Source organism: Lactuca virosa, chromosome 8, assembly GCF_052849685.1.
Source record: "Lactuca virosa cultivar CGN04683 chromosome 8, Lactuca_virosa_CGN04683_v6, whole genome shotgun sequence".
Lineage (NCBI taxonomy): Eukaryota > Viridiplantae > Streptophyta > Magnoliopsida > Asterales > Asteraceae > Lactuca > Lactuca virosa.
This window is the reverse complement of record NC_136433.1, coordinates 95,765,730-95,837,818: the sequence shown is the minus strand read 5'-3', so window position 1 is coordinate 95,837,818 and position 72,089 is coordinate 95,765,730. Positions and strand designations below refer to the sequence as shown.

Here is a 72,089-nt window from a genome sequence, read left to right as displayed (position 1 = left end):
CCACCGCTCGATTGTTGCCACTGCTGCACCGCCGACGACGAAACCGGGAGCCGCCAAGTCGAGGACCGACGACGGACGTCGTGGTCGCTGTTGTGACGGACGCGACCACCTCCTTGCCGCGAACGATGTCCTCCCTTCTCCGTTTCCATTTGGGCCGCCCCTAGCGGGCGTTGCCGCCACCAAACAACCCTTCTGTTGATCCGGTCATCATCCATCACCGCCATGACCGTCGTATGCCGCCGTGGAGGACGACTATGTTCAGATTCTGAGCTAAGGCGGGTGTATTAATTCTTCATTCCTTCATTCGTGAGTACGTTTCTTTTGCTGAGTTTTAATTCTTCATTCCTTCAAGCCTCCAAAGTTCCATGTTTTGTTAACTTTAGTCCCTCTCTTCGAAAATGCTTCTATTTTGGCTGCAACTAACAATTTATCCTTATAAGTACCATAATTTTATGCAAATAACCAAAATATTAATAAAAATGTAATTAAATATTGCCTAAAAATATGTATAAATATAGCAATATCAAAATACCCCACACTTGTGCTTTGCTTGCCCTCAAGCAAATTTAACTATTTTAAACTTAAACCTTCATTACTAGCATCACATAGAACAATCCAATTCCAGCTCAGCCATTATGCGAAGACCTCAACGCATGCATTTGTGTCTAAAATTTTTCCTAAAGTACCCCCCCATACTCTAAATACTCACATTCCTCATAAACACGCGCCCACTTCTTTTGAACAATGCTCATTTTATGCATCCCTCCGAATCCATCCGTAGAAAACTTCCTAACCTCAAGGTATTTTTGTAAAGCTACCCAAGCATACATAAACTAGAGAATTACAACTTTAAGATACCATAATGGAGCTCTTGAATTCTTCTTTCTTTAACATTTGATCTTCAATTTGTACTTTGAATTTATCACCTTCTTGTTTGATTTTTGGTATCTTCAACTTTTTGATTTCTTTAGAATTTTGATCTTTGGATTTCATACTTGACTGCTCCAAATTTCTTTTGACTTTTATCACTTTTTGGTAATTTCTCTCTTTTTTTTACATGTACTCACTTTTTTTTTTCTTTCACTCAAAACCCTACATGCTTAAGCAGGGGCGCTTAACTTCAACCCTTATTGGTTAAGGATATTAGTGTTCCTGGATACATTTCAAGTACAAGCTGCTAAACATATTGCATTCCTCAAACTAAGCGAGGTTGTGTTTCTGTCCCATGATTTCACTAGAATAAAGGAGGCCACAAATGCATTATAACGTATATTGGCTCAACTAAACATTTGGGCTCTCATCGGATCATCCCACACAACAGTAGCAACTTGAGTTCAAATTATTATTACTAGATTAAATTACTAGATTATTATTTCAAATTTATTAAAATTTTTAAATTTACTACTTTTCTAGCAATTTACTTTTTCTACCCCCTACCCCACACTTATTACATACAATGCCCTCATTGTATTCTATGCAAAACATATAATTAAAAAGAGGGAGAAAAAGGAACAGACTCCCCTGGCATAGAAGTGGCGAGATCGAACTCCAAAAGTGTGGATAAAGTGTGCATCTTGAATACTGACTTCATGAAATAGGAACTTGGATCTTAAACACGCGAGATATGTAATGTACCGACAAAGTATGGAATTGAAACTTCAATCTTCAACAAATGTGGTGTAAAACTCCAAAACGGAAAGAACAGTGTGGGAAAGCATACGCCACATTGCATGGTAAAGAAAACGAGCCATTCTTATCCTCATGATAATCCCAAAAAGAATGGTGGTGAACCACATAATGAATATGGAACAAATAATATTCATTTTTTTTTTGGAAATGCAAATTCACGTCGTGGGGCTACTGAATTCACGAGGTGAAGTCGGTGTGAAGCGGGTTCTGGAAAGTCATCATATACTGACTCACGAGGTGAATATTTGAATATTCACGAGGTGAAAATTGGAATCCCATAAATAATTTGCCCCCAACTCTTCTTTCAATTCTTGTATTCAACCCCATGTCTTAATGGATTAAGACTCTTCTAACCCTATTATCTTGGACTCTTCTCTCTAACTCTACCTTCGCTCTTGACTCACCCCACACTTATTTTAAATTGTGGGTCTCGACTCTCGACTTTAAACACTCCCAGCTAAACATATACGCACTCATATCTCGACATCCTTTTCATGCGGCTCCTAGCAAATTTGGAAACTAATAGCCAAAGGAAGCATAAAGTAACATAATATCTTAATAGTCTTACAATCCAAACAAATTTAAAATTACATAAAACCAAACCAAACAAAACTAAAATAAACGAAATAAAACTAAAAATAAACGATCAATCATCCTCATCATTGTTATGTGCTCCACTTGTACCAGCCCCATCGCCCCTCGAATGTTGATAAGAGCTCCACGTTGGACAAATAGGGTAGTGACCTAAATGTGGTGGTTGCTCAATCTGGAAATGTCAGACCATGTTTTCCATTGTACCCCCAATCCAATTAGTGCTCAAAGAAAGCTGATCAAAATAACCCGCCATATCTCCTCCAAAATGCGCTTCTCCAAAAGGTGTGGGTTGATGTACCGGCTGTCCTCTCTCTCCTCGACCTCTAACATTTCTCCGTCGAGGCCGTGGTTGTGGTTGTGGCTCGGGTTGATCATCTTGTTGCTCCTCACCATCATCATCATCCGAATGAAGAATTCCCCGATGAGACCCATAATTCTTTACTACCCGCATTGTCTCCAAATACCCCATAGTGAATTCGTTTCCTTCCATACAAGTCAAAGAACGGGTGATGTCGGGAACAATCAAACCATAAGACCAGGCCAATTTTGTAATAAAATGGCCTCCACAAATGGGGCTCCCGGGGCGGGAACTCGCAGCAAATTCCGCCAAATAGCGGGCCAAGAAGTATGGAATGTTGCAGCATACTCCCGACTGTAAAATTGTCCACAAATAGAACAAGTTTATCTTTGTAACCTTGTCCCCATGACGTTTATGGTGGATGGAAAAAGTGATAAGGCGGTGGAGTAGGCGGTGGATGGGTGACCTAATGCTGCTCTCTGGTGACACCCCGGAGTTAAACACTCCGGAAGCAATGTTGCTCCAAAACCTACTCCCTGAAACTCCATTCTCATACCCTTGGGCAGCTTCCCTTAGAAACATCTCAAACTCAGGAGTCATGGCCTCATGCGCCTCATACAGCCCCATATGCCAAGAGAACTCCACCAAACTACACTCTCGGTATTCACCCCCGAGACGGAAACCCAATGCTCGCTGATAGGTAGGATCTGGGACATTTTCATGAAATGTCACAGTTGCAAAGAACTCCACACAAAGTTCTTTGTAAACCCTTTCTTGAATCCTGAACAAGTTGTTCCATCCTTTACACGTAAATGAAAATCCATTTCCCAAAAATATTTTTGTGAGATACTGGGACATTTGATCAACAAGCCTAACCTCCCTTAACCTTGCCCAATTAACTCTAGGGGCAACAGCAATCTCACGGTTGTACAGCCACCCCAACCGGTTGTTACACCGTGTCAAAATATCCCGAGGAAAAGTTGTTGGGAAAACGTAAAATGGGTGCAAACTAGCCACCCCAGTTGGAACCTCTCTTCTTGGACCCATTTATGCAAAATAAAACAACAAACAACCATAAAACAAAAATTCAAGAAATTATTAGTAAACAAAAAAAAACTGTTTTGATGGTGCCAGGATTCACCTCGTGAATCCCTAAGGATTCACATCGTGAGTTCGTAAGCAATATTCAGAATCGGTCCATTCTGTGTGCAAATCGTGGGAATCTAATGCTTAGGGTTTTATGCTATAACAATTTCAAACTCATTCCAGGCGCATGCAGCAAAATCTTCACACATTAAGGGTATTGATTTTGATATTCAAATGAAATGCAAACCCTAACCCGTAAATCTAGCAAATAAATCAACAATAAACAATGTAAAGAAGATTAATTTACCTAGATTGGAGGATTATGTAATCACAAGAAGAATAAGAGAAGATTTCGTCCGCAATCGAAACAAAGGGGGGGACCAAAATCCATTTTCACTTTGTGGGAGAATAAAGTAATGGTTTTAGGGCAAATGGTTTCTATCTTTTACTGTGGTCCCGTGCGTTTCTAAATTCACGTAGTGAATACTAAATATTCACGTCGTGAGTCCGTTTTGGGCTGAACACTTGGGCCATTCGATTAATGAACAAGTGGGATGAGCAGCTGGTCCATTCAATTTAACACTAAATGGGCTAGAGTATGTATTGGGCTGACTAATAGATTGTGTGTAAGTTTTCCATAACTCACGTCGTGAATCTTAAAGGATCACGACGTGAAGTCTGTCTGAGCACACAATTTCATAATTAATCCCAAGTTTCGCTAAATATATTTTAAAATTATTACCACTTAATTTTAGGGACCCCACATTCAATGTTTGATTATGCATAAAATGTTGTAGATGTTATGATCGATTTTCCTAGAAAAATAAAAATGCAAAAACTAAAAAGAAAAGAAAATTCAAACCAAACTCGGGTTTCCTCCCGAGAAGCGCTTCTTTTTGATGAAGTCGTGAGCCGAACTCCGCGCTTCCTACGTTGAGCTATTAGAGGAGTCCACCACCTGCACCTTATGTTCTTTCCAACGCCTCTTGTAAGCTTGAACACGTTGAATGTACGCCTTTTTTGAATTCTCCTTTTTAGCTTTGGTATCGTCTCTATCGAGCTTGCATTTGGTCCCTTTCGTCTTTAATTTTTCATCACTCTTATTAAGGTCCATAGGAATCTTTTCTTCCTTCACCAATGGACTCGTTTCCTTGGAAGTAGTCTCCTCTTCATCTCTCGACAATTCATCGCTTTCCTCACTTATCAAAGTTGTTGGTTTTGTGTAGGTAATGACTACAACGAAGAACGGGACGGATGCCCTAGGTTTGGTGCGTTTGATTTGATGAATTGTTTTGATTTATTCTTCCATTATCTTTCCCAATTCTTCAAGATCATTATCTTCATCCATATTAAACACCTCACCTTTTACAATTTCTCCTTGAAAGCTATCTTGTATTCCAAATGTCTCCTCATCATCACCAACCCTCAATGTAAGCTTGGATTCACGAACATCAACTAAAGCTCTAGCAGTATTAAGTAGAGGGCGGCCAAGAATAATTGGGACATTCACATCCTTCTTCATATCCATAATCACAAAATCCACTCGGAAAACAAATTTCCCAATTTTAACAAGGATGTCTTCTACAATTCCCATCGGGTGAGTCACCGAACGATTGGCCATGTGGATGGTCATCTTTGTACCCTTCATTTTATGAATATCTAGCTTTTGATAAAATGAATATGACATCAAATTTATGTTGGCCCCAGAATCGGCTAAAGCATAAGTCGTCAAGTTGTTACCAAACTCACGTGGAAGAGTGAGACGTCCAGGATCTCCCATCTTCTTAGGTATGTCTCCTAATACCACTCTTGAACTTTGCTCACTAAGAATTACTTTAGAGTTTTTCTTTAATTGTTGACGAGTATCTATGAGATCTTGTAGGAACTTCACGTATTCTGTAATTTTTGAAAGTGAATCGATAAAAGGGGTATTAATAGGAATACCCTTTATTTGCTGAATAAATTCCATATGTTCCCTTTCCAGTGGACTGAGATGTGCTTGAGACGGAAATGGCAAAGGCGGTCGGTAAACTAAAACAGATTCTGAATTCTGTTGTTCAGATCGAGGCCACGTCGTGGGAAGAGGAGGTTCACGGTGTGAATTCGGTAGTTCAGCAACATTCTCATTTTCAAGCTTCGACTTCTTTGGCTTTGATCCGGATGGCTTTAGTTCCACTTCTAGTGCTTCTAGGAACTCAAAGATGGCCTCTTCTTCAGTATCAATCATCATTACATGTGAGGATAAATTGTTGCTCACCAAAGTAGTTAATTGACTAACTTGGACTTCTAAATTATGGATCGATGCTTGATGACTTCTTAAAGAGGCTTGCTGGTCAATCATCATTGTGTGCTGTTCTTTCATCATTTTCATGTGTTCCTTTAGCACTGCATCGGTGTCATCATGCCTTTTCTCGGAAGCTTCCATAAATTTGGTCAAAATGTTTTCCAAGTCTACTTTCTTTTCGGCTGGTGGTTGCTCTTTTTGGTAGAAGCCTCGACCTATTTGCTTATATTTCTCTTCCTTTTGCCTCTTGTATTCATCATATGGCAGCCACTCTTTCTTTGGTTTTCTCCAGTCCTCATCATACTTATCCCCACTCGAGTAGCAAACTTGAGCCTTTTTGTACTCGTTATCGTCTAAGCTGAAATCCTTGGTCAAGTGTGGACCATTACACCTTTCACATCCAACTCTTATTGCATGAATTGATTGGTCCATTTGGGTCAATATCCGGTTCATATTATTCAACATTACCATCATAGCAGCCATTTCTTCAGATTGTGCACCCCCACTGCCTTTGGTTCCATATTGTCTTGGGTTGTGGTACTCACGATAGTGTTTTGCGAATTCTTCAATTAGCACCTTGATCTGATTAGGATTCTTCTTCGTGAGAGGGCCTTATGAATCAAGGAGTTGTCTAGTCATGACATTGACCCCATCATAGAAGATAGACATCTCTTGTTGAATATTGAGGTCATGTTGAGGACAACTCCTTAACAATCCTTTGTAACGCTCCCATGCCTCGTATAGTGACTCTCCCGGCTGTTGCTCAAAGTTGGCTATTGCCTTCTTGAGTTTTGCTATCTTGGATGGTGGGCAAAATTGGTCTAGAAACTGCTCACACATTTGAATCCAAGTAGTGATTGTACCAGGTGGGAGTGCTTTCAACCAGTCTTTTGCAGCTCCTTTGAAAGTAATTGGTAGCATCCTTAGCAAGACAGTATCTCTATTGATATTTGGGACATTGAAATAGTCAGCAATGTCGTTGACCTCATCTAGATGTTTGAAAGGATCCTCATGATCCTTTCCATAAAACGGAATATCCTTTAGTGCATTAAGGATGTGTCCCTTCAACTCGAATGTGGCAGTGGTAGGAATCGCAGGTTGTACTAATCCTGGACCAACATCTTCTCGAATATGCTTCTTGTAAGCTCCCATTGTCATTTATTCAATGTTCTCCATCTCGTTCTTGGCTCGTCTTCGGGTTCGCTCGTATATAGTCCAAACTCATTCTCGGACTCGTATTCAGACTCGTTTGGGATAGGTATTTGATCTAAACTTTCAATCTTGCTCTTGTCCTTCGTACATGAGAACACTGACTTGAGTTCCTTTAAGGGCGTCTTCTTTGGTGTTTGATCTTCTTTGACGTTCTTATCTTTCTTTTTGTGAAGGGCAGACTCTGGATCTTCAAGAGGTGGCACCAAAGGTGTATTGGACCCTCTGGTCATGTACTCCTTCAAAATAAACAAAATAAAAACGTAAAACTGAACTAAAATAGAAAAGCAAACTAAAAACAAAGAAAACTAGGAATCACAGGATTCACGTCGTGAGCCTATAAAACTCACGTCGTGAGTCCTCTAATGCAAGAAAGAAAAAAATGAAACTAAAAAATAACTTTTTTGCAGGTTTTACCCCACAAAAAGGATCGATTAATTTAAAGCAAAATAAATCAGTAATTAACTAAGCCGTTCCCCAGCAACGGTGCCAAAAACTTGATGCGTACAATTAGCTACACCTAATTTTAATATTTATAACCTAACTACCTTAACTAACTAAATTGCACCTAGGCAGTGTACCTAGTCAAAATTATAGAATAGTAGGGTAAGTCGGGTGTCGATCACAGGGAACAGTTTTAATTAGCCAAAATAATTACTCTAAATTAATCTAAAATCAAACAATAATTAAAAAGGTTTTTATCCGATTTTGCAAGATCAGGCTAACTTAACTCAAATTCAATCAATAATTAAAAACACTCCTGTTTTGTTTGAATCCACTTATTCTTTATGGTTAGCTAACACTTATGGATTATCAAGTCGGTTATTATTGTATTAGTAATTTAAGTCTAAACTTACCAATATTAAACTAATTCATGTAAAACTATGTATGGTCACACACAATCAAACACAACACCAGTTTTGGATTATGATTATGCTATGTAAGATTATGCAAACACAATTATGGTCATAATTTATGTTCTCTAGCACAGCTAAATTTAATTACTTTAATTACTATCTAAGATTGGTCAATCCTAGCTCTAGCAATTCAATGTTCACTAAATCACTAGGTTTCAAGTTCATGTAATTTAATGGTCACTAAGCTACACAGAACATGAATTTAAGCAACTAAAGAAACAAATATTAGCATGCTAGGTAATAATAATCAAACACAAGCAAACTACCAACTTAACAAATCCGTAGTAAATTAAACTAAACCATAAGTCAGAAGCTTCATCTAGCTAAACAAGAGTAGCTAGATTCAGCTGCTCATAGCAACAAACAAACTGAAACAAATCATAGTATAAGTCATGATGAATGTACCAAACAAATAAACTATTGATATACTCTTCTCTTCCATGGTGGTAAAAACCCTATTCCAGCACTTCTTCCCTTCTGAATTTCGTCTCAAGGAACCCTCCAAGGCAGCCAAAAGTCTCCCAAGTCGTAATGGACAAGAGTTTATATACTTTCTGATTTTTCCAATCTCACGTCGTGAGCAGATAATCCTCACATCGTGAGTGCGAGATTAACGTATTCGACAAGGACTCTTCTTCAACACCGAAATTTAAATAATTCTAGTCTTAAAACATTAAAGGAATACTAAAAAGAACATGTAAAAAAACAAAAATATAAAACTTTTTAAAAAAAAAACTTACAAAAATATAAAAGAAGCTAACAACTTTATTCTAGAAAAAACTAATTTTAAAAAACATAAAAAAGAAAATAATAAAAAAAATTAAGAAAGAATTGTAAACGATGTCTACAAAGTTCGTAAAAAAGTACACACGTTAAAAAAGATGAAATTGAAACTGAAAATATTATTAACAGAAACGGTAAAAAATTAAAAAAATTAAAGTTTTTTTTTTAAAATCAAGTTAAAAAAAATTGTGAAAACTATAATAAGAAATTGTATCAAATCCGTAAATAAAAGTTAAAAAAAATTACCAAAATTCTAAAAAAAACACTTCAAAAAAATGAAAGCTGAAGAGGTTTGAAGAGACAAGTCAAGTGCTGCGCCACACAGCACACGCGCAAAGGTTTTGCAGTCTGAAGTCTTCCAAAAAACAGACTACTGCGAGAGGGAAAGTGCTACGCGTGTGCTGCGCCGCGCAGCAGTTAGTGGTTTGAAGAGGTTTTAAAAAAAAACAAACAACACCTTAGCATTCCTCTAGGAGCGTGGATTGAGCGGTCGCCATGTTTATGTATATTGTTAGGGCGTTGTGATGATACTTGAGACAAATATGGGTAGGTGTGGAAGGTAGTATGGGCTCGTACTACTGAAAGCACAGGACCCATACGCATAGCAAGGAAGTCACAACCCCTAGGGTATAGTTGGGAAATTGGTTCCCTGTTATTATATGGATTATCCGAGATCTCTCTGGTGTATTATCAGAATGGTGGTTACGAGACGTTTTGAGACCGGATTCGAATCAGGATCAAGAGATGGCAGCCAGGGCGGGCCAGCAGCAGTGACAAGGACTACTGGTCAGATGAGACCAGAGGATCTAAATGCTAGGATTCGGGAGATTCTGCACGATGAGGTTGCTGCTCTTTTTCCGTCATAGTTGCCGGAGATGTTTGGGTCTATCAAGACCACCATGGTTGAGTATTTCGATGAGCGATATGCAGCCCTTGCTGAGACAGCTGCCGCAACAGCTACAACAGCTGTAACGGCGGCAGGGGGAGGAGCTGGTTGAGCTTTCCAGTAGCGATACTTGTCACTGGGACATATTCTGATGAGCAGAGGACTGCAGTTACTTGGGATCAGGGAGATGTTCCGTACTCGTTACATTCCGCGGGTTGAGCGGGAGAGGCTGGCACATGAGTTTCTGGATTTGAGGCTTCAGGGGTTTTGCTCGAGGCCGGGGTGTGATTCGCGGGGATCAGGAAGGGAGTGATTATTATGATCAGCTCGAGTTTTGCAGCGAGAAGTAGAAGGGTTGATTGATGGATTGGAATGTTGTTTTCGAGGGCAAGGGTTGCGCCCTTTCAGTTTTCCGAGTTCAAAGGAGTGAGCAGGCTTGTGACCCCTGGGTCAGGTTGTATTTCCAGCTCGGGGTGGGGTCAGTTGGTCGCAGGGGTTGGCGACAGTATTTCAACGTTGGTGAACGCGGGTGGGCGATGTGGCATGAGTATCTTGTGAGGCGTACGCGATTACCGTCCCTACCCATAGGAGCTAAGATCCGATTCGCAGTGGATCTCATGTATCGGGCTGTAAGGATTGATTGTGCGATCTATTACACTTTTGGGATTGGAGACTATGTCTTGGGAGTAGTTTGTAGCCCGGTTTAGGGCAGAGGTTGCTTTAACTACTGCAGTTCAGCTGTGGACGACTGAGCTGGTGAGTGAGTCAGGGTGCGAGACCCTGAATGATACGATTTCTAGAGCCCGAGAGTGGGAGGTTTCTTTGGAGCACCTTGGGAAGAGGGGTATTATGTGGGAGGTCTGCGGATAAGGTCCCACAGTATGGTTAATTCTGCATTGTCTGGATTTAGTGGTTTTAGTAAGCGTTATTGATTGGATGTTAGAAGCACCAAGGGAAGTGGCTTGTTGCTGAGGTATTGGTTGGAGCATCTATCATTGAGCTTCAAGATTTGAGTGCGGTATTATTTCAAAGCATCAGGGGCTGTCGGTTACGTTGGGATTCAGGAAGTGTCATTGGGTCTTTAGAAGTTGTGTGGACTTTTGGGGTTCAGCTAGTGATGAAACACTAGCATTGGTAAGCGCTGGTTACCATCGGGTCGACTGATAGAAAGAAAAGAAGGACTGGGAGTCCTTCAACTATCGTGTGCTTTGAGAATTTAGTCGATTCAAAGTGGGGGAGAATTATCCCGGGGTTCAGAAGCATGAGAGGTTTTAAAACTAGGATAAGTTTCGCATTCCCGTCAGGGAGGAAGGTGGACCGAGTGGCTGTTTGGTTTGAGGGTGATGCGTACAATTAGCTACACCTAATTTTAATATTTATAACCTAACTACCTTAACTAACTACATTTCACCTAGGCAGTGTACCTAGTCAAAATTATAGAATAGTAGGGTAAGTCGGGTGTCGATCACAGGGAACGGTTTTAATTAGCCAAAATAATTACTCTAAATTAATCTAAAATCAAACAATAATTAAAAAGGTTTTTATCCGATTTTGCAAGATCAGGCTAACTTAACTCAAATTCAATCAATAATTAAAAACACTCCTGTTTTGTTTGAATCCACTTATTCTTTATGGTTAGCTAACACTTATGGATTATCAAGTTGGTTATTATTGTATTAGTAATTTAAGTCTAAACTTACCAATATTAAACTAATTCATGTAAAACTATGTATGGTCACACACAATCAAACACAACACCAGTTTTGGATTATGATTATGCTATGTAAGATTATGCAAACACAATTATGGTCATAATTTATGTTCTCTAGCACAGCTAAATTTAATTACTTTAATTACTATCTAAGATTGGTCAATCCTAGCTCTAGCAATTCAATGTTCACTAAATCACTAGGTTTCAAGTTCATGTAATTTAATGGTCACTAAGCTACACAGAACATGAATTTAAGCAACTAAAGAAACAAATATTAGCATGCTAGGTAATAATAATCAAACACAAGCAAACTACCAACTTAACAAATCCGTAGTAAATTAAACTAAACCATAAGTCAGAAGCTTCATCTAGCTAAACAAGAGTAGCTAGATTCAGCTGCTCATAGCAACAAACAAACTGAAACAAATCATAGTATAAGTCATGATGAATGTACCAAACAAATAAACTATTGATATACTCTTCTCTTCCATGGTGGTAAAAACCCTATTCCAGCACTTCTTCCCTTCTGAATTTCGTCTCAAGGAACCCTCCAAGGCAGCCAAAAGTCTCCCAAGTCGTAATGGACAAGAGTTTATATACTTTCTGATTTTTCCAATCTCACGTCGTGAGCAGATAATCCTCACGTCGTGAGTGCCAGATTAACGTATTCGACAATGACTCTTCTTCATTCGTTACATATCTTCTAGAATACTCTACTCACGTCATGAGTCTTCAATTACTCACGTCGTGAGTACGTTTCTTTTGCTGAGTTTTAATTCTTCATTCCTTCAAGCCTCCAAAGTTCCATGTTTTGTTAACTTTAGTCCCTATCTTCGAAAATGCTTCTATTTTGGCTGCAAATAACAATTTATCCTTATAAGTACCATAGTTTTATGCAAATAACCAAAATATTAATAAAAATGTAATTAAATATTGCCTAAAAATACGTATAAATATGGCAATATCAGAGGGTTGTGTGAATTTGGAGTTCGGTAAAACTTCCCAGCATGTGAATTGCGTCTGCTTGGCGCTTGACAGCAGAATTTGGGGAATCAGGTTGGCGTTCTAGTCATGAATTAAGTTCAGTTCGGGTTTTCGGTTGAATGTGTACTCGACTCTGAGGGTAATTGTATTGATAGATCGAGGGTAAGGCATCGGGTTGCGGTTGTGTTAGGACAAAAGTGTTGTAAGACTGCGGGGGTAGCCGTAGCATTCACAAGCGGTCCGATAGTATGGAAAGTGTTATGAGACTGCAAGGCAACCCGTGGCATTCACGGATCCTTTCAGACGATTAGTCTAGGGTGGGTTAGTTCGCAAGATTGTGGGTAGACAACAACATGATTGGAATTAGGAAACGGTAGATCGTTGGAGACCGGGTATGATGTACGACTACAATTATTCTGATAGCATTCACTTTTCGCATTGGATTCAGTGGTGACAGGTTGTCAGGTTATTACGATTGGATGGACCATAAGGACTGGTGGAGCCATGAGTGGTGATATAGCTAGGGCGGCTATTGCTAGTCGAAGTTTCTTTCGGTGGTCGTGCGGAGCGACTGTACGATTGCTCGTTGGTTCAACAACTGGGCAGGAAACTGGTATACCGGATGAGTTTTTTGTCAAGTATAAGTGTATTGCTGGGAAATTTGGTCTGTGACTCTGTCTTATAGTAGGAACCCCAGATTATCAGAAGTTGAGTAGCCAGTTGGGAGATAAGTGCAATGAATTCGACAATGATTCAGTGTGGGCGGTCTGTCAGGGATCCAGACCATCTCGAGACTTCAGATTTCAGATTGAGTAAATGTGATCATATTGCAAGGAATTTGTTTATCATCAGGTTTCAGAACCCTGTTAGGGTTAGTTATGGTTGCCTTGGAAAGGCTGAGGTAGGCTTGTAGTTGTGGCCATGTAGTTCAAGTTGTCTGGCGTGTAAGAAATGATAAGAAACGACTTCGAGGACGAAATCAAATTTTAGTGGGGGAGAGTTGTAACATTCCGTTTGAAATAGAATAATTAAATAATAAACCCGGAACCCCGAGAAGTAATTATTATTATTATTTTATACTATTATAGCCCAAAATCAAATAATAATTAGCGGGGTGTTGGTTTCGGGGAGCCAAATGACAAGATTTGAGTTGTCGATGGTTAAAGTGTAATTTCGGGATTTATTTTGAAAAGGATTTTAGAAGACAGGGTATGATTGATAGCTTTTGGACTTCTTATGAAAGGATTTATGGGAGCAGGGGCTAAATGGTAAATTTTGGATTTGAATTGAGAAAATTGTGAAGGAGAGGGACCAGAGTTTCCAAATTCGTTTAATAGTTTGAATGGAGTCACGTGACTTAAACTCGTGCCTTCCATTCCCTGTTGAAGATGCACCAGCCACTAAACTGTAACCCTAATCTTCAGTCGCCACTATTCTTGGAGTGCTCTTCAGCTGCCGCCGTGTGTAGTCTCCCGATCGCCGCCGATTTGCTGTTGTGAACCATCGAGGCAGCACCTCCGTCCCTTGTTGCATCGAGCTGCCGAGCAATTCCAGCTGCCTTTCCTTCCGGCGAACTCGAGTGACCGCCCATCCCCGTTGTCTTCTTCTTCTTCTTCTTCTGCCGCTGCATGGTCGCCATTCCAAGTGGCTGTTGTGGCTGACCTTCTCCTCCGACTGCCATGCGCCACCACTCGATTGTTGCCACTGTTGCACCACCGACGACGAAACCGGGAGCCGCCAAGTCGAGGACCGACGACGGACGTCGTGGTCGCTGTTGTGACGGACGCGACCACCTCTTTTCCATAAACGATGTCCTCCCTTCTCCGTTTCCATTCGGGCCGCCGCTAGCGGTCGCTGCCGCCACCAAACAACCCTTATGTTGATCCGGTCATCATCCATCACCGCCATGACCATCGTATGCCGCCGTGGAGGACGACTATGTTCAGATTCTGAGCTAAGGCAGGTGTATCTATGCTTCTGCTACTAGTATGCATACCGTACATGTGTTGCTTGGCCGGAAATCACAAGAGAGCCACCACCACTACCGTGAGGTGGTGGCTAGCACCTCCGACTACCGCTGCCGCACAAGGGCGGCTGTGTGTGTTTTATTATGTTTGTTTATTTTGGATATTTTTTGTATAGATGTATCATTGTATCGTGGCCAGAATAATCAAAGAAAACAACTCGTCGCTGTAAGGTGGTGGTTGTCACCTCACGCCGCCATTATGCCGCCACAAGCCGCCACCTTGGGTGGCTGTGTGCTTTTGTGTGTGTGATTGTTATTTTGGGATGCTTGGATTTTTTAGCCAAAAATCATAACCACCACCACGAGGTGGTGGCCGCCGCCGTGAGCCGCCGTTGACCACCACTACCCGAGGTGGTAGTGGGTGGTGCCTGACTTATTGAACCCTAATTGACCAAATGAAGCCCTAATTGACCTAATAACCTAACCATTTGACTAATGGGCACGCGATTGGGTTGAAAACCCTAATTAGGGTTTAGAAAACCCTAATTTTGGAATTTGTTAATTTGGAATTGTCGGGACCCGCAAGTTTTGACCATTGGATTGGAATCATGAATTAATCCCGACCACGTTGTATGTTTGATCTGGTAGAGTGATGGACTTAATGGGTTAAGTAAAAAACACTTAACCCTAATCATCATTTTATGTGAAAACCCTGATTTTTCTTGGGCCTTGAGTTGGGCCTTTCTATTGGGCTTTAGTGATTGGGCTATTGATGGGCCATCTAAGAACAATCATATGGACTAGAATATTTGGATGGGCTTTAGGGTAAGGCCCATGTGAGAGTTTGGGCCTAATTTGGAAAATCGGGCCATAACTGGGCCTTTATGATTATGAGATATTGGACCATTGGAATGCCAAGTGTTTGGACTAGAATAGATGGTTGGGCCTTAAGGTAAGGGCCATGTGAAGGGTTGGGCCCAATTTGGAAAATTGGGCCATATGTTGGGCTTTGGTCCATTGGTTGACTATTGGGCCTTTGGAGTGTGAGTTGGACCTTAGGCTTGGAACCCAATTATTAAATGGGTATTGTTTGATGTTGACAGTTCGGGAACCTGTCATCCAACAACTAGGGTTTTGCCTTCGGGACTTCAACAGTGTGAGGTGAGTTCTCCTCACTATATCAACAGGGTCTAAGGCACCAAGGCCGACCCTTGGGATTGTTATCCAGGGTATTGTTCACGGATACCCTAATTCGGTAGAGTGAACAAGGAAAGGTAGAATGTGGTTTATCCTCTAGTGAGGCAAGCTGCACTCTTATCTCTTATTTCCCTATTAGGGGGTAAGGGGTGTAGTTCCCGGAATAGGAAACAAGGTTATGGTTGGTACCAACAATATGTGCTAGGAATGTCTAAGTTTTATGTTTTATATGAAATGTTATGCTATGTGTAAGTAAGTGATCTATATAATGGTAAATTAATGTGTATGCTCACTAAGCGTTATGCTTACCTATTGTTATTTAACATTTTTTAGGATCGTCAGGTGCTGATAAGGGAAAGAGGCCGACATGACTGCAGGTGACATTCTCTTGAAGATTTATGAAGTTATTATATTGTGTTTTAAACCTAGGATATTTTCTGCTTCGGCAATGTTTTTAGAAATATTATTTTATAAAAGTGTAACATCCCAATTTTCAAGACCAAAAATTTCGTTTTTGACTAAGTAATTTAATAAAAACCATTTCTGAAAAACAACATCAATATCATATCAAACTAATAACCCATAAGTCAAATGTCATAAAAACATATCCTTGAGTAATAATAATGTCAGAGTACAATCCCAAGGTCATCATAGTACGGAAATCATGTGTGTGCGATGCGCTGCTACCGTGCCGGCTCCTTCCCCTTCACTGAAGAGGTACCTGAAAACAAAACTGTAAACTGTAAGCACGAAGCTTAGTGAGTTCCCCCATCATACCACATACCATACAATAATCAATAAACATACTGTCAGGCATATCTGGGTGCCCGACCTACCCTGCTAGGCATACCGAGGTGCCTAACCTACCCCTGTAAGACATATCGGGGTGTCCGACCTACCCCTCCGGTTTATCTCAACCGGTTACAGGGACTATTTCACCCCTACTACTACCACACAATAACATAACATAATCATGCTGTCTAGCATTGCCGGGTACCATACTACCCCTTCGGCCCTATCGACCGGAAACCATGGACTATCCCCCTTACTACCACTATCACATAACATCAAATTATACTAGCATGTAAAACACATCAGATAGTGGCAAACCCAAGTGACTATCACAAAGACAGCTACTCGGCAAACAATCCCTACTAGTGGGCCGACATTGTGGCCGTTGACCCACCTCTACTGGAAGGTAATTCACCTCGTAAAGCTGTGTGTCAAATCTTACGGAAGGTAGTCTCTAACAGCTGCTCCGATAACTCCCGGCTATCATAACAACATTAACACTCAATCAGAGTCTATAACATTATTTAGGGTAAAATGTCCATTTTACCCCTTGGTCCAATTGGAACATTCATAAGTCCCAATCCTAGCTTATTGAACCCAACCCTCTTATGGCCTAACAAGGACTCCTTAAGGGTCCCAATAATTGCCCAATTTCTGAATTGGGCCTTAACCCCCAAATGGGCCCAAAAAGTTTCAAGTCTTAATATAATAATTCCAAAGGGTCCAATTATGGCCCAATAGGCCCAATACTCTAATTCCAGATTCTCAAGTCCAGAATTATACTTCACAGTGGGCCACGGGGACCAAAAGTCCAGGCCCACAATCTTAAGGCCCAAAAGCCCAAAACATTCATTCTGCATGCGTACGTGCGGCGTACTTGGCACGTACGCCCAGCGTACGCTGGCCTTGACCAGAACGGGGAGTTGACCCAGTACGCGCGGCGTACCAGGGAGTACGCGCAGCGTACTGGCCAACTTCTTTGGGACTTCATTCATGACTTAATCTGTTAAGTCTTTACGTCCAAAATGCAGATCCAGGTCCGTTAAGACCTCCTCAACCATAAAGTCATGAACTTTATGTGCTTGCATGCAAGGTTGGGGTCAAAACATGATTTTGGTCCTTTTAACAAACTGTAAGACCCACTAACACTTGCATGGTTGTGGCTTAACCATCAAGGTCCGATTTTTATGACTCTTAGTGCCTCTAAGAGCCCAAAAGAACAGCTATTAAGGTCTGAGATCATTAAGATGCAAGAAGCCTCAACAATGGAGTCCAAAAGTAACTTTAAACACCCCCATAAACAAATCTAAGAATATAATGGCCAAGGTTGGAACTTGATACCTCAAATAAGTCAGAGATGGTGCTAATATTCTGGATCTACAAGCTCTTGGTGGATCCTTGCTCCTTCTTTAAGTTCCTTTCTCTTCCAAGGCACCAAACTACACCAAAATATTCTCAAATAGCTCCCAAATCACAAGAACACACAAAAGTAGGCTAGGGTTTTCGTGGAGGCTGTATAAAGGTGAAGGGAGGCTGAGCAAACAGGGGTAATGTTCTTTATATAGGGTGTAAACCCTAAATTTTAGGGTTTAAGGAGCTGCACACGTACGCAGGGCGTACTCCTGGTACGCCGGGCGTACGTGCTTGGCCTCCACGCTTTCTTTCCACGAGTACATTGGGCGTACATGGCAATGTACGCCCTGCGTACGCAGCTTCCACAGCCCACTAGCAAGGCCCAAAGGTCAAAGCTCACACCAAACCACTCCACACTCAATTTGGATGAATAATAATAATACCTGGAAAATCCTGTATGCTACAAATCTCCCCCACTTGAATTAGACTTCGTCCTCGAAGTCCGCTGCCGCTGCTGAAAATAACTCGGGGTAGTGCTCTCTCATCTCATCCTCCGGCTCCCAAGTCCATTCCGAGCCTTTACGGTGTCGCCACTACACCTTCACCAGCTCTACTTCCTTGTTCCTCAGCGCCTTCGTCTTCCTATCTAGAATGGCTATCGGTCGCTCGATGTTGTTCAGGCTATCATCCATCTGAATATCCTCGAGAGGTACCACTGCAGAGTCGTCTACCAAGCATTTCCGCAGCTGGGAGACGTGGAAGGTGCTATGAATCCGACTAAGCTCGGCTGGAAGATCCAACCTATATGCCACCTTGCCCACCCGGACAGCAACCCTGAAAGGACCGATATACCTGGGGCCTAACTTACTCCGCTTCCTGAACCGGATGACACCTTTCCAAGGTGACACCTTCAGGAGGACCATATCCCCGACCTAGAATTCCAGGTCCGAACGACGCTTGTCGGCATAACTTTTCTGCCGACTCTAAGCAGTCTGAAGCCTGTTCCTGACCTGCTGGATCTTCTCCGTAGTCTTGAGTACCACTTCGGTACTCCCCATGACTCTCTGTCCCACCTCACCCCAACAAATCGGGGTCCTGCATTTCCTCCCGTATAACATCTCGAAGGGAGGACGATCGATACTCGCGTGGTAGCTGTTGTTGTAGGAGAACTCAGCTAATGGAAGGTAGGTATCCCAACTACCACCGAAGTCTAAAACGTATGCATGTAGCATATCCTCCAGAGTCTGGATGGTCCGCTCGCTCTGACAATCCGTCTGCGGGTGAAAAGCGGTGCTAAAGTGCAGACGAGTACGCAACTCGTCGTGGAACCTCTTCCAGAATCTGGAAGTGAACCGCACATCTCTGTTAGAAATCACAGAGACTGGCACTCTGTGTCAGGCTACAACCTCTCGAATATAAATATCAGCCAGCTTTTTGGCCGAAATGCTCTCCTGGATCGGTATGAAATGGGCACTTTTGGTCAACCGATCCACGATAACCCATATGGCATCCACTCCCCGCGCGGTCCTGGGAAGTTTGGTGATGAAATCCATGCTAATATCTTCCCATTTCCACATGGGAATATCTAGCGGCTGCATCTTTCCGTGTGGCCTCTGGTGTTCGGCCTTGACCTTCCTGCAGGTCAAGCACCGCTCTACATACCATGCTACATCCTGCTTCATGCAGGGCCACCAGTAATCAGGGCGAAGATCTCTATACATCTTTGTCGCCCCGGGATGAATAGAAAACCTGGATTTGTGCGCCTCCTCCATCAGAACCTGTTGCACACCTCCATGATACGGGACCCACACCCTACGGTGTAGAGTCAATAACCCACGGCTATCATAGTCGAAAGAGGAAACCTGCCCCACAACACGCTCGTTTTTCCGATGTTCCTCCTTCATTGCCTCCTGTTGGTTCTCTCGGATCTGTTCCAGCAGTGGAGTCACTACCGTCATCCGCATGCAAATATCTCTAATCGGGGCAGCCTTGCAGCTAAGAGCATCGGCCACCACATTGGCCTTCCCCGGGTGGTAGAGTATTTCACAATCGTAATCCTTCACCACATCTAGCCACCGTCTCTGCCTCATGTTCAGATTCGGCTGGTCCATGAGGTACCTCAAACTCTTGTGATACGTCTAAATGGTACAACGGACCCCATAGAGGTAGTGTCGCCAAATCTTGAGGGCGAAAACAACCGCCCCAACTCCAAATCGTGCTTCGGGTAGTTCGCCTCATGAGGCTTCAGCTGCCTCGAAGCGTACGCGATAACATGCCCTCTCTGCATCAATACTGCGCCCAATCCTGAGATGGACACATCGCAATATACCACAAAATCCTCCACACCCTCTGACAGGGCGAGGATCGACGCCTCACATAGTCTCTGTCTCAAAGTCTCAAACGCTGCCTACTGCTCAGGCCCCCAACAAAAAACAACAGCTTTCTTCGTCAGTCGGGTCAGGGGTACGACTCTCTTGGAGAAATCCTGAATGAATCTCTGGTAATAGCCCGCCAATCCCAGGAAACTCCAAATCTCAGATGGAGATTTCGGAACCTCCCATCTCATCACGACCTCTACTTTGGCTGGGTCAACCAAAATACCGTTCTGGTTGACAAGGTGCCCAAGAAACTGCACCTCACGCAACCAGAACTCACACTTGGAGAACTTGGCGTACAAGCTCTCCCTCCTCAAGGTATCCAACACCTCTCGCAAGTGCTCCTCGTGCTGCTCCTGTGTCTTGGAGTAAACCAAGATTTCATCGATAAAAACTATCACAGATCGATCCAGCATCGGTCTCCATACGCGGTTCATGAGGTCCATGAACGCGGTAGGAGCATTGGTGAGCCCGAAGGGCATCACCACGAACTCATAGTGGCCATAGCGAGTCCGGAACGCAGTCATCTGATGGTAGCCTGAACGTAAATCTATCTTGGAAAACCAAGATGCCCCCTGTAAAAGATCATCAATCCTCGGGAGTGGATAACGGTTCTTCACCATTACCTTTTTCAGCTCCCGATAATCAATACGCATCCGATGCGACCCGTCCTTCTTCTTCACGAACAAAATTGGGGCTCCCCAGGGTGAACTGATCGGTCTGATAAATCATTTGTCTAACGGCTCATGCAGCTGTGTAGACAACCCCTGCATCTCAGGAGGAGCCAACCGATACGGTGCCTTGGCTATTGAGGCCGCACCACAGACCAGGTCGATCCTAAACTCCACCTGTCTCTCCGGAGGTATTCCAGGCAACTCCTCTGGAAATACATCCGGGTACTCTCGTACCACCGACACATCACTCACAGTCACCTTACCCTCCTCCCGGGTATCCATGACATAAGCGACATATCCGGCGCAACCCTGCTGAAGGTAGCGCCTAGCCCTCGCTGCTGAGCATAAAGCTGGTCCACGTTGTGGTCTCTCGCCTTGAATCACCAGCTCTCCCCCACTTGGGGTCCTGACATGTATCAACTGCTGCGCGCAGTCAGTCACAGCCCCATTAGGGCTCAACCAATCCATACCGATGATGACCTTGTTCCCACGCAATGGTATGGGAACCAAGTCTACCAGATAGCGCTCCTTGAACAACCTCAAAACACAATCTCTATAAACCTCCGATGCTCGAACAGATCGGTCGTCAACAATCTCGACCTCTAGAGGGCAATCCAACATGCCCGAAGACTCAGGGAACCTCTTGCTAAGTGCAAGAGAGACAAATGATCGGGTAGCACCCGAATCAAACAACACCTGAACTAGAATACCGTTCACATGGAACGATCCTAAACAAAACACATAACATAACACATAAATATAATAAACAACATATAATAAAAGCTAGGGAGAAGAAATCATACCCGTCACCACATCGGGTGCAGCGTGCGCCTCCTCGGTAGTCAACTGGAAGGCTCGACTCCTCACCACTGGAGCCTCCGACTTGCCCTGCCGGCCATCGGTGATCCGCAGGGTCGCTGGAGGTGGCGCCGTTGCTGTCAATCTCGGGCAGTTAGCCTTTTTATGGCCTCGCTGGTTGCAGTGAAAACACAGCAACTCCGATGTCGGAATGGTGGGGGTAGGGGCTGTACAATCCTTGCTGAAGTGCCCCGTCTTGCCGCACTTGTAGCAGCCCGATGATTCTAGTCTACACGTCCCCTCATGTGGCTTGCCGCACTTTCTGCAGCGGCTCCGGCCCTGATGGACCTTCGACTTAGAGTTGAATCCCTTGGGTTTCTTCCCCGAAACCCCAGTACCCTACTCAGTCTCTGTCTTCCTCTTCCGGAGGTGCTCTATATCGATCTCCCTCTTTCTTGCCCTGGCAATCATAGAATCCAGGGTCGGGCAGGCTGAGTAGCTGACATGCTCCCGGATATCATCCCTCAACATATCATGGTATCGGGTCCTCCGCATCTCCTCATCTCCTGCATACTGGGGTACCAGTAAATCCCTCTCTCTGAATTTGGCGGTAATCTCCGCCACCGTCTACATCGTCTGTCTCATATCAAGAAACTCCCTGGCCAGCTGCTGAAGCTCCACAGTAGGCAGAAACTCAGCCCTAAACCTGGTCACAAAGTCCGACCAGGTCATCGCCTCAACAGCTGAGGCTCCCAAAGAATCCCCAACTGACTCCCACCAATCTCTAGCCCTGTCCCTCAAGCATCCAGCAGCATACCGGACCTTCGACCCCTCAGGGCAGGAGCTAGTCAATTGAGCAGACTCCATGTCTGCAATCCATCTCCTGGTGACAATGGGGTCCTTCACCCCGTGAAAGTCTGGCGCACCGCATCCCTTCAAGTCCTTAAAGGACAGTGTGCGCGCCCCTGACTGGCTAGCCGCCCAGTCACTCCTAAACGCCCTGAGGCGATCCTCCATCAGCTCAATAATCCCCTCCTTGATCGACCCGAAAATCACCGGGGTCGACTCAAGGATGCCTCTAGTGATCTCAGAAGCAATGAACTCACGTAGTCCCTCATCAACTGGCTCGGCACCTGATCCCGAACCTGATGCCTCAGCACCTGATACCGAACCTGATGCTGAGCCGGATCCTGAACCTGATCCTCCCCCATGACGCGTAATCATCACCATTCTGAAACAAAAAATAATTGTCAGGGTCATACACAACCTCAGGAGGTCTCACATACTACAAGTTTCTTGGTTCTATCTCATCCCTCCTTGACTCGAGTACGGATCCTCTGCTTTCAGTAGTACGGGCCCATACTACCTTCCACATATATCCGTACTTTCCTCAAGGATTGCCTTGACTTTACCAAGTCCCTTCCACTACTACTGCTCTCTACACCACTCTCATCCTAGGCTTACCCTAGGATAACTCTCTAACCTACTCTCTGCCATTAGCTGCATATGGAACTCCTGCTACCTTTACCTAACTAGCTTGCGAATACCATTACATATTACCAATGTTGCAGAAATCGGCCTAGGCGGCCGATTAATCGCCGCCTAGGCGCTAGTCGGACGGCCACTGATAAGGTTTATTGCTAATCGGTCTATGTAATCGGGGTTGGTCAAAGTCGGTCCAAGCCGGGGCTAATCGGAGTTAGTCGGAGTTAGGTGGAGCTAGGCGCCTTAATCGGTCAAAGGCGATCAACGGAAATTCAAGACATTTTAGGGGCAAAATTGTCAAATTGAAATCATTTCTTGCTAGGGTTCGTTCCTTCTTTTCTCATTCCATCTCATACTACCAACAAAATTCTCTCTCGGACTCATGAACTAAAACCATGAAATGCCTGCATCTTTTCTTCCAATCACATTGGTATGCATTGCCTTCCAAGCTTGTTGTCTCATTCTCGACTCAAATCGGTGCTAGGGTGCGCCGAACTTCCGCTCCTTCTCCTCCGACGCCATCAGCTCCTCCAGAATCCCTCATACACCAACCCTCTTAATCTGTGAATGTTAGTTCTCATCCTCAACGATCTGTAAATCCCCAGCATCATCACCACTCTCACTACCTCTAACAATCCACCATCAAAACTCTAACTCTATATCGACTAGATCTAACCATGACACTCACCGACGCTTTCATCTCCACTACTCACATCAAAATTACAGAAAACCTTAAACTTACATCGGTAATTTAGCCCCTATTTTTCTAATTTTTGCTGCAAATGTTTAATCTTTTAGGTAGGAACCTGATTTTGTTTCCTGTTTTAACTTTTAACAAAAATGAAATGAAAGTGATTTTTTTTGTATTTTTAGGGAGTTATACGAATTTGATGTTGTTCAATTTTCAAATTTCAATTTGGGGATTTAATGGTCTGATTTGAAGATCGTGCAATGATAATTCACAGATCTGGGTGTATTTGCGTGTGCAGGTATGTCTGTGTGTATTTATGTGTCTAGGTGTGGGTGTAGCTATATGTATTTGAATGTATCTATTTTAATCTCTATGTGTAGATGTATCAGTATGTAGATGAAGTGGCAAGAACAAAATAATGGTGGACCAAAGAACTTAATTTGTAATTGAATTCGTACATTCAAGGTATATTATTGGTAACATTCTTTCTTTTTTGTTTGATTTGTTCAAAATCTTTGTGTGTCTTTGATATATGATATTATTTAGTTTTTGGTTTTGGTTAACAAATATGAGATTATCAAGGAGATTATCAAGAGGAAGATAGATTTGATTATTTTTTGCTTTTAATTGTATGTTTATTAAAAATAGCTTATTTACTCAATATCTTTTTTGTTTAGGCTTTATAATCTGAATTGTTCATTATGATTTGAAAGTGCATCGATACTATGAAAATTAACAACACTACATTGATACTTCACATGTTAACATGGTGTTGAAAAATGTTTGCCGCTCACTTTTTTACACTTTTCCGCCTTGTTTATTTTGGTGAAGCCAAGAAAGAAAATTTTGAACTTTGTGTATCTAATTTAAATATTTTTGAATAAATTTCTTAATAGTTAATGGTCTCCGATTAATCCCTTAACCCTAGTCCACCGACTGGCTAACGTCTAGCGATTTTTACAACCTTGCATATTACAAGACCAGATAATTCTTCGAATGAAAGGTCCTACCCCACAACGGTTGGACTCAAATAAGAGCTGCGCAGTAGGGCTAGACCTAACCTTCTGAAATTATTTCGTCCTCGCAATAAGTAACCTAGCGTATTCGTTTACTAGTTAGATAAAGATAACTAGAACTCCCGAAAGCACAAAGCAAGCAGCATTCGAGCATTGAGTAACCATACTAAGCATATCCTATTCAGGCCATCATATTATTGACTAATCAATTCTAGCATGTAATTCAATAAGCACATATAACAGGTACATAAGGCATCTTCCTAGATCCTTAGCCCTAATCTAGCATGTAGTTCTCATACACATATAATAGGCATACAAGGCATCATTCCTAGATCCTTAGCCCTAATCTAGCATGTAGTTCTCATAAGCATATCATATCGTAACATAACATGTATGGGTATCTTGGGGGAAAACTTACTGGAGCTCGGCCGGTCGCACGCATCACACACCTTGTTCTTTCTCAAATCCTTTTTATTTTAATTTTAGAAAACGATTTTCTTGTAAAACTCTTTCAAACCCTCGATTTGAGTCCAGACACCCCCGAAGGTGTGACTGAATCCCTCAAACCAAGGCTCTGATACCAACTTGTAACATCCCAATTTCCAAGACCAAAAATTTCGTTTTTGACTAAGTAATTTAATAAAAACCATTTCTGAAAAACAACATCAATATCATATCAAACTAATAACCCATAAGTCAAATGTCATAAAAGCATATCCTTGAGTAATAATAATGTCAGAGTACAATCCCAAGGTCATCATAGTGCAGAAATCATGTGTGTGCGATGCGCTGCTACCGTGCCGGCTCCTTCCCCTTCACTGAAGAGGTACCTGAAAACAAAACTGTAAACTGTAAGCACGAAGCTTAGTGAGTTCCCCCATCATACCACATACCATACAATAATCAATAAACATATTGTCAGGCATATCTGGGTGCCCGACCTACCCTGCTAGGCATACCGAGGTGCCTAACCTACCCCTGTAAGATATATCGGGGTGTCCGACCTACCCCTCCGGTTTATCTCAACCGGTTACAGGGACTATTTCACCCCCTACTACTACCACACAATAACATAACATAATCATACTGTCTAGCATTGCCGGGTACCATACTACCCCTTCGGCACTATCGACCGGAAACCAGGGATTATCCCCCTTACTACCACTATCACATAACATCAAATTATACTAGCATGTAAAACACATCAGATAGTGGCAAACCCAAGTAACTATCACAAAGACAGCTACTCGGCAAACAATCCCTACTAGTGGGCCGCCATTGTGGCCGTAGACCCACCTCTACTGGAAGGTAATTCACCTCGTAAAGCTGCGTGTCAAATATTGCGGAAGGTAGTCTCTAACAGCTGCTCCGATAACCCCCGGCTATCATAAAAACATTAAAACTCAATCAGAGTCTATAACATTATTTAGGGTAAAATGACCATTTTACCACTCGGTCCAATTGGAACATTCATAAGTCCCAATCCTAGCTTATTGAGCCCAGCCCTCTTATGGCCTAACAAGGACTCCCTAAGGGCCCAATAATTGCCCAATTTCTGAATTGGGCCTTAACCCCCAAATGGGCCCAAAATTTTTCAAGTCCTAATATAATAATTCCAAAGAGTCCAAATATGGCCCAATAGGCCCAATACTCTAATTCCAGATTCTCAAGTCCAGAATTATACTTCATAGTGGGCCATGGGGCCCAAAAGTCCAGTCCCATAATCTTAAGGCCCAAAAGCCCAAAACATTCATTCTGCATGCGTACGCGCGACGTACTTGGCACGTACGCCCAACGTACGTTGGCCTTGACCAGAACGGGGAGTTGACCCAGTACGCGCGACGTATCAGGGAGTACACCCAACGTACTGGCCAACTTCTTTGGGACTTCATTCATGACTTAATCTGTTAACTCTTTACGTCCACAATGCAGATCCAGGTCCTTTAAGACCTCCTCAATGTAACACCGTAATTTTCCAAACAAAATTTTCATTTTAAAATCGCATACTTTCGTAACATATTGTATAGAAATCTCGTTTATTCAAATTACAAAACACAACTCCATTAATAAGCCAGGATCCTCAAAACGTGACTCTTTCTCTGGTGTGTACAATCAAGCCGATGCCTTCCCGCGATCCTCTGAGATACCTGAAACACATAACATATAACACGGTAAGCACGAAGCTTAGTGAGTTCCCCAAAATACCACATATAACACATATTAGCCACTCGAGGCTATAACTCTGTGGGCCCACTGGCCCTAACTCTGTGGACCCTCTGGTCCTAACTCTGTGGACCTTCCGGTCCTAACTCTGTAAACTTTGGAATACACACAACGTAAATCACATAGAAATAATGCAGTGTAGCACATCACATACATAGCATACAAGATACTCTGTCACATAACTCTAATTACCACTCATGGTAAAGTATAGTGAGAAGACTCACCTGACCAGCAGCAAGTAAAGACCCCGCTCCCGGATTTCGAACTAGCCTCCACCTAACACAAGGGATGAATATCTCTAAGTGATACTCTAATCACAACTCTAATGACCAACGGCTATTCTTCCTCTCTTTAACTCTTTGAAGTGGATAAAAGACCATTTTACCCTTCCATGGTCTCTACTACTTATGTTGATCAAAGCCCCAAAGTCAACAGAAGTCAAACTCGAGTCAACAGTCCATTTTTGACCCGACTCGCCGAGTGCACCCTTGCGACTCGTCGAGTCCACTTACTTTCCTCAGAAATCTCGTGACAGTCCAGCTCAACTCGTCGAGTTGACCCCCAACTCGTCAAGATATCGCCTGATTCGGTTCCTCGGGACAAACCCTAACCAACTCGTCGAGTCGGCTCATTGACTCGGCGAGTTCATTCAGACAAAATGTTCATTCAGACGATTTAAGGCAGATCCATCACCCCAAACACTAGATCTACCATCCTGAGGGTCGATTGTCACGTAAAGCTGCAAGCTTTACGTTTAAACATGGCATATAAGGCTCATAATGCCAATATAACTCTAACAAGGATGATTAACCACAATAACTCTTCTATGGTTAACTAAAGCTATAATCTTTGGACTCTCTGGACCTCACAAGGTCCAGATCTGAAGTCTAGGCCTCATGAGAGACCTTATGCATACAAAGTCCCAACAATGGTGGAAGAAACCCTAATCTTCCATATCTACAAGATCTAAGCCAAATAACAAGAAAGGTGCAAGCTTTTACCTCTTACTCAAGCCCTTGGACGAAGTTACACCAGATCCACTGATTCTCTAGCTCCCTTGATGGGTGATCTCCTCTTCTCCTCAAGAGATGCACTAGTTGACTCCAAGTTTTAGCTTCTAAGACTCTCATGGCTCTCCATACACATTTAGGGGTTTCTCTCAAGGAAGGGTGGCCGCAAATGAGGCTATAAGTTCCTTTAAATAGGTCTCAAACCCGGGAAATTAGGGTTTCTCTGCCCAGCACCTACTCGGCGAGTCCCTCCTCGGACTCGTCGAGTCCTTCATTAAATTCACGCGATCAACTCGACTCGACTCGGCGAGTTGGTCCCTCAACTCGTCGAGTCCCTCCTCAAATGTCAAGATTAACATACACGATAATGTCCCTGGAAATCCGGATGTTACAATTCTCCCCCACTTGAATTAGATTTCGCCCTCGAAATCACTCCTTAACCACTCACATAATGAAATCATCAACCCAAAAAGGCACCACCGAAAGAATCTCATACTACACAAATATCTTTCTCTATGGACACCCGAAACCACACAAAACTCCCAAGACCAGAACTGAACCAACTCTTCCGTCGCTAATATACTCCTTCCCACTATCCGGAAGCTCTAGTGGCCTGACCCGCCGCCAGACCGCCTACTCAAGCGATCACCATGATATTCGCTCCTCGAATATCAAACCCTGATAACTCACTGATCCTCTGATTCTCACAAGACCAAATCCAACAATCGGTTACCGCTCACTCATATAATCATGCTAATGATCCAAATCATGCTCCAAGAAACGAAAGGGTCCACACCCCACCAGGGATCATACACTAGAATGCTATCAGAACCCATCCGAACAAAGAATCCTCAACACTCTGCCCTTCAGACACAAGAGAATAACCATGCTCGCTCAGAAGTGTCTTCAGACATCACAATCACAAGTCCCAGCTTCGTTCTTCATACCCCTTTTTAATACTGAGCACTAGGTCAACTTCTGACTCCACAATTGAACCTCCAAAGGTTACCCATTGCAGACCTTAACATGTCTCACTGACTTCATTCCCATACTAGCTATCTCGGCCCAGTGTGACACACAAGTCACGAAGTTCGCTTTTCCTCAAGCGAATACGGAATTCGTTTCAATCTCGACCTCTGTCGTCTACTACTCATTAGTTCCATGCATTTCGCGGTTTTCTCACACCAACGAATTGACCCACTCAGGTCTAAGGCACCAGATAGGAGCAATACCCCTTTCCAAATGAAATTCAGCTATGAATCCGGAATCTCATTCTGCCTACTCAACGCACTACCAGAGCCAAACTCAAACTCGTGAGTTCGATCTGACCCAGAGCTGGAACCACTCGCCCCAACGAACCACTCAGCTCATAACTCATGACCCGCAACCCATGCGAACCTCACTGATCCACTTCTCTTTGGCCACGAAAACCACTACTCAATTCAGAATATAACGACTTCCGACAAACATGGAGACCCCAGTCTCGCCCCTGGTTCGACCCCAGGCTTCCACACACTCAAATATTAGGGCTACCCAAGCCTAAAACTCTTTTGCGTCAAGCTCTGATCAGAGAGCACTTCATCACAACATTCTCTCGCTGACTAAGCTGACTAGTGGGTACTACGGCTCCCCGCAGTATCACAACGACCTCTCACTGAATAGTGAGTACTACGGCTCCCCGTAGCATCACCACAACCTCTCACTGAATAGTGAGTACTATGGCTCCCCGTAGCATCACCACACCTCTCTGCACTGACTCATTGAAACTGCAGCTCCACACAGTCTTACCGCACTTACTCTTACCACTTCACAATCTCATCCTCAGGTTGACACCATACTGCGATCATTAACTCATGCTCTGCGGCCCAGCATAGATAGGTACACACACACCCATCCGGGCTAAGCATCACTACTTCGGACGACCATTGTCGTGACAAAACCTCTCTTTCTCGCTGCAATTCACATTCTCAAATAAATCCATTTGATGTCAATTAGCTGAAGGGCCCCCCACCGGAACCATAGACACTTGATACACCACTCGTCACCTTAAACTCAAACTCAAAATAATCTGAGATTTAGGACATTGAACTCGGATACCCCGGAATACCTTCACAACGCCTCGCAGTATCTTGACTCTACCACTGATCCCATACTCAGATATCGCATTGCTTCCTCGGAATCTCGCAACCGGTCTTTCTCTCGTGTCTCTTGTAACCCCGGAATACTCCATCTCCCAAATTAAAACACGGAGAATTTACCAACGACTCAGAACACGTAGATGACAATCCGAAACTTCCTCCTCTATTGCTCAAAACTCATGCAAGAATACTCATAACGACCCTGAAGTTGGTTGCCCAATCAACTTCTTCCCTTCCCATACTGCATATAATAGCCCATACTCTGAACCAGAAATTCTCAACCGCCGAACTAACCTCACAATCCAACCACCTCGAATTCACCATTTTAACCTTGAAGGATTCCTAACCACCACAAGGTCTCCGACCAACGGCCACTTGTCGTGGAGACTCTCATCCTTTCTCAAACACGTGCCACATGCACTATTTCACTCTGCACCTCTCCTTGACCACCAAAAACCCTGGTCTTTAGGAATCCGCACCGCAGGCCTCTCTATCCAGTTCTCTAACCGCTATTGAACAAATCTTGGATCTCCTCAAAAGTACCCGGTTCTCCCCCCTTTCAGGGTTTGAACCATCACCAATTGGTTCGCCAACAATCTAACCCACAGACTGTTTTTACCACTAACATCGCACCTACTCTTGGAAGGTGATACATAATGCTCGATGATCTCCCCGATGGGGATTGAGCAATTCCAAATACCCCGAATCTCCGATGAAGTCCTCAGAAACCTCTCATCATGACTACCTCTAGTCATTTCGAACCTCGTACTATCCCACTACCGGACATCTCAACTGTCCAGTCGTAGCCGTGACTCTCAGTCTGAAAATAATGAACTATCATATTCCTCATCCTCGACTCTTCAACCAACGTTCCATCACGTGGGTTGTAATAAGAGTGGAGTCCTCATTACCACACTCGATACTCATCATAGACAATAAGAGCCACCGCCCCAATATCCTCTTCTTGATCGTCTGCCGCTGCAGCTAATACATGCCCGACTATGCTCAAATAGGGTGTATCCTGATCCTTAACCATCTCAGTCCCCGCTGACAACCTGCTCTTTCTCTAACATTACCTCTCGGCAGACATACTACCCAAATACTCTGATGGAAGGTCGCCATCAATGCTAACCCGCAGGGTTCTACCCCCAAGCTCGGAAACCGAATTCTCAACACCTCTTATGTTTCCCACAGGAAACGGAAATAATACCATCCCTGTCACAGAAGGTGACATCTCCACTATCGGCCGATTGCTCAACTCATGCCGTAATCCTCCATAACCGCCATCTCTACTCATTCTTGAGTCTTGCGACTCCAATTGGCATCTCACCAACAATCCCTCAGAGCTGACTCGATTTCCTTCTCAAGGGATGCTCCACTAAACTCGTTCATCATGGCCCTCTGGCCCCATACTCTTTCACATCTGATCTCAGTCTAACCAATTTCAACGGAATAACTGGTAGAACCAGTAACACTAACCGCCACGGGTCATGGTACTCGAACCATGTGGCCACCTCTCGATCTGCTATGAATCATGGTACCCAAACCATGTTATCTCTTCTCACTCCACTACGAGTCATGGTACTCGACCCATGACATCACCTCTCGATCTGTTACAAATCATGGTACTCGAACCATGAAATCTCCTCTCGATCTGCTACAAATCATGGTACTCAAACCATGAAATCACCTCTCGATCTGCTACAAATCATGGTACTTAAACCATGAAATCACCTCTCGATCTGCTACAAATCATGGTACTCAAACCATGAAATCACCTCTAGATCTGCTACAAATCATGGTACTCAAACCATGAAATCACCTCTCGATCTGCTACTTAAAACCTCCGGAATGTTCCCTGTATCGAGTATGGGTCCTCTGCTTTCAGTAGTACGGGCCCATACTACCTGCCACATCTACCCATACTTTCCACACGGACCATCCCCGAGTTCCTAAGTAGCTGCTCGACCTTCTCAATCACCAGCCCCGTCATGCGTGTTCGCTCCTCTTGCGAAATATCCAACTCTGTCAGCGTACTCATCTGACTAGGGTCACCCTTTCTTAGGCTCTTCCTAGATTCTCATACTTCTCCGCCATCAGCTGCTGAAGAACTCCTTATGATGCCAGTCATCTACCTCCTGAATATCGTCATATTCACTTAGTAGCTGACTCTCATCATCAAGAGTTCCACAAAGCACGAAGCAAGCAGCATTCGGGCATCGAATAATCTCTACCAACATGCAAAACCACTCTAGGTTATTACCCACTTGCTCTCCTCATACTCAAAGGATACCACCGAACTCAAGCAACTTTACCCCACGCGGGCGTCTGACTACTCTCTCAGTAGACTCCTCAAATGATCATCTAGGTATCTCTCCTAGATTACTCCTCTACTCAAATCCCTCTCTAGAGGATTCCTGTTGGATACTCTTACTCAACACATGCTCGAAAGCACATCATAAATAACAATAACTCCTAGGCTAAGGCATCACAAATCAGGTCACTCTAGTCCTAACATATGAAATACCTAGCCTATAGCTAGCATGCATAATATCTCATAGCATATCTCATAAATATCTCATAATACAAATGTAAAGGTATTTTGGGAAATCACCGTTCGGGCTCTGGCTGATTGTACACACTGCTCCAACTCGTACTCTTTTAGAAACTCTTGCTCGTTTTAGAAAAATCATTTCCTTGAAAATTTTTCTCAAATCCTCAGTTTGAGTCCAGATCTACCCAAAGGTGCATCCGAATCCCTCAAACCAAGGCTCTGATACCAACTTGTAACACCGTAATTTTCCAAACAAAGTTTTCATTTTAAAATCGCATACTTTTCGTAACATATTGTATAGAAATCTCGTTTATTCAAATTACAAAACACAACTCCATTAATAAGCCAGGATCCTCAAAACGTGACTCTTTCTCTGGTGTGTACAATCAAGCCGGTGCCTTCCCGCGATCCTCTGAGATACCTAAAACACATAACATATAACACGGTAAGCACGAAGCTTAGTGAGTTCCCCAAAATACCACATATAACACATATTAGCCACTCGAGGCTATAACTCTGTGGACCCTCTGGTCCTAACTCTGTGGACCCTCTGGTCCTAACTCTGTAGACCTTCCGGTCCTAACTCTGTAAACTCTGGAATACACACAGCATAAATCACATAGAAATAATGCAGTGCAGCACATCACATACATAGCATACAAGATACTCTGTCACATAACTCTAATTACCACTCATGGTAAAGTATAGTGAGAAGACTCACCTGACCAGCAGCAAGTAAAGACCCCGCTCCCGGATTTCGAACTAGCCTCCACCTAACACAAGGGATGAATATCTCTAAGTGATACTCTAATCACAACTCTAATGACCAACGACTATTCTTCCTCTCTTTAACTCTTTGAAGTGGATAAAAGACCATTTTACCCCTCCATGGTCTCTACTGCTTATGTTGATCAAAGCCCCAAAGTCAACATAAGTCAAACTCGAGTCAACAGTCCATGTTTGACCTGACTCGCCGAGTGCACCCTTGCGACTCGTCGAGTCCACTTACTTTCCTCAGAAATCTCGTGACAGTCCAGCTCAACTCGTCGAGTTGACCCCCAACTCGTCGAGATATCGCCTGATTCGGTTCCTCGGGACAAACCCTAACCAACTCGTCGAGTCGGCTCATCGACTCGGCGAGTTCATTTAGACAAAATGTTCATTCAGACGATTTAAGGCAGATCCATCACCCCAAACACTAGATATACCATCCTGAGGGTCGATTGTCACGTAAAGCTGCAAGCTTTACGTTTAAACATGGCATATAAGGCTCATAATGCCAATATAACTCTAACAAGGATGATTAACCACAATAACTCTTCTATGGTTAACTAAAGCTATAATCTTTGGACTCTCTGGACCTCACAAGGTCCAGATCTGAAGTCTAGGCCTCATGAGAGACCTTATGCATACAAAGTCCCACCAATGGTGGAAGAAACCCTAATCTTCCATATCTACAAGATCTAAGCCAAATAACAAGAAAGGTGCAAGCTTTTACCTCTTACTCAAGCGCTTGCACGAAGTTACACCAGATCCACTGATTCTCTAGCTCCCTTGATGGGTGATCTCCTCTTCTCCTCAAGAGATGCACTAGTTTACTCCAAGTTTTAGCTTCTAAGACTCTCATGGCTCTCCATACACGCTTAGGGTTTGCTCTCAAGGAAGGGTGGCCGCAAATGAGGCTATAAGTTCCTTTAAATAGGTCTCAAACCCGGGAAATTAGGGTTTCTCTGCCCAGCACCTACTCGGCGCGTCCCTCCTCGGACTCGTCGAGTCCTTCATTAAATTCACGCGATCAACTCGACTCGACTCGGCGAGTTGGTCCCTCAACTCGTCGAGTCCCTCCTCAAACGTCAAGATTAAGATACACGATAATGTCCCTGGAAATCCGGATGTTACACTCAACCATAAAGTCACGAACTTTATGTGCTTGTGTAACGCCCGCACATTCGGGCTAGCCAATTTAGAGACAATAAGCATCAAAAATGAGTTATTGATGGAATATTATTTATAAGTATTAATCTTAACCAAGTGGTAGTATATGTTAAAAGGGTTCCGTACATATAAAGAACACCGAAATCTGAGTTATAACGAAGAAGTTATGGTACGTCGAAGTTTTACAGCAAAACCGGCACAGCACCGGGAGACGTAAATAGTGAATTTACGATAGAGGACTTTTTGGCCTTAGTGATATAAACAAAAGTTATAGTATACGTTAAACCGAGAGCATGCATAAAAAGAACGCTCAAATCTGACTTCGTATGAGGAAGTTATGAATTTTCTAAGATTTGGCATAGCAGTGCACGACCCGAAACTCGAATTTTAGATTGAGTGGTTTTTGGCCTACGCGACCTAAATGAGATTTGAATATCTCATTAATATGAAGTCAACGATAAAAAGAAAGACGAAAACGGAGTCCGTATGAAAGAGTTACGAATTTTTCGCGGTCATTTAACAGTATAATCTCCTCCTACTGTTAAATTTAAGATCGGTCAAGAATTAGCCGACAGAGTCAAAATGAAAGTTGTAGATATTATTTTTACCTACGTGTGGATATGAAGAACATCAAAAACGGACCTCGTATGCAAAAGTTACGTATTTTAGAAGTCGGAAGTGTGTTGTGCGAAAATGGGTGACGTGGCATAATCTTGGCAATTGCTTTCTCCCCAAGTCTTGCCACTAGATGGTGAGATGTGACACCAAGTTCAGCCATATTTCACCCTATAAATAGAACCTCTCCCACCCTCATTTTCTTCACACCTTTCCCATTCTTTCTTCTCTCTACACTCTCTCTAAACCTCCCAAAAACTCCCCTAATGTTAGAAGAAAGCCCCGGAGCGCTCGACGACTCCGAGAAGAAGAGCTTTCGGCTCGGAAGTTCTGCCCCTGCAGAGCACGACTTCTAGCCAAACCCCCTTGTAGGTAAGATACGTCTACCTAAATTTTAATATAGCTTTTATTTAAATATAGTAACGTTATTAGGACCTTATAATAATTATTTGAGCTATTATTATGGGTTATATAAGTGTCGTTATAATATCTTTTTAACTACTCGTGGTACGAGGAATCTGGTTTAAAGGGCGGCATAGGGTTGTTGGATTTCAGAAGTTCTATATGCCAAAATGGTCCTGCCCTCCGGTGTTTTATGTCTGGCCCTTGTCTGTACATAGTGGTTGGAAAATATTGTTTAAACGCCTATATAATAATAATAATGCTAAGACTAATAATTAGTCACGGTAAATATTAGACTAAAATTTAGCGATAATAATGCTAGGTTTCGTCGAAGGAAAATAGAATTGTTAAAAGTGAAGCGCTGCCCGAGTTTGGAATCATCAATTTAACAAGTGAGTGCATAGTTACTTTCATCTTACACATAGATATGAAATATTTTATATAAATTACGTGCTATGTGTGCATATTATTTGAATACTTGCTTTCTATGCTGGATGAACGATTTTATACATGTTTTAAATAATTTAAACTATATATGTATTTTATATCTACAAATATGTTGGGTAAAACATGGGTAGATGAATGATGAGAGATGAAAGATGATATGAGTGAACATTGGCAGCTATAGACTTAGTGCCTAACAAATAACATCGGCAGCTATGGACTTAGTGCCTATTGAATAAACATTGGTAGCTATGGACTTAGTACCTGTTAGATAAATGTTGGTAGCTATGGACTTAGTACCTGTTAGATAAACGTTGGTAGCTATGGATTTAGTACCTATTAGTTGAACACTAGTAGCTATGGATATAGTACCCGATGAATGAACTTTAGCAGCTATGGAATTAGTGCTTTACGAACAAGCATTGGCAGCTATGGACTTAGTTCCTATCATATAAACCCTGGAAGCAATGGGCTTCGAAATGAACAAATGCATGATAGATGATTCTTAGGGTAGATCCTTAAGAGTAAGGAAGATAATGGGGATGGGTAATTGGGTTGATTGTTTGATGTTTAAACATAATAATTAAATTATTGTGGGTTGAAAACCCTATGTACTCACCAGGTTTCCCAACCTGACCCACTCAAGCTTATCTGTATCACAGGTGTCGATATGAAGCTACTTTACATTGAGGGATTTGAAAGAGATGTAGATCACTAGTGTAAATGAATGTAAGTTCTGTTTATGCTTATGTTTCTGTATTGAAGATGACATCCCAAGGTTTTAAAAGGAATAAAAATACATTTCTTCGGAAATGCTTTGATAACACATTTATCATGTTTTACTGGGAACAAATTCCGCAACATTTTTATCAAAAGAAGTACTCTGATTTTTATAAAGCATAAACAAAATCGGTCTTTTCTGGCCGTGAAAATGGGGATGTCACAGCTTGCATGCAAGGTTGGGGTCAAAACATGATTTTGGTCCTTTTAACAAACTTTAAGACCCACTAACACTTGCATGGTTGTGGCTTAACCATCAAGGTTCAATTTTTATGACTCTTAGTGCCTCTAAGAGCCCAAAAGGAGAGCTATTAAGGTCTGAGATCATTAAGATGCAAGAAGCCTCAACAATGGAGTCCAAAAGTAACTTTAAACACCCCCATAAACAAATCTAAGAATATAATGGCCAAGGTTGGAAATTGATACCTCAAATAAGTCAGAGATGGTGCTAATATTCTATATCTACAAGCTCTTGGTGGATCCTTGCTCCTTCTTCAAGTTCCTTTCTCTTCCAAGGCACCAAACTACACCAAATACTCTCAAATAGCTCCCAAATCATAAGAACACACAAAAGTAGGCTAGGGTTTTCGTGGAGGCTGTATAAGGGTGAAGGGAGGCTGAACAAACAGGGGTAATGTTCTTTATATAGGGTGTAAACCCTAAATTTTAGGGTTTAAGGAGCTGCACACATACGTTGGGCGTACTCCTGGTACGCCGGGCGTACGTGCTTGGCCTCCGCGCTTTCTTTCCACGAGTACGCTGGGCGTACATGGCAATGTACGCCTCGCGTATGCAGCTTCCACAGCCCACTAGCAAGGCCCAAAGGTCAAAGCCCACACCAAACCACTCCACACTCAATTTGGATGAATAATAATAATACCTGGAAAATCCCGGATGCTACAAAAAGTGGTTGAATGCTTTTTGAAAACATTAGTTTTATTTTTAAATGGGTGACGACTAGCTTTATCTTGTTTTATTTATTTAAAAAAATTGGGTCGTTACAAAAAAGGTCTTAGTTTGAGAGTTCATGGTCACATGTGCAAGTTTTGGTCATACTAAGAACTTTGAGGCCTACTTAAGGTGTTTGTGTTCGGAAAAGCCAAAAAATGGGTTAAATGGCTTTCCTATGCGGAATTCGGGTGCAATACCTCCTTTCATTTGGCTACCAAATGTACCCCGTTTAAAGCGTTGTATGGAAGGGACCCACCACCCCTTATTCATTATGAAGGACAACAGACTCCTGTCGATTCTATAGACACATTCCTGGAAGATAGAGATACGATACTAGATGACTTGAGTATGAACTTTATTTTGCTCAACAGAAGATGGCAGATCAAGTAATAAAAAAAGAAGAGATGTAGAGCTGAAAGGTGGGAGATCTAGTGTATCTAAAACTCAAACCATATCATGTGATCCAATGAATGGGAAAGGTAGCCTACAACACGGAGCTACCTGAAACAACATCTATCCATTGGGTTTTCATGTCTCCCTGTTGAAGTTAACCACTGGCATACCAACTCCAATTAACATCATACCACCTAGCTTAATGGCGATCTTGAATTAGTAGTGCAACCAGAAGAACTTTGTGGAGTAAGATTGAAGAAAAATGGGAAGAAGGACCAGCGGGAAGTACTCATTAAGTGGCAGGGACTGACAAAAGCAGAGGCCACATGGGAAGACTAGGAGAAGACTACACAACAATTTCCCAGTTTTGTCGCTGAGGACAAGGTCAAAGTTTGGGAGGATGGTATTGATAAGCCTCAAGAGTTTCAAGTCTACAACAGCAGGGCTAGGAAGACCAAGAAATAACTAATTGGCAAGGGTAGTGGGTGAATTGTCTCTTTTGCCCTTTTGCTTTATCTTTTCTGTTTTCTTTTATTCCTCCAGGAGGTTATGACCTTAGCACTAATTTTGTTGTACTGCTGTAATCGTGGGGGAACATTCCAGCTGGGTTGTGGTCCTAGAGGTACTTTCATTTTAGGACCCCCCAGGATATTTAGCTTGTTAGTAGGGTTGCGTAGCTAGAATTTTGTAATTGTTCTGATGAACATTGGAGAGACTCGCCTCTATAAGTGTGAGAAACTATATTAATCACATGAAACTTTGAGACCTAAGTATTTGAGCTATTTGTAAGCTAATTCTGTTCTTAGCTTATCATAATGTTTGTTTGTTCTCCAAACATTTAATTGTGCAGTTTTCCATCATTCACAGAATCACAGGGACCTTGCCACCAAAGGTGGTGGAAATAGTTTGGAGGTCATGGTTTTATGTGGGTTGTATCGTCTTGATAAAGTAAGAACATTTATTTGTCCTAGTTTCCTTACCTCTTTTTCTCTATCCTTCTTTCGTACACACGACATGTGATATTGTGGACAGGTGGAGGTTAAGAAATTTATGAAAGCTCTTCTTGCAGGAAAGTTCAGGCAAGTATGACATCCTGTGAGTGTGATTTTATTCTTTGTTTTTCTATTATTGTTGCTTGAATTAGTTTATTTAAGGGTTAAGGTCATAATTAATCACTAAATTTTTGAAATTTTGTTCATTTGGTCACTTGACTTCTTTTACGATTTCAAAGATCATTAAACTTGTTAATATTGTCCAAAGTGGTCATCATGACCAATAACAAGTTTGCATTTGTTTTTGGCTATTTAAGGTCATTGAACTTTTTCTTAGAACTAGGTTGCATGTTCTGCTCTGGTTCTTATCCATTATATTCTTGAAATCGAATTAAAAAAATGATGTGTATCCCTTTCCCTTCAACATGACATATCCGAAAGTGGTGATCTATTAGATACCGGTGACGATGGTGATATACGTTATAGTGTGAGGTACGGCAGAAAATTTATCTATCCTTGATGCATGCCCTGTTTTTCTGTCTGTGTGAATAACTTTTTTTTATCTTACCAATTGTCCGTGGCATTATTCCCTCTAAGAAATTGTTGAAACAAAGACCTAATTTCTGCCTTGTTAACGAAATCTATTGAAACAAAGGCCTAATGTCTTGTGCAATATCATATGATATCAGGATAGTATATAGATTACTCCTACTGATTGAATTTGCAGCAGTTTTGTTGAGATGAACAATTGAGCATCATCTATCTGTACGTACGTTAGAGCTAGCTAGTTTTGCTTTTTCTTGGCAGATGTGTTGGAACTTGGAACATGAGCATCAACATAATAATGCACTCATGTTATACCTAAACTCATAAAACCTGTAAGATTGCATAATTTAATTGAGTAATCAAGTATGACATCAATAAATGAAACTTAATCATCCTTTGACATATCATTATGTTGCAATATAGTATGGCCTTGTTTTCATATAATTTGAAGTAGTTTATTCATAATTATATGGTGTTTTCTGAATTTTAGGATTTTTCTTATTTGATAGAAGTAAATAAAGAGTAAAAAAATTATTAGAGTAATTGACGTAAATGGTTCTTGTAGTATAGAGAAGTAGGTTCCTATAGTTTACATTTATTATAGAATTGGTTCTTACTATTAACACTCTTAGAAATCTAAAGCGAATTACCTTCAAAAGGACATTTTTACTCCAATTTTATTTTTCACTAAATATTTATGTTATTAAGTTTGTTATGTGATATTATTTTTATGATACAAAATTTTATAATTTAACATGTTTATAATACTTAGTTTTCTACTATTATTCTATATTTGATCCGGTGATCAACAAATAACCCTATTCAATTATTTTTATAAAAAACCTTATATTTTGTTTTTTTCGTTTTGGATCTAAAACTTTTTTTTAATAAACCTAATTTTTACCTATTCATTGTTATTACATTAGTTGAGCCGGTTACCAAAATGTAACCTTATACTCCTCTAAATCATGTGTGTTATAATCATCAATCATCTAAAAGAATAACTTATTCTAAAATCCTAGGGATAAACAACACTTACATTAGCATAATAAACGAGCATAGTCGTAGTAATAGGCAACGGAAGCTCAAGATGAAGGTTATGAATCCAACATGTTTCTAAAACCACATTAGCAACAACTTGGTATCCGACCTCGATATGTGTCTGACGCGGTCGATGTTAGTTTATTATAAACCACATTAGCAACACCTTGGAATTCGCATATTCGACCTCGACGTGTGTTGGGACAACCAACCCAGTCAATTTTAGTTTATGCTTTAAGACGTGTGGAATGAGTATTATAGGGTGTAAGGTCATAATCAAGAGGACACTGAACACGACATAGTAAGCACTTGAAAGCTACCATATGGGATTGATCAATAAGTGCATACATGTGGAAACATATATACTGAACTACATATTGTTAGATTCATGTGTCTAAGGTCCTAACTAAAATGGTATAATGTTGAAGAATAAAAGTAAAATCTTTTTTAGGTTGCCCCCATAACCAAGAAATGACTTGGATTGATTAGAGGAGAGAGATATATGATTTATTAATATATTAATGAGAAATAGTAATAATTTATTAATAATTAAACAGAGTTAATTTAGAATTAATTAAGGGTTAATTGAAATTAATTAATGGTACGAGGGCTGAGTTGTAATTGTTAAATAGTTGAAAAATGGACTAGAACCTTCTACAAGGTGGACGATGTTGGAGGACCCTATTAAGGGTTCTGGACATAGGGTCTGGAAGCCTTTATTTGATAATTAGGAAACTGCATAATTACTGAATTTCCATTTGATAATTAGGAAACTGGATAATTACTTAATGTGAAATATTATTAATATATGATCAAATTTAGGGTTTCCAAGCAACTATAAATAGAGCCTTAGCCCCTTGGATTTTCGGCTAGTCTATTCTATAGAAGCAAATCCGAAAGTTTCATCTCTCTCCCCTCTCTCCTCTCAATATTAGGGTTCTTGTGTTATGGGTGTGAAACATTATAGGCTCGCATAGTATTGGAGCTAGTTTTCCAAGGAGACAACAATTTTTGATTAGCTTGATTGGAATCTGCAAAATGTGTGTATTCTTAACCATGAATTTCGATTAATATAGTTTAGTTTGTGTTATTCATAAGTATGTTGCTATTAGATGTGAAAAAGACATAAATCGAAATTAGGTTGCATGTACCCTTAAGTGTTAAGAGAATTTCTGCATGTACATTGATTTTATAACCTAGAATCCCCATCACATATGAGACATGCGATCAGGTGAATGTGAGGTATTGAAGCGCTCCAGCAAGGTTGCAATATAAAGTGGGTTAGAGTAAGGTTGCCTATCATTGGTATTAACTTTTCCTTTTTATCGATGAGAGTGAGTAGATTTTCAAGATGGTATTCAAATACTTCCATAACATATTTCTTTGAACATAAAACAATCCACTTGTATGACAGGAAAGAGTGACATCAAGAAGATAATTAAGTCCAAGATCCTTCATGTGCAAGTTTAACCATGATTTTGGTACGAAAAGTGATATGCCGATGCTTAGAGCACACATTCGTTAGGGATATAAGGTTACATGTTGATAACTGACTTCATTAATGGAATAATAATTAATATGTTAAAGTTAAGTTTATTTTGAAAAAACAGATCTAAAATGGAAAAAAATGCAAAAAATAGAGCATTTTATTGAATAAAACCAATTTACCTATTGATAAGCGACTTTCAATGAATAGGTAAAAGTAAGATTTACTTTAAAAAAAATATAAGTTTTAGGTTTAAAACAGAAAAAATGAAAAATGTATGCTCTTCTATGGAATAAACCATTTATTTTAGGAATAAATATAGTTTTACAGTTTGAATCAATATGATTGAGTTAATGGTTGATCTTGTTTCACAAAAGTTCTTATCAAACCCAATAAGAGATATATCAAATACTATACAATCATATCAAAGACTTTTAGTTGTGGTATCAATCGGTCACCCAACCTAGCCTAATAACAATAAATATCGTTTGTAATTTATGTTTGAGTGTAATCTTGAACTTGGATACAAACCTTGGGGGGCTAACTTAAACTTTATGCAATTTATCGTCTTTGTCCTCTGGATGAATACGCACTCACTTTGGCGCCTTTCTTTTGTCGTCATCGAACAACTCAATGTCCGCAACCGCGTTCCACTCGAGAGCTGAAATTTTGCGGTAATTTTGACCCAATTTAGATGTTATCGGTACTGAATAGTAATACTCCGTTTTTTTATTAATATTGTTAATAGTATATTTGATAATTTAGTGATTACATGCTTGAACAAAGTGTATATTTAAATGGCTTGTTTCATTTCAGAAATCCTTACTTAGAAATTGGATCAAGTACGGCGTTACTGTGTTTTCTGTTTTTGTTTTGTTTTAACAATTGAATTATATGATATGCATTGCTAGTGAAACCTAGGGTTTGGATCTGCGACTAGAGATTGTTAGATATATTTCAGTAAATGCTAGAACTTACTCCCAGCCAGTCCAAACAAAGGGGATACATTTTTTATTTTGAGTTTAAGAAATACGATGTCATTCTCATGGACAATACTTTTTAGCCTTACATAACAATTTATGTTTTAGATGATTGTATTTACAAGTGTATAAAGCACAATTTGTTGTGTATGCCTAAAAAGTGCTGTGTAATTACTAAGCATGGAAATTGCAACAATCATTCTTTAGAAAGCTGTAAATCCTTACAAACACTTGATGATATTGATTTAGATCACATGATTCCTTAGTTGTAGGATATCTTAAACACTAATAAATAATCAAAAACTTCATCAACGTACTTGGCTATTAGTTTTTACAAGATATGATGACAGAACTATTGCCCAGCAAATAAAATATGATGACAGAACTATTGCCCAGAAGATTTGCACGTATTCCAATAGAGCAAATAGATCGAATGTACATTAAAAGCCATAGTGTTTGAGCTTGAATCGTGTTTGGGGCACTTGTTTAGTAAGTTACCATGGGTATCCTAATACACAGGCAACAAAATTTTTCCATTCATGAAAAAAGCGTCATACAAAATTCAACGGACACCAGTATATATGGAGCTGTGGTGCACCTGGGTACGTGGCTCTTTAAATAGTGAAGGGTGATAGCAGGGAAAATACGGGAGCAAGATGAACCAGAAAAATATATAAGCAATATTTTATTCTCACAAGGGGTAATTAATTATACAAGTGATGAAGTTGTACAACCATGGATTTTACAGAGTACTACACATGGGTTTTGATGGAAGAACTGTATCCAGTTTGATCATCATGGTACTTATCCCACAACATAACTCCTCCATATTTTGCAGAACCTTTGATTCCTGGAAGCACTTTGGAAGTTAGGTCACCAACAGAGATATACCCGCTTCCTGCAGCTGTAGGTGATGCAGGCAGCCCCAAGAAAATCTTGGTTGCTGGGATCTCAGAAGTCCACTGTTTCCAAGAATCTTCAAAACTGGTCATACCTCCCGAGTACTGACAAGGAGGGTTGTTATAGAACTGAACCCAAACATAGTCAAAAAGACCTGTTTTAAGGGCAGTTCCAATATATGCATCTGGGAAAGGACACTGAGGAGCTGCTGTCAAGTACACCTTTTTGCCTCGACTGCTGTATCCAGAAAGATACCTGGCAAGGTCATCCCAGTGTTGGGTGGTTCCTCCTTCAATATCAAAGTCGATTCCATCTAAAACAGCTTCACCAAGAGGACGTGTGGATGATTTCCCACCTAAGAAGTTATTCCAAAGGTAAGTGGCGACTTGTTTGGCATCTGCAGCAGAGGTGAGGTAGTAGCTCCCAGCTGCTCCTCCAATGGTCAGCATCACTTTGATTCCTTTAGTTTGACATGATTTGATTTCAGAGCTTAAATTGGTGCAGCCATTGCTGTATGGATCACAGTGACCTGCAAGATTAATCATGGGGGTTTGACCGTTTCCAAAAGTTGGAAGAAACGCAAGGTTGACGAAATCATAGTTCCCTGTCGAGCAAGTCTCAGCCAACGTGCCCTCACCCCCGTTTTGACCCCAGTAGATAGCAATGCCACCAGCATTGATACCCGCTGCTAGTAACAACATCATTGAAGAGAGTAATCCTAACTTGTATGTCATTTTAAGCCTTGGGTATGAATGATTGTAAGTTTAGGTAATTGTAGAAGGTAATGGTGTGTTCAAGTGTTTGAGAACTCTGGTTTATATAGTGAAGGGATTGGCCTATTGGCATAATACTAATTTTTGAATATTTTAAGGAAATGAAGCACCTTGGAGGGCACTGCGTGGAATCCTCTTTCAGCAGACACTTAATTGGTTGAACTCGTTGGAAAGCTTCTGTCTAGTAGCCAGGTGTGTCATGTATTTTGTCTGTATCTTGTATTCTTGTTATATGCTTTATAAATGTTCTTAAAAAAGCCATTTTATGATTTCTTAATCCTATGTATCAAACAAATTTGTCTTTGTGCTATTGTCCCTGACCTGTGGTACGTGTCTTACGAATATATTCAAGTATATTACTTTGATCACCTTCTCTTGAGAATGCTATATTGTACTTTATGGCATTTACATAGCTTGTAGGTTGTAGGAGACAATAATCAACAAAAATATATGCATCCCGTACTTGATACCTGGTTATTTGAAATTTGTTGGCCCTCCCTCCCTCAAATCTTATCCCTAGAGTATCGTTCAATATTTACAGTTTCCACTCACTCACCATATGCATTTTATAGTCTACTAATCTATCAATGTAGCCAGTAATCTATCACACGAGTTTATATCAATCGTAGTGAACATCATATAAGATACCAACGGAACACTGTCCGTATTAAAATTATTAAAAAAATTACTTCAGCATTAGGTTTTAGAGTTTATAGGAATTTATCAGTTTAACCAGTAATCGCACACGATGACAATGAGAATCATATAAGATGGTCTTGTTCTATTTTGTGGCCACATATACAGGACATTACCTAAAATTATTTGCAAAAACAAAGTTTGGTTGTGGATTTCAAGCCACTTCCTAGAATCCTATGTAACAATACATATAGTTAGTATCAATCAACATTGATCAAAGTTTATCAGAGTCAAAGATGTTATTTTGGATAACACAACATTGAAAGGCTAGCAGGATAAAGAAGTTTAACTATTTCTCAATAAGACAAATCAAATACAAACAACTTTTCATATTGATTGTTGATTATTGTCTCCAACAAGGCAACAATTTACTAGTCCATGGCATATAACATACAGGGCAACAGAGCATTATGAAGAGAGTTTAGTTATAAGTTATAACTAATACATTTATATTAGTTCATACGATCATATGTCAATGACAATAGCAAAGGAACAAACTTGATTGATACTTTAAATTTAACGAGAAAAATACCGAAAAAAAAAACACAACACACTTCAACCATTTTATCGATTTACTCACCTAACTAAATATATATATATATATCCAATTACCCACTAAATTATTTTTAAATAATCATAAAAAACTTAATAATTTAGTAGCTAAAGTGATATTATGGTGAAATTGCGTTGTGATTTTCTGTATTTTGCCTGGAAAATTTGGTTTTTTTTTTTAAAACGGTAAAAAAGTATAATGGTTCAATCATTAAGAGTCTAAAAAAGTGAATTTTGTCCGAGATAAAAAAACCATAATATGTTTCATTTTAGAAGATGGATCTAAATTTAATGTGGCAGACAACAAAAAACAGATAATCCATTAAGATAATTCAACCAATCATTCATGTGTCCATTTCAAGATAATTCAACAGAGTGCCTTACAAGGTGCTTAATCCCTTAACTAATTCAAAGACATTAGCATAAAAATACGCCTTTCACTATTATATAAATGGAACTTGTATTTTGTGTCAGAAATCACACATTTAACTCAAAGTGTAGTGTTAATTCAGTAACAAAGCAACAATGACATTCTATTCAGCATATTCTCTGGCAATTTTGGCCTCATTTCTAGCAACACTAGTGGTGGGCTCTAATGCTGGTGGGATTTCAATTTATTGGGGCCAAAATGGAAATGAAGGAACTTTATCTGACACTTGTAGTACAGGAAACTACGAATATGTAAACATAGCGTTTCTTTGGACATTTGGCAACGGGCGTACACCAAGGATGGACTTAGCTGGCCACTGTGATCCCTATAGCAATGGATGCACCAAATTAAGCTCTGACATCATGTCATGTCAAGCAAAAGGTGTCAAAGTTATGCTATCTATCGGAGGTGGGATAGGCAGCTACTCCATTGCCTCCAAGGAAGATGCTCAGAAAGTTGCTACCTACCTATGGGACAACTTTTTAGGTGGAGAAACAACTAGTATTCGTCCACTTGGCAACACGTCATTGGATGGAATAGATTTTGACATAGAATCAGGCGGAAGTCAACACTGGGATGATCTTGCAAGGTATCTTTCAGCATATAGCACCAAGAGTAAGAAGGTGTACTTAACTGCAGCACCACAATGTCCTTACCCTGATGCATGGTTAGGTGGTGCCCTTCAGACTGGTCTGTTTGACTATGTTTGGGTTCAGTTTTATAACAATCCTCCTTGCCAGTATTCTGCAAATATTAGTAATCTTGAAGATGGTTGGAAGCAGTGGACTTCTGACATTCCGGTGTCCAAGATTTTCTTAGGGCTACCGGCTGCATCTGAAGCAGCTGGAAGCGGTTTTATTCCTGTCAATGATCTTACTTCCAAAGTGCTTCCAGCAATTAAAAGTTCGCCTAAATATGGAGGTGTGATGTTATGGTCCAAGTATTATGATGATCAAACTGGATATAGTGCATCCATTAAGAAATATGTATGATATTCCAAAGAACCAATATTTATGTAATTATTGGTATATCCAACTCTTTTGTTAAGATATTCATATGCAATTTACTATGCTAGTCAAAATTTTCATGGTTATGTTCTACATCTCTGCAGATAGCAACCATATATTCTACAAAATCCACACATATAATGATTGTGTTAAAGAACATGGAACATTGTTTTAGCACAATCTCTTTGAAAATGATATTGTGTATTGACCTTGAAAATTTAAATCTCGACCTAATGTGAAGAATCACGGCTGATGTGATTAATGATAGGTAATATTGTGTATTGATTGTATATTGTGTGTATAATAGGTTAAAAGAAATCTATACATAGAGATAAATATTACACTAAAGTACCCTCTGGTCTAAGGTAATTACAAGAGTGTCAAATAACAGGCGTTGAAGCAGTGGAATTTCTTATGTTATGCACTGTACTTTTGACATGGTTGTGGAAATTAGAAGGAAACTTATTCATGTGTTTGGACCATTACCTAAAGGTGATGAAACTGCATTTTATTTTCATTTACCATGAACATTAAATTTGTTCTGGGAATTTTTTACTCCACGAATGACATTTGGTTGGGGATTTCATACAACATAAACAAATAATGGAAATGCATACATGGCCAATTAACTTCGGATAGAGCATCATGAGTTAACGAATTTACATTGGAGTAAATGATACTGACATCTTAGTACAAAACACAAAGTTCAATTATTTCTGAAAATTAACCAGTTTTATGCCTCGGGTATGTAGTTATGCACTATCATAATTCATTTATTTTTACATTACGAAAAAAGGAATTTGGGAATGTCAGAGGGCCATTTAGGTCCAAAAGTGAAATGTACATGTAGGACGGTATTACATTCTCAAGAAAAGTTCATCAAAGTAATATACTTGAATTAATTTCGTAAGAGCACAGGTCAATGACAATAGCATGGAGACAAATCTATTTTAATACCTTAGAAAGAAACTCATGAAATGGTTTTTTCAGCTAATTATTATATAGCAGATAACAAGAAACAGACAAAACAGATTACAAACCTGAGTACAAGCCAAAGCTTTCCATCAATTTCAACCAATCAAGTGTCTGCTAGAATAGGATTCAACAGAGTGCCCTCCAAGGTGCTTCATTTCCTTAAAATATTTCAGTAAATGGTAACATAAGCATGCCAATAGGCCAATCCCTCCACTATATAAACCAGAATTCTCAAACACTTGAACACACCATTACCTTCTACAATTACCTAAACTTACAATCATTGATACCCAAGGCTAAAAATGTCATACAAGTTAGGATTACTCTCTTCAATGATGTTGTTACTAGCAGTGGGTATCAATGCTGGTGGCATTGCTATCTACTGGGGTCAAAACGGGGGTGAGGGCACGTTGGCTGAGACGTGCTCGACAGGGAACTATGATTTCGTCAACCTTGCGTTTCTTCCAACTTTCGGAAACGGTCAAACCCCCATGATTAATCTTGCAGGTCACTGCGATCCATACAGCAATGGCTGCACCAATTTAAGCTCTGAAATCAAATCATGTCAAGCTAAAGGAATCAAAGTGATGCTTACCATTGGAGGAGCAGCTGGGAGCTACTACCTCACCTCTGCTGCAGATGCCAAACAAGTCGCCACTTACCTCTGGAATAACTTCTTAGGAGGGAAATCATCCACGCGTCCTCTTGGTGAAGCTGTTTTAGATGGAATCGACTTTGATATCGAAGGAGGAACCACCCAACACTGGGATGACCTTGCCAGGTATCTTTCTGGATACAGCAGTCAAGGCAAAAAGGTATACTTGACAGCAGCTCCTCAGTGTCCTTTCCCCGATGCATATATCGGAACTGCCCTTAAAACAGGCCTTTTTGACTATGTTTGGGTTCAATTCTATAACAACCCTCCTTGTCAGTACTCCGGAGGTATGACCAGTTTTGAAGATTCTTGGAAACAATGGACTTCTGAGATACCAGCAACCAAGATTTTCTTGGGGCTGCCTGCATCACCTACAGCTGCAGGAAGTGGATATATCTCTGTTGGTGACCTAACTTCCAAAGTGCTTCCAGGAATCAAAGGTTCTGCAAAATATGGAGGAGTTATGTTGTGGGATAAGTACCATGATGATCAAACTGGATACAGTTCTTCCATCAAAAGTCATGTGTAGTACTTTGTAAAATCCATGGTTGTACAACTTCACTTGTATCTTTTAGTAATTCTTATAAACTATTAAGTAATCAAGATATTCCTAAATTTTGTCTATACTGAAGAACATTTTGTCTGTTTACACTTGCAGGATATGTCCAGATCTTACAGGTAATCAGTTACTAAAAAAACATGTATATCATTTTGGAAGTTGGTTTAAATTCATTATTGCGATTTAAGGTCACAATAACCAGGTTCAGGTGTTTGATTTTACTAGTTATTGTTGCCAGATTATTTATTGTTACTAGTTTAGATGAATATAAACTCACCTTATTGCCCCTCAATTTAACAACCGACCATCCAAATTTGATTTTTTAATCGCAAACAATAACTTAGTACAAAAACCCACAAATTATTTTCACACTGCTTATAACATTCGAATGATCGAATCATATTACAAAAAATGAGAAATCCACAAACTATATTCCCAGAACGGATAGCAATTAGCAAGAACTTGAACACCATGCTAACTATGTTCAGAACCCTTCGTGAAATTATGAACTTCAGATTTGTGTTAAAAACAGAACCCTTCGTGAAATTATGAACTTATGAATGTTCAGGATTTCTAGGTAATTTAGTGGAATTAAAAACTTTGAAAAAGTATAAAATAGAATCTTTCATGTCATATATAATTAGTATTCCAAAATAACAAACAGGTGGTCGTGCCGGAGTGGTTATCGGGCATGACTAGAAATCATGTGGGCTCTGCCCGCGCAGGTTCGAATCCTGCCGACCACGTATTTTTAGTTTTTCGGACATTTTGAATTTAATTTTTTTTTTAACTATTGAGATGGTATAATGGAAAAGTGGTTATCATACTTTTATAAATTTTCCAATAAACTGATTAAAATTGAAAAAAGAGCTAACCTTTGAAATACAAACTGTAAAAGACTATTATTATACTTGATTTTTAATTTTTTTTAATTACTATTGAGATGGTATAATGGAAAGGTGGTTATCATACTTTTATAAATTTTCCAATAAACTGATTAAAATTGAAAAAAGAGCTAACCTTTGAAATACAAACTGTAAAAGACTATTATTATACTTGATTTTTAATTTTTTTTAATTACTATTGAGATGGTATAATGGAAAGGTGGTTATCATACTTTTATAAATTTTCCAATAAACTGATTAAAATTGAAAACATATGTTACCAACCCGCATGATTGTTTTCTCAAGGCTGGTTCTTTATGTATACATATTTTATTTGTTTGTTTGACTTTGCTTTCAAACTAGAAAAGATAGCTTCCGACAATAAATCAAGTTATTTTAAACAATCAAGCTACCACAACAATAAAACATATTGATATAATATTTATAGAGTAGGAATATCTGTGACAAATTACAATGAAAACAATTTGAACCCATAATAACACGTGGAAACAAATCAAACAATATGCGTAAAGATACAATGACACTCCTGTAAAAATCACAAGAATATTAATATTTCATTCCAAATAAAAGGACGAAAAGCAAAAGGTAACTTGGTGCTCCAAATTTGCTTCCATTCGATGCATTGTTATTTGTTGATGGCGTTGATTTTGATCCAGATCCATCTCCAGATGCTACAAATGCAGATAACTTAATTAATATAAAAAAAAACTAAAGAATTCAAGTTCAATATCATCAATGGCATAACACATTACTTGAAGGAACACTTGGTGTCGATGTTGTAGTGGGAGCTTCGGTTTCAGGGGTTTCTCCTGATGGCTCAGTTTGTGAGCCGATGGGAGAAACTGTTGAACTTGTAGGTCCACTAGCAGGGTCCATTAGCAACAGCTATTAAAACAATTTTGGAGTAATGAATAACTAAAAGATTAAATTTCAATAAAGATATTTAAAAAGGCAAAAATGAATCATACCATTGCATAGGTTAAGTGGAGGAGTTTGTACTTGACATGCACCGGGAAGGCTTATTGCAAGAGTTTGATTAATAGTAACACCGATGTTAGGGCCATTGCCATTGAGCAACGAGCAAAGGCAACGTGGTTGTGACTGTACCACGGTTGAGAGTTGTGAGCAACATGAAGGTGTGGGGGTAGACGAGTTGCCTGTGACATAGTTTAGGCATGAAGCTAAACCCATGAGTGTGTTGGTGCAAGTGCTTGATTGAGCCCGGGCTCCACCCCAGACCATGACCATTAGGACTAGGACTAGGCTCATGACTTCTTGACCTTTTAAAGCCATTGGTTAGGTAAGATTAACTTTGCTATGAACACAATGAGGGTATGAGTGTTTGTGATCAAGTGTGATTGATATCGCCTTATGCTTTTGTGGGATTAATGACATGTATTTATAAAGAGATCGAAGTTATGGAGCCCAGGAAATGATTGGGGTTTGATATGATTAATTGATTTATATATAGTTTTGGTAGCCAACTTTACCGATTTATGGCTTTGATTTCTAATTATTTAAGTTCCATGATTTTTCCCACTGATTTTGACATAAGAAAGATTTATTTTTTTGATATATCTGCACACACACTAATACACCCATACACACACGTATATACAACATACACTATACATACATTAACATAAAAACATATACAAATACACACATGTAAAGTCATCTTTCAAAAGGTTTACCTATTGAGTGTGTTTTTGTGTGTGTGTGTGTGTTTTTTTTTCTTTTTGTAAATCAATTTTGTAACCTGTGCAAAACAATCAAAACCGAGTTTACAGTTTATATCAGTTTACAAAACAAAAAGTTTAGATTGCTTTTGTTTCTATAAAATTAAAACTGGTTTTCTCATATCTAGGAATGTAAATACAAAAGAAAAAAAAAAGGAAGCCAACCCAATAGTAACTCTGTCACCATAGGTAGGGGTGTAATCGGGTCAAATAGTGCTAAGCTCGAACCTCGACTCGACCAAAAAAACTCGAGCTCGAAACTCGATACAAACTCAGTCGAACTTGGATTTCCAAGCTCGAGTTCGAGCTTGTGAAATACTCCACACTATCAAGCTCGGCTCGGTCCAATTCGTTTAAATTATTAAAAAAAAAATACAAAAATACAAAAATCATTAGAATACCTTAAATTCAAGATCAACTTACATTTAAAATTGCAAATATAATACTATTACATAGCATTTGTAATTTTGTACCAATGGAAATCAATACCAACTAAATTTTCAAAAAATTTCACATGCTTTTGTATTGTCTAAATAGGAATAAAAGCAGAGCAACCATTCAATCATCAAGAAAGTTTTTAACAATATAATGAACAACTATTTGCCTGGGATACACTAACATAAATGCATAAACATGAATATATATATATATATATATATATATATATATATATATATATATATATATATATATATATATGTATATATTATTAAATTAAAAAAAAGTATCATAAAAAATAATGAGAAACGAATAAGTAATCCTTGTTCTTTCTTTTCAATACATGGAGACTTGGACATCAATCTCCTCCAAAAAATAAGACTTTATTGTTTCGAGATTTAATTATGCTCTATATGACGGACATTATGCAAAACATATAAAACCTATGTGTGCATGCAACCTTAAAAATTGATCTATTTTTTCTCTAATTGAACATACAACTTTGAACAACAAAATAGAAAACTCTGGAATACTAGTGTATAATCGAAAAATACAGATAGGGTTATAAGAATCATACATTTATTGTTATATAGTAATAACAATGCAATCCTTACGTTGTTGAAGCCTTGAGAGCAAGCGTCACAAATGTCACGCATCTAATGGTTCACACCCAACACTAGCAAAAGAAAACAATTGAGAGAAAGGAGAGAGGCTCAAGTATTATGCTATCTCTTCAAGAGAAAGAGTTGGCTGAAAATCATAGGGTTATGTCATATTTATAGTGCAGTCAGGAAACCCTAGATAAGCCTAAATCCAAGATCAACTTAAACCGGGTAATTATCCACTTTCCTGATTATCCATTAGCGATTATTCTAGAATCCCTTAACCCTTAAGAAACCGTCCAAGGCTCTATGGAGGGTTCTAGATTGCCTCTTGCTCAACTATTGAACAATTACAATACAGTCCCTGCATTTTTAATTAATTTCTTTAATCCCAAAATTAATTCCAATTAATTTCTGATTAAATATTAATTAAATATTACTATTTCTAATTAATATATTATTCTCATAATATATTAACAAATTATTTATTTCAATTTATTATCAAATAATAAATCAACCTCTTTCTCCAAAATCATCTGTCTAGTTGCTAGTTTTGAGGGCAACCCAAAAGGATTGTGCTACTATCAATTTAAGTATATACCAATTATAGTTACGGGCTTAGACACCCAATCCAACAGTCTCCCACTTGGATAAGTCTAATAACTATAATTGCCAGTATACTCTTCTAAAACTGATCAGCAAATTATAGCTCTCAAAGCCGTTGTCGAACTCTGACCTAATCAGTCACATGTCCTAAGATAAGTGGTCAGATATTCCTCTGTTCCACAAGATATCGTTTTAATTATTCAAATTTTAATACTTTTAAAATAATAATTAAGGAAAGTAGATAAACCCTATCTAACCCTAGCAAATTTCGAAATCTAAGTGTGGAGGCTAGGGTTTCAAGAACCCTAGCAATTTTCGAAATCTAAGTGTGGAGGCTAGGGTTTCAAGAACCCTAGAAAATTTTGAAAATTCCTTCCTTGGGGTTTAATTTCTATAAACCCTAATTTTGATCCATTCAACATTGTGCAAGATCAATTGAAAACTATGGCTCTGATACCATTGATAGGTTTTATAGGTTAGGAAAAAAAAATTATATGGCGGAAAAAACTTAACCCTATGTTCACATGCAACCTATTGGATCTAAGTTTTCTCTATTGATAGCAACAAACAATTGAACATCAAAGAACCCTAGGAATACCCTATGATTTTCGAAATCCATAAAGGTTTAGGGTTTATATACCTTTTTGATTAGTGTAGTAAATAATCAAATGTAACATTCATAAAAATTTTAAAAAATTTAAACTTTTAAAATTTTACTCAAAACCATCATTGTTTACAAATTGTTTCCAAAATAAGTTTAACATCAGAGAAATCCCAAAATCGTGAAATAAAACATGAGGAGGTGAACGATCACGCCTTCGCCTTCCCGTGATCCTCTGAAGTACCTGAAACATAATCCAAAACTGTAAGCCCAAAGCTTAGTGAGTTTCCCCAAAATATCAATACATAGCAAACAACACAAAATATAATAACAACATACTGTGGGCCCAATCAACCATCTGGTTGGAATACCCCAGACCCCTCAACCATTGGGTTGGAATGCCAACATACTATGGGTACAATCATCCTCGGGATGGAATACCCTAGGCCCTCAACCATCGGGTTAGAATGCCCCGGCATGTTGGATTACGCACAAAGCAGTGAAGCCTCAGCCACCAACCAATCCTGTGCACATAATACAGATAAACATATTACTAACCAGTCAGCAAACAAACAGACAGATCTTACAGATCACTAAGCATAGAAACATCCTAAATACCAAGATACTGTTCTAACAGATCACTACAACACTATAGCATACATAGTGGGATATCAAATCCAAAGGGCCGACCTTGGTGCCTTCGACCTGCAAGTACAGTGAGGAAGACTCACCTCACAAGTAGTGTAGAACTGATAAGGTATGACTCTTAATCTCAGATCCCGACTCAAATGCCTACAACCACCATGCGTCCAATTCCATCAAAATCCCAAAATGCCCTCAAAAGTCAAACTTGGTCAACCATGGTCAAAGTCAAAGTCAACAGTCAAGGTCAACAATGCATGCTTACCCAACTCGTCGAGTGCACCAATAAACTCGTAAAGTTCCTACAGTAATCAGAAGGTCGGGAAAATCCCGTCCAACACACCGAGTTGGCTTGCAAACTCATCGAGTTTGCCCGAGCTTAATACATTCAGTTGATCTTATGATTTCAGGGACTCCAAGACTCAGATCTAACCTCAAATACTATAAAAAATGATAAAGTCTCCAACTTTATCCTTTAGGGCTACTCCATGAGATTAAAAACCGATCCACGAGGCTTGAAGATTCAAGGGCTTAACCAATAAGCACAAAATCCTTGAGATCTGGAACCCAACCTTTCCAGAAGAGATTCTAGCCTCAAAATCGACCCAAAGGTTGGTGCTTTATAGACATGCATGTCCAATTCATGTATTGAATCCAAAATGGGTCAAAAGGGGGGATATGACTTAAACTCCATTGTGACATCCCCATTTTCACGGCCAAAAAAGACCGATTTTGTTTATGCTTTATAAAAATCAGAGTATCTTTTTTAATAAAAATGTTGCAGAATTTGTTCCCAGAAAAACATGATAAATACGTTATCAAATCATTTCCGAAGAAATGTATTTTTATTTATTTTTAAAACATTGGGATGTCATCGTCAATACAGAAACATAAGCATAAACGGAACTTACATTCATTTATACTAGTGATCTACATCTCTTTTAAATCTCTCAGTGTAAAGTAGCTTCATATCAACACCTGTGATACAAATAAGCTTGAGTGGGTCAGGTTGGGAAACCTGGTGAGTACATAGGGTTTTCAACCCACAATAATATAATTATTATGTTTAAACATCAAACAATTAACCCAATTACCCATCCCCATTATCTTCTTTACTCTTAAGGATCTACCCTAAGAATCAACTATTCCTCGTTCATTCATTCCTAAGGATCATCCTAAGGAATCAGAACGAAGTCCATCGTCACCGGGGTTTAGGCACTAAGTCTGCATAGTCGCCAGGATTTATACAGCAGGCACTAAGTCCGCATAGTCGCCAGGGTTTAGGCACTAAGTCTGCATAGTCGCCAGAGTTTATACAACAGGCACTAAGTCCGCATAGTCGCCAGGGTTTTGGCACCAAGTTTGCATGATCGCCAAGGTTTAGGCACCAAGTATGCATGATCGCCAGGGTTTAGAGTACACCGGGTGAACACATCGTTCACAATACCTACAGGTTGCGAGCCTGCTAGTGTTCCACTGGACTGTCTAGAATAGTCTGTGGTTGTCATCCATACTCTGCTAGATGACGGGGCCATCATTTGGGAACAAGGCTTCTCACATCGTCCACCTCTCACCCTTACCTCATGATCTATATCACCTCTCAACTCATCATCCAACTCATATTTCATCTACCCATGTTTTACCCAACATATTATGTAGATATAAATACATATACAGTTTAAATCATATAAAACTTGTATAAAATCGTTCATCCAGCATAGATAGTAAGTATACAAATAATATGCACACATAGCACGTAATTTATATAAATACTTCATATCTATGTGTAAGATGAAAGTAACTATGCACTCACTTGAAAAGGTGGTGACTCGGTACTCGGACAGCACTTCGTTATCTCAGAACAATTTTCCCTTGACAAAACCTAGTATCAATACCACTAGGGTTTAGTCTAACGTTAACCGCGACTAATTAATAGTCTAACTATTATTACTATTATATAAGCGTTAAGCAACAATCTCATAATAATAGCCCAAATAATTATTTTAAGGTCCTAATAATGTTACTATAATTAATTAGAAGCTATATTAAAAATAGCGTAGGCGTAGCTCACTTACAGCGGGTTTTCTCGAAAACCAGGCTTCTCTTGGAGCAGCTTTTCCGAACCGAAATACCCTTTTTCTCGAGACTCCGGGAGCCTCGGGGCTTCCTTCGGGTGCTAGGGGGGTTCCCTAGGGTTTAGGGGGGTTGGAATGGGTTAGAGAGAGAATTGATTTTGGAGTGAAGAAGTCGGCAGCCTCGCACTTCTATTTATAGTGGCTGAACCTCGGACTATGCTGGGCGTAACTTCGGATAAGGGGCTGTTTGGCAGGATCTGAATTTTTAAGAGCTGAATTTTTAAGAGGTCTGAATTTCTAAGAGGGTCTGAATTTTTAAGATCTGAATTTTCAAATTTTGTTTGGTTGGAACCTCTGAATTGCAGTGCTGAATTATAAAAATGACCATTTTACCCTTTTGTGTTATTTTTTAAATTTTTTTTTGCTGAATTTAATGTTTTTGTTTATAAAATAACTGAATCAACTTATTGAATAATTATAAAAAATATACAAACATCATATAAAATCCAAATTAAACATAAATCCAAATCAAACATATCACTATCATTTCTTGATTATACCCAAAGCTACTAATTGCAATAATACAAGAAAATCAAGATTTCAATCACAAATGACAAACCTATTTCTTAATTGTTGTATCGAAAACAATGATAACCTAAAACATATCTAAAAAGTAAATATCTTCTCTTCTCTTGTCAATTTTCACTTGTTCCCCAAAATACCCTTTTTGTGTAAACCACATATTCTTTACTTAAATTCACCACCTGTTCAAGATATAGCATCGTACTTTCATTTAGTGATTCCATGACATGCTAATATTCAGATTTCATCAAGCATAACAACAAATCAAAGCAGAACAACAAAGCATATAATTTCATCAGCAAAATTATTATCACATTTCAGATTTCATCAAGCAGAACAACAACAAATCAAAAAAAAAAACTTCATTTGTTGTTGTTGGAAAGAGAACAAACAGGAGAAACAACAAAAACCAAGATTTCACAGCAATGTTTTTTCGAATATTTCAGCAACATTTCACAATAAAAACGAAGAGAAACAATAAATTAGCAAGATTTCAGAAAAACCAAGAGAAAACAAAGAGAAACAAGATTCACAGCAAAAACAAGGTAAAAAAAGAAAAAAAAACAGCAATTGCATAAAACTATACACCAAATCTGATTTCAGGAGAAAAAAAAAACAAGTTTTCACCTCAATTCCATTCCTGTGCATCAAAATTGAAATTGGTCAAACAACCCTAGCAGTCGACCAGCCTTCAAAATCATGTATCATAGATAACAACAAATTAGAGGGGGGGGGGGGGGGAAATGATTTCATGTGTAGACTTCAAGAACAGATTTCACAGAACTCGATTTTTAGAAAATTAGAGAAAAACAAACCTGGTGCGCCAAGGCGGTTCCGTTGCGGTAGTCAGTGCTGTCGAGGGCCGATACCATCACTGGCGACGATGGCGTTGTCGAAGAAGCGTTCGAAGATTGGTGCCAGTGTTCTGATCTTGGTGGTAGGAGTGAATATCAGAAGTTATCGGAAACTCGTGTGTGTGAGGTCGAAGATAGGGGCGGCTACGTTGTCCGAGGTCGACGATGGGAGGGGGTTGACAGAGTTGGTCACCGATGGGAGGAGATGATCGGTGCTGGAGTTGGTCGAATGTGGGAAAAGACCAAAGGGATGATGAATCATAGAATGTGTATGAGGGCAAAAGAGGGAAGAGCGCGTTTCTTTTTTATTCAGATATATGTTGAAGTCTGAAAGTTTAAGAGGCTTCTAAAAGTTTAAGAGGCTTTAATTCATAGGCTACCAAACACTCTTAATCTGAATAATTAAGAGGTTGCCTCTTAATTTGTCAATTAAGAGCCTACCAAACAGCCCCTAAGGCCGCTACGTGGCGATCTCCGGATGGTGCGACGTGGACGCCTCGGAACCGCATGAGACCGAAGTACGCTGGGCGTAATGCGAAGGGTGGCGTGTCACTCATCCAAAGCGGGTCCTCCGATCAACAATGGACGGTCCAGATCGAGCCACGTCATCACTATTCGCACCAGCTTCGCAAATTCGAGTTCCAACTTCAAAAATTTGTATCTTCCTCATACGAGCTCCGTTTTCGACGTTCTTTATATCCACACGTAGGCGGGAACGTACTCTACAACTTTCGTTTAGACTCCGTTGGCTAATTTTGACTTTATTTTAAAAGTTATACTTTAACATGCCGGGACAGGGTTGGTCTGTTAAAATCTCATAACTCCTTCATCCGACGTCCGTTTTCGTCTGTCTTTTTATTGTTACGCTACTATTAACGAGATCTTCGATTCTCGTTTGGGTTGTGTCGGCTAAAAACCGCTTGATCTAATATTCGAACTTCGGGTTGTACACTACTAAGCCGAAACTTCGAAAAATCATAACTTCCTAATACGAAGTCAGATTTCGGCGTTCTTTTTATGGACGCTCTCAGTTTAACATATTCTATGACTTTCGTTTAGATTGCTAAGGCTAAAAGTCGCTCTATCGTAAATTCACTATTTACGCTTCTCGGTGTCGTGCCGGTTTTGCCGTAGAACTTCGACGGGCCATAACTTCTTCGTTATAACTCGGATTTCGGCGTTCTTTATATGTATGGAACCCTTGTAACATATACTACCACTTGGTTAAGATTATTCCTTCTAAATAATATTCCATCAAAAACTCATTTTTGATGCTCGTTGTCTCTAAATTGACTAGCCCAGATCTACGGGCGTTACAATTATCTCCCCCTTAGGATGATTACGTCCTGGAATCATCAATGAAACAGGGTTGTATAATGACTCCATGTTTTATCTCTTCATCCTAGGTAATAACCGTAACTCCTATGTTCCTTCAAATTATCTTCTGTAAGTGCAGGCGGTGCTCGATCTTGAATCCGCTCTCTGTCTCATGTTAGACTCCAAATTATGACCTTCAATTCACAATGTCGATCCTTACTGGAGACTCCTTCTTCTTCTTAACAAACTTTAGATAAGTTGTTTGATTTCCACAATAGACCGATGGATCACGTTCCAATGACCTCTCATCGTGTGTCACAACGCTTAGACTCAGGTCTCTTAGAGTCAAATTCCGGAATGGAATATACTTTTCTTCATGTTCTAATGTGATATAATTACATTTCAACATGTAGCACTTCTAGCTACCAACTTCTTTAACTATGAGCGCGATACTGCTTCGATTATCTTTTACTTCAATCTTCTTGGCTTAAGTCAGATGCTACATCGGACTTGGTTCTCTGAACCATGTAACATACTCATCGTAGCCGGACTCAATTTGATATGACCACTAGGGTCGAAATAACAATCATCTTCTAAGTCATTACCGAAACAATGGTAACGACATACTCGAATAAAACAGAATCAATTACTAGCTCCTTGGTAACCTTGTGACTTTCCCTGATCCAAGTGTGAGTCCTGTGCTTCCGGTAGTATAGGCCTCTACTACCCTTCACACCTACTCATACTCGTCCCAAGTATTGTCTCGTAGTTCACCCAAGTCACCATACAAGAAAATCACATAACAACTTGACACATCAGATAACAAAACGAAGGTTTTATATTATTCCCTGAAACTATTACATAGGTGTTCAAGTTTACCCTAAACTATGCCTCTAGTAGGCTTTATCATACGATACTATGGCTACTGCATAACTCGATCTTCGGATACGAACTCCTCATCCTCGATTTCTCATGTCGTTTTCTGCCTCGTCGAGGATCATGTGGAATGCCCTTGGCCTTGGTGGCGTTTCTGGCCTTGCTGCCTCGTTTTTCTTCGGGCAATCTTTAGACACATGCCCTTCTTTGTTACATCTGTAGCACACCCTCTTGTTGGATGTACACTTGCTGGCGTAATGCCCTGTCTTTCCACATTTGTAGCAAGTCACCTCCTCACTACATTTCCCGAAGTGTTTCTTTTTACACTTCTCGCACCACTTAGCTTCACCTCCTCCTCCTCCTTCAGTCTTTGAGAATTTCCTTTCTTTGTTGGATTTTGAAGATTCTTCGTACTTCCTTTTCTCTCCAACTTCAGCTCTCTCCAGACCTTTTTCCCTAATCTGGGTCTCAACATTCCTGGCTGATCTAACGGTTGTTTTCAAGGTAGTTGCCATTTTGACTGTTGGGCCAAAGTCTGTGGGCAGTCTGTTAGCAAACCTATCGATATTGGAGAGTTCAGTAGGCACCAAGTAGGGGAATAGCTTCATCCTCTCGGTGAATGCGGTGGCATACTCATCCACACTCATCTTTCCTTTCTTCAGGTTCTAAAATTCGTTGTTTAGGTCTATCATATCTATCTCTGAGCGGTACTGCATTTTCAACTGCTCTACGAATGCTTCCCAAGACATTCGCATGGCTTCTCCTCGTGGCATTGTATCTGCCAACAACTTCCACCAACTTAGCACTCCAGTCTTTAGTTGTCTGACTGTAAAGACGGTCTTTTGCTTGTCGCTACAGTCACAGCTCTCAAACACCATCTCCATTTTGGAGATCCAGTCCATAATCTCAACCGGCTTCGGGCTTCCAGAAAGGCTTGGTGGCTTGGATCCTAAGAAGTTCTTATACATTTGTCCATCCTTGTCATTTCCCCTCTCCGAGCCATTCCTTCGTTCTCCTTGAGTCCCAACTTGACTCACAGGGCGACTATAGTTCCCTTCCTCTGATTGCTCGGGAATCACCTCAGGTTGCTCAATGGGCATGGTAGGTTCGTCCCTATTTTCATGTAACATCCTCCTCATTTTTTCCCTTTGTTCAGCTAACATAGCCCGAATCATGGCTTGTACTCCAGCCATGGTGATTGGTTCAGGTGCAACTTCTACTACAACAGGTATTTGCTCAATCACTGGGGGTTGTTGATTCCTATTTCCATTTGCGTTCCTGACTCCACTTCGAGTTCTTGCCATTTCGATCTATACACCAATTCAGACGTTCAATGTGTAATGACGAGAATTAAGATAAGAAATATTTTATTTACGATCGACGTGTAAATTTCCCTATCACTTCGAAAAGTTACATGCCAGTTCTAATACCGTAATTATACGTTTAGAAATCTGAACACATAAAGTTTCCAGATCCGGTCGGCAATAGAACATAGATTCGATCTTATAATGCATATCATAAATCATTTAGCACATAAAAGTATATTAGGCATTTTCCCCAGATAAGCTAGTGCTTGTGTCTATTCAGGTGTATTACTTAAATTTTATTAGACACACTCCTCACAATCATTGCTTAGCATTCTAAGTTTAAGTCTAGAAATAAATCCATATTCCTTGTTCGCTTAAACTAATGCTCTGATACCAACCGTGACATCCCCATTTTCACGGCCAGAAAAGACCGATTTTATTTATGCTTTATAAAAATCAGAGTATCTCGTTTAATAAAAATGTTGCGGAATTTGTTCCCAGAAAAACATGATAAATACGTTATCAAATCATTTCCGAAGAGATGTATTTTTATTTACTTTTAAAACATTGGGATGTCATTGTCAATACAGAAACATAAGCATAAACAGAACTTACATTCATTTACACTAGTGATCTACATCTCTTTTAAATCTCTCAGTGTAAAGTAGCTTCATATCGACACCTGTGATACAAATAAGCTTGAGTGGGTCAGGTTGGGAAATCTGGTGAGTACATAGGGTTTTCAACCTACAATAATATAATTATTATGTTTAAACATCAAACAATAAATCCAATTACCCATCCCCATTATCTTCTTTACTCTTAAGGATCTACCCTAAGAATCAACTATTACTCGTTCATTCATTCCTAAGGATCATCCTAAGGAATCAACACGAAGTCCATCGTCACCAGGGTATAGGCACTAAGTCTGCATAGTCGCCAGGATTTATACAACAGGCACTAAGTCCGCATAGTCGCCAGGGTTTAGGCACTAAGTCTGCATAGTCGCCAGAGTTTATACAACAGGCACTAAGTCCGCATAGTCGCCAGGGTTTTGGCACCAAGTCTGCATGATCGCCAAGTTTTAGGCACCAAGTATGCATGATCGACATGGTTTAGAGTACACCGGGTGAACACATCGTTCACAACACCTGCAGGTTGCGAGCCTGCTAGTGTTCCACTGGACTGTCTAGAATAGTCCGTGGTTGTCATCCATACTCTGCTAGATGACGGGGCCAGCATTTGGGAACAAGGCTTCTCACATCGTCCACCTCTCACCCTTACCTCATGATCTATATCACCTCTCAACTCATCATCCAACTCATATTTCATCTACCCATGTTTTACCCAACATATTATGTAGATATAAATACATATACAGTTTAAATCATATAAAACTTGTATAAAATCGTTCATCCAGCATAGATAGCAAGTATACAAATAATATGCACACATAGCACGTAATTTATATAAATACTTCATATCTATGTGTAAGATGAAAGTAACTATGCACTCACTTGAAAAGGTGGTGACTCGGTACTCGGACAGCACTTCGTTATCTCAGAACAATTTTCCCTTGACAAAACCTAGTATCAATACCACTAGGGTTTAGTCTAACGTTAACCGCGACTAATTAATAGTCTAACTATTATTACTATTATATAAGCGTTAAGCAACACTCTCATAATAATAGCCCAAATAATTATTTTAAGGTCCTAATAATGTTACTATAATTAATTAGAAGCTATATTAAAAATAGCATAGGCGTAGCTCACTTACAGCGGGTTTTCTCGAAAACCGGGCTTCTCTTGGAGCAGTGTTTTCGAACCGAAAGACCCTTTTTCTCGAGACTCCGGGAGCCTCGGGGCTTCCTTCGGGTGCTAGGGGGTTCCCTAGGGTTTAGGGAGGTTGGAATGGGTTAGAGAGAGAATTGATTTTGGAGTGAAGAAGTCGGCAGCCTCGCACTTCTATTTATAGTGGCTGAACCTCGGACTACGCTGGGCGTAGCCCTCGGTTACGCTGGCCGTAACTTCGGATAAGGTCGCTACATGGCGATCTCCGGATGGTGCGACGTGGACGCCTCGGAACCGCATGAGACCGAAGTACGCTGGGCGTACTCCATTTCGGACGTTGGGCGTAATGCGAAGGGTGGCGTGTCACTCATCCGAAGCGGGTCCTCCGATCAGCAATGGACGGTCCAGATCGCGCCACGTCATCACTATTCGCACCAGCTTCGCAAGTTCAAGTTCCAACTTCAAAAATTTGTATCTTCCTCATACGAGCTCTGTTTTCGACGTTCTTTATATCCACGCGTAGGCGGGAACGTACTATACAACTTTCGTTTAGACTCCGTTGGCTAATTTTGACTTTATTTTAAAAGTTATACTTTAACAGGCCGGGACAGGGTTGGTCTGTTAAAATCTCATAACTCCTTCATCCGACGTACGTTTTCGTCTGTCTTTTTATTGTTACACTACTATTAACGAGATCTTCGATTCTCATTTAGGTTGTGTCGGATAAAAACCACTCGATCTAATATTCGAACTTCGGGCTGTACACTGCTAAGCCGAAACTTCGAAAAATCATAACTTCCTCGTACGAAGTCAGATTTGGGCGTTCTTTTCATGGACGCTCTCGGTTTAACATATTCTATGACTTTCGTTTAGATCGCTAAGGCTAAAATTCGCTCTATCGTAAATTCACTATTTACGCTTCCCGGTGCCGTGTCAGTTTTGCCGTAAAACTTCGACGGGCCATAACTTCTTCCTTATAACTCGGATTTCGGCGTTCTTTATATGTACGGAACCCTTGTAACATATACTACCACTTGGTTAAGATTATTCCTTCTAAATAATCTTCCATCAAAAACTCATTTTTGATGCTCGTTGTCTCTAAATTGACTAGCCCAGATCTACGGGCGTTACATCCATGCATGACATCAAAACTTGACTAAAGGCCAGATCCAAGCTACTACAAGATCACCTTGACCTGGAGGTTCATAAAGTTGCAAACTTTATGAGGTCCATCCATTGCAACATCCAATACTAAGGAGAAAAAGGGACAAAACTCGAGATCTAGCTACATAGAGGAATAAAAATCGAATATTGGACACTTACAAAGGTCCAGATGAGTGCCAAACTGAAGATGAGAGTTTTGCTTGCTAGATCCTTGCTTTCTTCTTCCAAATTTCTTCTTATTTTGCTCCAAAATACCAAACTAACTCACAATATGAGAGTGAATGTAAACCCCGGTTCCCAGTATGTATTTCAAATCAATTTATTCATTTTTATTCAGGAACTCGACGAGTTGGAGGCCCCAAACTCGTCGAGTAGGAATGGAATTTGGACGCAAAATCTAAAGTCTACTCGTCGAGTCGAGAGCCACAACTCGACGAGTAGGACTGCCAGAATGAAACCCTTATTTTCAGGCTTTAACACCCTATTTAAACACCTTAACTCCAAAGGATGGCCTCATTTACAGTCTCCATCGTCCCAAACCCTAGCCAAGAAACCCTAATCCACTTTTGGAGAGTTTTGAGCCATTTTGTACATTCTTTGTGATTTTGAAGCTTGTGAAGGAAAGAGAAGCTTGGGGATTCAAGAGGAAGCCAATAGATCCAGAGTTTGAGCTGCATTTCCGACTCATTTGAGGTATAAAGTCGATACCTTGGCTTTCTATTACTTAGATCTTCATTTAGGGTGGTATGTTGTCACTTTTGGGCCATATTGAAGTCATTTTCGGGATTTGAGTATATCACGAAGTTGTGACTCCAAATCTAGGCACTCATGAGCTTATGAGGCTTAAAGTTGCCAGCTTGATCAAGCCTTGGACCTTCTACATGCCCTAGATCTATTATATAGCTTAGTTTTGGTGTTTCTAGCTTCATGGCACCATGCATGGACGTAAAGTTAGCAACTTTATGTGGTAACTTAGCCCTAGAGGACCAGATCTATGGTTTGTAAGCGTTGAAAGCGATTGGAAGCGACTGAATGGATTTAGACTAAAGGGAACTCGACGAGTTGTTCATCCAACTTGGCGAGTTGGATCGTGGTCCCCCAACCTTTTCTGTTATTAAGCAAACTCGGCGACTCCAGGAGATGACTCAACGAGTTGGCCATGGTTTTTGGGTTTTGAAGATTGAAGAACTCGACCAGTTCAAGGAGGAACTTGACGAGTTGTAGTGAAATGTCCCGATTCTTTTGATAGGAGAAACTATACGAGTTCGAGCAAGGACTCGACGAGTTGGATCGCGATTTAAGAGGTTTATGATTTATGGGACTCGACGAGTTGATGGACCAACTCGACGAGTTGAGTCAACCCAGAACGTTGAATTTGACCAAAAGGTTGACTTTGACTTGGACTTTGACCAGAGTTGACCCTTAAGGGGGTTATGAGTATGAAAGGGTAATTAAAGGAGATTTTTATTTGTAGGAGTTTGAGAGGAGTTTATTTCAGAGCCGAGGACAGTTCATCTACTTCACGACATTTGAGGTGAGTTACCTTCCAGTAGAAGTGGGTCTAAGGCACCAATGTCGGCCCACTAATAGGAGATATAGTGATGGGTTTTAAGCACTATAACAATCCTATGGTGCACATACAACCCTAAATGATTTGGATCTAAGTTTTCTCAAGTTATACATTCATTTTCATTTCATCCAAAGCATAAACCCTAACTAGCATACAAATATAGGATTTACAACATAAAACAAGTTATATGAATACCTCTTGTTGTAGCTTGTGAATCTTGGCCTTTTAAGAGCTTAGTACCTCAAATGTGATACCTCAAATGAGTCACAAACACCAAGAACAATGGATGATAGTAAGAGAGAGGCTAGGAAGCACCAAAAACGGCTAGGGTTTCATCTAGGAAGTGTTGGCCGATTTTGGGGAGGTTAGGGGTTACATTTATAGTGTGGAATTCCTAGGGTTTTACACTTTGAAACCCTAATCCATTACTTAAGCCTTTAAGTAATCCAATAATCCATATGATAGGCCCTTTGGACTAAATATTCATGGACTCTCACATAGATTTAGTCCATTCCTAATCAACATGGATCATTAGCCCAAACTATATGTATTACTGATTTACCTAATCAGTCCCCGTTAATTTAATTAGTCTCTTTTGATCATATTAATTCCAAATTAATTCTTGATCAATACCAATTAAATAATATCATTTCTCAATTAATATATTATTCATATAATATATTAATAAATCACAAATAACCTCTTTCTCAAATATACATCCTATCAATTTGCTCCGGTGAAGGCAACCCAAAAGGACCATGCTACTATCGGGTCAAGTACATACCAATTTTAGTTATGGGCTTAGAAACCTAATCCAACAGTCTCCCACTTGGATAAGTCTAATAACTATAACTGCCAATGTAACTTTAAAATCCGATTAGCAATCGTAGCTCTTAAAAGCCGCTGTCGAACTCTGATCTTATCAGTAACGCGTCCTTTAGATAAGGGATCAAATATTCATCCATTCTACAATATATCCTATAAACATGAGACATGGATTATAATCATTCTCTCTGTCCAAGTTTTGTTTCCCGATTTCCGATTTATGATGACTGACTAATTGAACAAATCAAATCAGTCCAGGCTTGGCCAAGCGCTTAGGGTGTCATCACTAAATCATCGAGGGGCCCACAGATATCTCTTTTATCCCTCTTAGGGTAAAAGGAACGGATAAACTTCGACTCATATGCTTGCTCAATTTACTCATCAAATCACACACAACAATACGTTTTATAACACCAAGTTACTGGTGCGTTTACGTATCATCAATGTGCAACTGACTTGTAAACTACAACTCATATGTCTATGTTTCGAGAATATAATATATTATTGTCTCACAATCACTCGTGATAAAATCCATGAAGTGATTCACGTGAGCGTGGGTTTAATCCAATACTCAAATTCCTATTTCAGGAGAACTCATGAACACTGCAGCAAACATTTGCTATGTCTAAGCTTTTAGACAATCTACAGACGGATTCATGACAGTCTTTCATCATTACTTACTTCCAAAGTATGATCGACTGTGGATGTTTGAATAACCTAGTTATTCGGGAAGTAAAACATGCGAAGTGAAACACAAGAATAATTTAATCCAATATGGTCTCAAAACTTTTGAATATAAATAAAAAATCTTATTATTTAATCACCATATCAATTACACATTATTCATTGTATAATTGTTTCGACTAATCAACTTAATACTTGAATTAAAACAATAGTTGTCCCATGCTCTAAGCATGCACACTTTGTTTACCTATGGTCCTTTCTTTGTGAAACAGATCAATTGGAAAACATTTCCAATGATGCTTATTTCACAATTCCAAATCCTTATCATAAGTGTAAGAATACCAAATTCTTCCACTATTAGAATGTGTTAGATTTTAAGCTATTATACAATGATCATTTTGTAATGACTAGGCACCAAAGTCACTGAGACTTTGCCAATTACAAAACATTCCATTGGAGATACGAAGTCTCATATTCAAAGTACATTCCTTTGAACATCCTTTTTCCATAAAAGTCTCTACCCATAGATTCTTAATATCCAACTCCCATTATGGAAACATTTCCATATTGCCATATGACTATCCATTCTCAACAAAATCCTATCTATTCAAAATCACGTCAATATGGTCCATCCATTACTGTACTTCCAACTGCCCACAAGCGACCAATCCTTAGCGAACCTTAGATCGTCCTTGACAGTTGTTTAATTACTTTATTCATATCCGGTTCCGGTCCTTTTTCCCTCTTAATGCCCTAGGCATTTGGAAAATCAGAACAGACGAATATTATAACATATGAAAGCGATCCTATAACCGATGCATATGGGATACGGTTCATAATAAAGATATGATACTTTACCAATCTCTCGTTATAATATTTCCATATATGGAATTTCCAACGTTGAAACATTTCAACTTGCTATTCATATATGCTCATGACTAAGTTCGATTAATACGTCAATCTGAACTTTTAAATTCGAAATAAAGTATAAGTATCCTCTCCCTTACTATAGCAAAACAACTTTTCAAACTCTGCATATCAAAACTTTGTTTCCTATAAATAACATTCCAAACTCGCAACACCTATGATAATGATTATGCTCCCACTAGCATAATAATTATGTCCTTACTAGCATAACACTAATGCTCCCACTAGCTTTGACATGTACCCAGAAATCAGCTGGACTTCTAGAAATCAATACTTATTGACTTTCTTGCCAAAGTTCATATTTCTGATACGTGGTGCTTCGATAAGTCTTTATCTAGACTTCTCAAGCTCATACACCTTTCCTTAGATAGCTCATATGTGTGCCTAAACTATTTTAGAACTTACAGCAGTAAGTCCTGAATGTTCAGACTATTTGTCATTTCTCACAATTTGAACTATGAAGAGGGATGTCGTAATCATAATCGAATTTGAGAACGCAATTAACACAACTACTATCTCTTTAAAATCTACCAGTGAAAGCATTTGCTCACAATCATTTTCATAAAGGAGAGAAACCTTTTGCCACTTAGATTTTATAGTGTATGTTCTCCTATCCATGTGAATTTGTCATAACCATAATCACAAGACAAGGTTTGTGACAAATCCAAACTCATATGGACTGAACTTGTTCAATCTTAATTTCTTGCCATCTAGTAGCACAAGGGTCTACCATTGCTTCCAAGTTGTTGTGCAGCTCACCCCTATCGATCAATGCACTTTCATTGACCAAGGTGCTTTGCCTTATGCAATCCAATGAGAACTCATAGAACTCACATGTATAGTTAAATTAATTGGAACGGGCACATAAACAATAATATGTCAACACGATAGGTCGCAAACCTCAAGTCGTGTGCTAGTGATAAACAATAGGTTTATTCTTGATTAGTTCTTGAAATTTTTCAAGACCTTTTAAGACTCCCATTGACCTCTTGACATATAAGAATCTCTTGTTAAGGAACATTCCTCGACAAACTAATATTCAAGAATTAGTATGGGTTCTCATCAGGAACAACACTTTATACGATTGGTTTTGGTCTTTGTTTTATCCAAAACATCACAACTTCCAATCTCAAATGTACATGAGTAAGAAAACTTTTCTACTCTACATTTTATGATGTGTTATAAACCTACTTAGGATATGTCATTCAAGACGCAATCTTGGAGTATGACTCTAAGACTCGATTTTTAAACGAAGTATGACTTACCCTTTTTGATTCAACCATTTCAACAATTCTCGATTCCTCTTCTTAGTCATACAAATGTAATAAGGTGTCCTTAGAGGACTAATTGTGACATGGTTTCATAATCATTAAGATGATCATAAAACACGATACTCAAGTACTCTCCTTTCCTTTCAGATTGGAGAAACTTTGATATTTCTACCTAATTGATTCTTCCTATTCGTTCTGCTATACATTGAAACTTTTCAATGATTCAGAATCACACTTAATCTTGTAAGCATAACCATATTTACTAAAATTTTAGTAAATCATGACGAATAGTCTTATCGTTCTTTGTGGCGGATTTGACCAGTGCACATCAATGTGTACCTAGATCCTTCAGTCCTTCACTTGACCCACATATACATGTGAACAAAAAATTAGTCTAAATTTCCCAAAGATGAAAATTCTCATTCATCACACAATACAAGTCGTATGATCCCAAGTTTCTATCCAATTGAAACTTGGGTGATGAGAATCTTTCCTCATTTGGTAAATTTCTGACACTTCCACAAACGATATTACTAAGAATCAAATCCATTTTCAATATTGCTAAAAAATATATAAACACTAATTTTCACAAATGCCATTGCAAGGAAATTTAAATAAAACAAAATCAAAATTTTTCTTTATTTATAAAAATGCGGAAAACTTGTCCTTTCAACGCAAGTACAAATGAAAACTATGTCACTAAATATTCCTAAGCAATCTATCATAACTCCTAAGCAGCAGCTCAAAAATCTGATCATGGAACCATGCGATCGAAATCCATCTCTTCGCGATCAGACTCAGCTCACTCTTCCTTTAAGCTTCCTTTCTCTTTTTCGATCCTACAAAACATCAAAATGCAATCTTATCACATCATGTATTAAGAATCTATAAATAGGAATTTAATGGAGTTAGATAGTGGACTTACCTGAAGCAGAGTCATACATTTTGACTTTACCATCCTTGCGATCTTTCAGGTAGATACGACAGCTTTGCATCCAATGCCCCTTCTCTTGGCAATAGAAACAAACAGACTCTTTTGGAATGGTACATGGAACTATCTCAGACTCAGCCTTTCTCTTTTCCATCTGGACAAACAGTTTGACCTTGGCCGATCTCATTCCGTTGGGAAGAGAAAGCTTTTCTGGACTCCCAATGTGGCCATTGTCAATGTCCATGGAAGTTTGGGAGAATGATCTTCCAGACAAATTTGCTTGACCAGTGCTCCAAATCATTGCTGATTCAGCAGCAATAAGCAAATAGGTTAGATCAATAAGGGTCACGTCGTGGTCTCCCATATAGTAGTCCTTAATGAACCCGCTATATGAGTTAGGAAGTGATTGAAGAACCAAGTCAACGGTCAACTTCCTTGAGACAACGACACCCACCATGCCGAACTTGTCAATATGCAACTTCATCTCCAAGATGTGAGCACATACAGACTTTCCATCTTCGTGTTTTCTTGCCAATAGGGCTTGAGTGACCTTGA

The 72,089-nt window shown here is 39.9% G+C and overlaps 3 protein-coding genes, 2 non-coding genes and 1 pseudogene across 7 annotated transcripts; 4 read left to right on the top strand and 2 right to left on the bottom strand.

Moving 5' to 3' along the window:
• Positions 1–6,636: 6,636 nt before the first annotated feature.
• LOC145135269 (small nucleolar RNA R71) lies at positions 6,637–6,743 on the top strand. Its single transcript, XR_013719730.1, has one exon. It is a non-coding gene; the product is annotated as a small nucleolar RNA R71 (small nucleolar RNA).
• Positions 6,744–42,890: 36,147 nt separating this feature from the next.
• Positions 42,891–47,861, top strand: LOC145129859 (hevamine-A-like). Of its 2 annotated transcripts, none has more exons than XM_079064677.1 (2): positions 42,891–42,972; positions 45,050–47,861. In XM_079064677.1, the coding sequence occupies exon 2, from the start codon at positions 46,725–46,727 to the stop codon at positions 47,619–47,621; it is 897 nt and encodes a 298-aa protein (XP_078920803.1). In that variant the 5' UTR covers positions 42,891–42,972; positions 45,050–46,724; the 3' UTR covers positions 47,622–47,861. The 2 variants fall into 2 exon arrangements, with proteins under 2 accessions (XP_078920803.1, XP_078920802.1); XM_079064676.1 differs by lacking the exon at positions 42,891–42,972 and adding an exon at positions 44,326–44,552 and having other exon boundaries at positions 44,666–47,861.
• LOC145129860 (hevamine-A-like) lies at positions 44,031–44,920 on the bottom strand. The gene has a single exon (XM_079064678.1). The coding sequence runs from the start codon at positions 44,910–44,912 to the stop codon at positions 44,031–44,033; it is 882 nt and encodes a 293-aa protein (XP_078920804.1). The 5' UTR covers positions 44,913–44,920.
• Positions 47,862–48,275: 414 nt separating the features above from the next.
• On the top strand, positions 48,276–49,828 carry LOC145132631 (hevamine-A-like). Its single transcript, XM_079067497.1, has one exon. It carries the CDS (start codon positions 48,914–48,916, stop codon positions 49,793–49,795), a length of 882 nt encoding a protein of 293 aa, XP_078923623.1. The 5' UTR covers positions 48,276–48,913; the 3' UTR covers positions 49,796–49,828.
• A 661-nt stretch (positions 49,829–50,489) lies between these two features.
• Positions 50,490–50,571, top strand: TRNAS-AGA (transfer RNA serine (anticodon AGA)). The gene has a single exon. It is a non-coding gene; the product is annotated as a tRNA-Ser (tRNA).
• Positions 50,572–51,143: 572 nt separating this feature from the next.
• Positions 51,144–52,121, bottom strand: LOC145129861 (non-specific lipid transfer protein GPI-anchored 15-like; annotated as a pseudogene). The gene is made up of 3 exons (XR_013717693.1): positions 51,699–52,121; positions 51,483–51,615; positions 51,144–51,401 (listed from the first exon to the last, which is right to left on the bottom strand). The product of XR_013717693.1 is annotated as a non-specific lipid transfer protein GPI-anchored 15-like (transcript).
• Between the last annotated feature and the right edge of the window lie 19,968 nt (positions 52,122–72,089).

Coding starts and splice junctions, on each gene's coding strand:
- LOC145129860 (XM_079064678.1), bottom strand. CDS start 44,912: ATGACATACAAGTTAGGATTACTCTCTTCAATGATGTTGTTACTAGCA.
- LOC145129859 (XM_079064677.1), top strand. CDS start 46,725: ATGACATTCTATTCAGCATATTCTCTGGCAATTTTGGCCTCATTTCTA.
- LOC145132631 (XM_079067497.1), top strand. CDS start 48,914: ATGTCATACAAGTTAGGATTACTCTCTTCAATGATGTTGTTACTAGCA.